The following is a 72,089-nucleotide window of genomic DNA, read 5'->3' as shown; positions in this document are numbered from 1 at the left end:
CAAAAGTCAGTTGGCTGTGCTTGTGTGGGTCTGTTTCTAAGACTTCTGTTCTGTTCTTTTGGTTGTTGTGTTTATCCCTCAGCCAATTTAACATAATCTCAGTTATTGCCTCAAATCATGAATACCGAAATTGGATGGCATCACCGACTCAATGGACATGAGTTTGGGTAAACTCCAGGAGTTGGTGATGAACAGGGAGGTCTGGCATGCTGTGGTCCATGGGGTCGCAAAGAGTTGGACACAACCGAGCAACTGAACTGAACTGATTCCTCTGACTCATGGACATAACATTCCAGGTTCCTATGCAATATTGTCCTTTACAGCATCAGACTCTACTTCCTCACAGGCCACTTCCACAACTGGGCATTTTCGCTTTGGTTCCGTCTCTTCATTCTTTCTGGAGTTATTTCTCCACTCTTCTCCAGTAGCATATTGGGCACCTACCAACCTGGGGAGTACATCTTTCAGTGTCATACCCTTTTGCCTTTTCATACTGTTCATGGGGTTCTCAAGGCAAGAATAGTGAAGTGGTTTGCCATTCCATTCTCCAGTGGGCCACATTTTGTCAGAACTCTCCACCATGACCTGTCCATCTTGGGTGGCCCCACACAGCATGGCTCATAGTTTCATTGATTTAGAGAAGGTAAGGAGCAGTGGCTGCGCTTTGCTGGGGCAGCCGTGAAGAGATAGCCCACGTCCGAGGTAAGATAAACCCAAGTAAGACGGTAGGTGTTGCAAGAGCGCATCAGAGGGCAGACACACTAAAACCATAATCACAGAAAACTAGCCAGTCTGATCACAGGACCACAGTCGTGTCTAACTCAATGAAACTAAGCCATGCCGTGTGGGGCCACCCAAGATGGTCGGGTCATGGTGGAGAGGTCTGAGAGAATGTGGTCCACTGGAGAAGGGAATGGCAAACCACTTCACTATTCTTGCCTTGAGAACCCCATGAACAGTATGAGAAGGCAAAATGATAGGACACTGAAAGAGGAACTCCCCAGGTTGGTAGGTGCCCAATATGCTACTGGAGATCAGTGGAGAAATAACTCCAGAAAGAATGAAGGGATGGAGCCAAAGCAAAAAAAATACCCAGTTGTGGATGGGACTGGTGATAGAAGCAAGGTCTGATGCTATAAAGAGCAGTATTGCATAGGAACCTGGAATGTTAGGTCCATGAATCAAGGCAAATTGGAAGTGGTCAAACAGGAGATGGCAAGAGTGAATGTTGACATTCTAGGAATCAGCGAACTAAAATGGACTGGAATGGGTGAGTTTAACTCAGATGACCATTATATCTACTACTCTGGGCAGGAATCCCTTAGAAGAAATGGAGTAGCCATCATAGTCAACAAAAAAGTCCAAAATGCAATACTTGGATGCAGTCTCAAAAATGACAGAATGATCTCTGTTCGTTTCCAATGCAAACCATTCAATATCATGGTAATCCAAGCCTATGCCCCAACTAGTAATGCTGAAGAAGCTGAAGTTGAAAAGTTCTGTGAAGACCTACAAGACCTTTTAGAACTAACACCCAAAAAAGATGTCCTTTTCATTATAGGGGACTGGAATGCAAAAGTAGGAAGTCAAGAAACACCTGGAATAACAGGCAAATTTGGCCTTGGAGTATGGAATGAAGCAGGGCAAACGCTAATAGAATTTTGCCAAGAGAATGCACTGGTCATAGCAAACACCCTCTTCCAACAACACAAGAGAAGACTCTACACATGGACATCACCAGATGGTCAACACCGAAATCAGATTGATTATATTCTTTGCAGCCAAAGATGGAGAAGCTCTATACAGTCAGCAAAAACAAGACCAGGAGCTGACTGTGGCTCAGATCATGAACTCCTTATTGCCAAATTCAGACTTAAACTGAAGAAAGTAGGGAAAACCACTAGACCATTCAGGTATGACCTAAATCAAATCCCTTATGACTATACAGTGGAAGTGAGAAATAGATTTAAGGGACTAGATCTGATAGACCGAGAGCCTGATGAACTATGGACAGAGGTTCATGACATTGTACAGGAGACAACGATCAAGACCATCCCCATGGAAAAGAAATGCAAAAAGGCAAAATGGTTGTTTGAGGAGGCCTTACAAATAGCTGTGTAAAGAAGAGAAGCGAAAAACAAAGGAGAAAAGGAAAGATATTCCTATTGAATGCAGAGTTCCAAAGAATAGCCAGGAGAGATAAGAAAGCCTTCCTCAGCGATCAATGCAAAGAGATAGAGGAAAACAACAGAATGGGAAAGGCTAGAGATCTCAAGAAAATTAGAGATACCAAGGGAACATTTCAGGCAAAGATGGGCTCAATAAAGGACAGAAATGGTATGGACCTAACAGAAGCAGACGATATTAAGAAGAGGTGGCAAGAATACACAGAAGAACTACACAAAAAAGATTTTCATGACCCAGATAATCACGATGGTGTGATCACTCACCTAGAGCCAGACATCCTGAAATGCAAAGTCAAGTGGGCCTTAGGAAGCATCACTATGAACAAAGCTAGTAGAAGTGATGGAATTCCAGTTGAGCTATTTCATATCCTAAAAGATGATGCTGTGAAAGTGCTGCACTCAATACACCAGCAAATTTGGAAAGCTCAGGAGTGATCACAGGACTGGAAAAGGTCAATTTTCATTCCAATCCCAAAGAAAGGCAATGCCAAAGAATGTTCAAACTACTGCACAGTTACAGTCATCTCACACACTAGCAGAGTAATGGTCAAAATTCTCCAAGCCTGGCTTCAACAGTACATGAACCATGAACTTCCAGATGTTCAAGCTGGATTTAGAAAAGGCAGAGAAACCAGAAATCAAATTGCCAACATCCTTTGGATCTTAGAGAAAGCAAGGAAATTCCAGAAAAACATCTACTTTTGCTTTATTGACTATGCCAAAGCCTTTGACAGTGTGGATCACAACAAACTGTGGAAAATTCTTAAAGAGATGAGAATTCCAGCCTTATCTGCCTCCTGAGAAATCTGTATGCAGGTCAAGAAGCAACAGTTAGAACTGGACGTAGAACAACAGACTGGTTCCAAATCAGGAAAGGAGTACATCACAGCTGGATATTATCACCCTGCTTATTTAACTTATATACAGAGTACCATGCAAAATGCCAAGCTGGATGAAGCACAAGCTGGAATCAAGATTTCCAGGAGAAATATCAATAACCTCAGATACACAGATGACACCACCCTTATGGCAGAAAGCGAAGAACTAAAGAGCCTCTTGTTGAAAGTTAAAGAGAAGAGTGAAAAAGTTGGCTTAAAACTCAACATTCAGAAGACTAAGATCATGCCATCTGGTCCTATCACTTCATGGGAAATAGATGGGGAAACAATGGGAACAATGACAGCCTTTATTTTTGGGGGCTCCAAAATCACTGCAGATGCTGACTGCAACCATGAAATTCAAAGACTCTTACTCCTTGGAAGAAAAGCTATGACCAACCTAGTCAGCATATTAAAAAGCAGAGACATTACTTTGCCAACAAAGGTCCATCTAGTCAAAGCTATGGTTTTTCCAGTAGTCATGTATGCATGTGAGAGTTGGACTGTAAAGAAAGCTGATTATTGAAGAATTGATGCTTTTGAACTGTGGTGTTGGAGAAGACTCTTGAGAGTCCATTGAACTGCAAGAAGATTCAACCAGTACATCCTAAAGGAGATCAATCCTGAATATTCATTGAAAGGACTGATCCTGAAGCTGCAACTCCAATACTTTGGCCACCTGATGCGAAGAACTGACTCATTAGAAAAGACCCTGATGCTGGGAAAGATTGAAGGCAGCAGGAGAAGGGAATGACCGAGGATGAGATGGTTGGATGGCATCACATGCTTTATTCAGATTTCCTTAATTTTTACCTGATGTACTTTAGCTGTTTCGTGATCCCATCCAGGATACACATTCCAAAATATAGAATGCGAATTCCTTTCAGATACACAAGGAACGTTTACCAAAATTGACCACATGCTAGGCTTAAAGCAAAATACAGAATGCTTTAAAGGATTTAAAGCCTATGTTCTCTAATCAGAATGAAATGAAGTTAGAAATCAGCAACAGATACAAAAACTGTCTAAGTTTAGAAATTTAAAAATACTTTTCTAAATAGTGCACTCTGTCTTTGTGGTTTCTATATATTTCTATTAGGTTAAGTTTTGATTACATTGTTCAAAATTTATATTTTAACTGTTTGCTACGAACAGAGTTATTGATATCTTAGGGTCGTTGAAAATCTAACACTGAGAAAACTGCATGGGCTCAGATGGTATTTTTCAGTGGTAATTCTTAAAATTTCAGGAAGGAAGTAGAGAAAGTGAGATAGGAAAGGAGCAAAAAGTCAATAGAAGAACATACCACTAACCTAGATCCCACCTTGAAAACTGGGGCTTACTGCTATGGGGTTGCACAGAGTCAGACACGACTGAAGTGACTTAGCAGCAGCAGCAACTGCTGTTTGAGAAAAATGTGTATCACCGCCCTCAGAATTTTCCCACTCTTGTACAGTAAAGCAAAATAAGTGACCTCCTAAGTTCCATCCCGTTTCTCAGAATACAAGTCTTGCAGCACACTGAGATTGTTAGATGAGCTGAGAGGAAAGTGGCACAGAATGTTGGGATAATGCAAATTTCACTCCCTTTTCTCCAGCATCCTGACCTCGCAGGTTCTGGGTAATTTGATAGTTCTCTGATAATTCATCTTCGTTGCAAAAACTTTTTATTTGTATTGTGCTTATTTATTTTGTTCCTTTCTGTGGGATGACTAGTGTAGTACAAGATAGTCTGTTATAGCCAGAATAGAAATGTATATGTCTTGGTTATTGATTTCTAACTATTCTTCCCATTGATGTTCTCTCTTGCTCTGTCTGAATTTTATTATTGATTGCCCCTTGGATCTTTATTATTTCTTTCATCCTCCTTGCTTTGGGTTTATTAATAATTAGCTTTTCTTTTTAAAAAAAAATATTGATTGATTTGGCTGCATTGGTTCCTAGTTGCTGCATGTGGGATCTTTGTTCCCTGACCAGAGATTGAACCCACGCCCCCTGCATTGCAAGACAGATTCTTATCCACTGGACCACCAGGAAAATCTCTTTTTCTGGTTTCTTAACACAGAATTTTGATCACTGATTTCAGATATTTTTTCTAATGTAAGTATTCAGTGCCGCATCTATTTAAACACTGCCTTATCTACCTCCTACATGTTTTGATATTTTGCATTAATGTTCTGTGAAGACGTACAATATCTTCTAGTGAGGAAAAAGTGAAAAGTGTTAGTCACTCCATTGTGTCCAACTCTTTGTGACCTGTGGCCTGTAGCCCACCAGGCTCCTCTGTCCATGGGATTCTCTAGTCAAGATTACTGGAGTGGGTTGCCATTCCCTTCTCCAGGGGATCTTCCTTACCCAGGGGTTGAACCTGGGTTTCCTTCATTGCAGGCAGATTCTTTACCATCTGAGTCACCAGGGAAGCCTTCTAGAGCTAACATGATAAAAAGACATACTCTTCATTTTAGGGGATTGGAATGCAAAAGTAGAAAGTCAAGTGATACCAAGAATAACAGGCAAGTTTGGCCTTGGATTACAAAATTAAGCAGGGAATGACTAACAGAATTTTGTCAAGAGAAAATGCTGGTCCTAGCAAACATTCTTTTCCAACAGCCCAAGAGATGACTCTACACATGGACATCACCAGGTGGTCAATACCGAACTCAGATTGATTATATTCTTTGCAGCCAAAGATGGAGAAGTTCTATACAGTCAGCAAAAATAAGACCTGGAGCTGACTGTAGCTCAGATCATCAGCTCCATATTGCAAAATTCAGTCTTAAATTAAAGAAAGGAGGGAAAACTACCAGGCTATTCAAGTATGACCAAAATTAAATCCCTTATGATTAAACTGTAGAGGTGACAAATAGATTCAAGGAATTAGATCTGATAGACAGAATGCCTGAAGAACTATGCATGGAGGCTTACACTCCATGTACACTCACTGTACAGAAAGGAGTGACCAAAACCATATCAAAGAAAAAGAAATGCAAGAGGCAAAGTGGTTGTCTGAGGAGGCTTTCCACATAGCTGAGAAAAGAAGAGAGGTGAAAGTCAAAGGAGATAGGGAAAGATATACTCAACTGAGTGCAGAGTTCCAGAAAATAGCAAGGAGAGATAAGAATGTCTTCTTAAATGAACGATGCAAAGAAATAGGGGTAAGCAATAGAATGGGAAAGACTAGAGAGCTCTTCAAGAAAATTGGAGGTATCTAGTTTAGGGAACATTTCCGGAGAAGGCAATAGCACCCCACTCCAGTACTCTTGCCTGGAAAATCCCATGGATAGAGGAGCCTGGTGGGCTGCGGTCCATGGGGTTGCTAAGAGTCGGACACGACTGAGCGACTTCACTTTCACTTTTCACTTTCACACATTGGAGAAGGAAATGGCAACCCACTCCAGTGTTCTTGCCTGGAGAATCCCAGGGACGGGGGAGCCTGGTGGGCTGCCGTCTATGGGGTCTCACAGAGTCGGACACGACTGAAGTGACTTAGCAGCAGCAGCAGGGAACATTTCATGCAAGGATGGGCATGATAAATGATAGAGAAATTAAGGATGTAACAGAAGCAGAAGAGATTAAGAAAAGGTTACAAGAGTATACAGAAGAACTACACAGAGAAGGTCTTAATGACCCGGATAATAGGGATGGTGTGGTCAATCACCTGGAGCCAGACATTCGGGAGTGTGAATAGGCCTTAGGAAGCATTACTATGCACAAAGCTAGTGGAGGTGATGTAATTTCAGCTGAGCTATTTCAAATCCTGAGATATGACGCTGTTAAAGTGCTGCATTCAATATGTCAGCAAATTTGGAAAACTCAGCAGTGGCCATAGGACTGGAAAAGGTCAGTTTTCATTCCAATCCCAAAGAAGGGAAATGTCAAAGAATGTTCAAACTACCATAAAATTGCTCTCATTTCACTTGCTAGCAAGTGCTTAGAAGTGCTAAGTTGCCTCAGTCATATCTGACTCTTTGCAACCGTTTGGACTATAGCCTGCCAGGCTGTTCTACCAGGCTATCCTTGAATAGGATTCTCCAGGCAAGAATACTGGAATGGGTTGCCATTTCCTTCTCCAGGAGTTCTTCCACACCCAGGGACTGAACCCTCATTTTTTACATCCCCTACACTGGCAGGTGGGTTCTTTACCACTAGCACCACCTGGGAAGCTAGCAAGGTTATGTTCAAAATCTTTCAATCTAGGATTCAGCAGTATGTGAACTGAGAACTTCCTGATGTACAAGGTAGTTTAGAAAAGGTAGAGGAACCAGAGATCAAACTGCCAACATCCTTTGGGTCTTAGAGAAAGCATGGAAATTCCAGAAAAATATTTGCTTCTCTTTTCATTGATTACGTTAAAGCCTTTGACTGTGTGGGTCACAACAAACTGTGGAAAATTCTTAAAGAGATGGGAATATCAGACCACCCAATTATCTCCTGAGAAATCTGTATGCAGGTCAGGAAGCAACAATTAGAACTGGACAAGAAACAACTGAACGGTTCAAAGTTGGGAAAGGAGTATAACAAGGCTGCATATTATCTCCCTGCTTATTTACCTAATATGTAAAGTACATCATGGGAGATGCCAGGCTGGATGAATCATAAGCTGGAATCAAGATTGCAGGGAGAACTGTCAATAACCCCAGATATGCAGATGGTACCACTCTAATGGCAGAAAGTGAAGAGGAACTAAAGAGCTTCTTCATGAGGGTGAAAGAGGAGAGTGAAAAAGCTGGTTTAAAACTAAACATTCAAAAAACTAAGATCATGGCATCCAGTCCCATTATTTCATGGCAAATAGATGGGCAAAAATTGGAAGCAGTGGCAGAGTTTGTATTCTTGGGCTCCAAAATCATTGCAGATGGTGACTGCAGCCATGAAATTAAAAGATGCTTGCTCCTTGGAAGAAAGGCTTCTCATACACTTGTAATACACTAGACAATGTATTAAAAAGCAGAGACATTGCTTTGCTGACAAAGGTTCATTATATTCAAAGTTACAGGTTTTTCCAGTAGTTGTGTATGGATGTGGGAGTTGGACCATAAAGAAGGCTGAGCACTGTAGAATTGATGCTTTCAACTTGTGGTGTTGGAGAAAACTCCTGAGAGTCCCTTGGACTGCAAGGAGATCAAACCAGTTGATCCTAAAGGAAATTAACCCTGAATATTCATTGGAAGAACTGATGCTGAAGCTCCGATACTTTGGCTACCTGATGCTAAGAGTCAACTCATTGGAAAAGAAGCTGATGCTGGGAAAGATTGAGGGCAAAAGGAGAAGAGGGTGGCAGAGGATGAGATAGTTAGCACCACCAACTCAATGGACATGAATTTGAGCAAACTCTGGGAGATAGTGGAGGACAGAGGAGCCTGGGTGCTGTAGTCCATGGGATCACAGTCACATACAACTTAGTGACTGAACAAAAACAATTGACATTTTCATTCAATCCCAAATATTTTCTAATTTCACTTAGCTTCCACTCTGCCCCATGAATTATTATTATTTAGAAGTGTGCTATTGATTTCCAAATTTGGGAAGCTGTCTTTCTGTAACTGATTTCAAGTTTAATTCAATTATTGACAGCAAACATATTTTATGTGGTTTCTATCCTTTTAAATGTAAGGTTTATTTTATAACCCAGAGTATGATCTGTCTTAGTGACTATGCCACGTTCACCCAAAAGGAATGTGTATTCTGCTATTGTAGGAGGAATTGTCTATAAGTGTTGATTAGAGCAAGTTGTTTGTTCATGGCTTCTATATACTTACTAATTTTCTGCCTCTGTTCTATCAAAATAACTCCTTTGAGTGTTGAAGTCTTCAATAGTAATTGTAGATTTTTAAATTTTCTCTTTCTTTACTGTTAAGTTTTTTTTTGTCAGTGTGTTTTGGTCTCTGTTGTTATGTTAATATTCATTTAGGTTTGCTGTTTTCTTGTTGCAGAACTTTTTGGCCATTATTTAATGTATTTCTTTATCTCTAGTAATATTCATGCTCTGATGTTAGCTTTAATATTAACATAACTACTCTTTTCCCATTAAAATTTTTAGCCCATCTATGTGCTAATATTTAAAATATGTATCTTTTAGACAGCATGTAGTGGGGTCTTTAAAAACTGAATATGGCAGTTTCTGTCCTTCATTTGATATGTTAAATCCATTAATCATTTAAACTTAATTAAAATATTGATATTGATGTGATTGAAATTTACAGTTTGTTCTCTTGCTCGTAGGTTTTCCTTTTCCTGCTTTCTTTTGGATTATTTAAATTATTTAAATATTTCACATTAACTAATCTCTTTTGTATCTCTGAAGGATTTATTTGAGATTATAGTACATATCTAAATTTTCCTTTTGTTCATGTTTAAATTTATAATTGATGATGATTTTAAAGTTTTTCTCATATAAGTTTTAAATATTTTATCACTTCAAACACAGTGTACATAGAATTCCTAGAACTAAACAGGTTCCTTTACTCTCCCCTGGATCTTCATGTTACAGTTTGCACATGTATTAATCTTACATCTACATGCATTGACAACTCCAGCATTATAAGTTTTGCTTTTCAGCAATCAAAGATATTATAATGAACTTGAGAAGAGAAAACTTAATCCTTGATATTTACCCAGATATTTATCATTTCTGCAGCTCTTAATTATTTTAATTAAATTAATAATTAAATAATTTAATTAATTAAAATTATTAATAAATTATTAATTTATTTTTATTTGGAGGATAATTGATTTGCAGTATTGTGTTGGTTTCTGCCATACATCAACATAAATCAGCTGTATCTATTCATATGCCCCCTCCTTCTTGAACTTCCTTCCCACCTCCCATCCCATCTCACCCCTCTAGATAGTCACATACCATTTAAGGGACTTTCCAGCTGGTGCAGTGGTAAAGAATCTGCCTGCCAATGCAGGAGGTGCTAGTTTGATCCCTGGGTTTGGAAGATCCCCTGTGGGAGGAAATGGCAACCCACTGCAGTATACTTGCCTGGGAAATCCCATGGACAGAGCACCCTGGTGGGCTACAGTCCAAGAGTTCACAGAATTGGGTGGGGCTGAAACCATCATTGTTAAATTTGGTATGCTAATTTTGAAAACTAAGGTAGAATATATAGAATATAAAACTTACCATCTGAATCATTTTTAAGTGTACACTTCAGCAGTGTTAAGTACATTCACACTGTGGTGTGAATCTTTGGAAGTCTTTCATCTTGCAGGATGGAAATTCTATACCTACTAAACCACAGTTCGCCATCCCTCCCTCCCTCCAGCCCTGGTAACCACCACTCTACTCTCTGTCTTTATAAATGTGACTGCCCTGGCTTCCTCATATAAGTGGAATCACACAGTCCTTGTCTTTCTGTAACTGACTGGCTCATTTCACTTGCCCTCTTCTCCTCAAGGCTCATACATTTTAAAGCACGTGTCAGAATTTCCTTCCTTTTTAAGACTACTAATACTTCCTTGTGTGTGTGTGTGTATATATATATATATGTATATAGTACATTTTGTTTACCTGTTCCTCAATCAATGAAGACTTAAATTGCTTTCTACATCTTGGCTTTTGTGAATAATACTGCTCTGAGAATGGTGTACAACCATCTCTTTGGTATCCTGCTTTTAATTCTTTTGGATACACACCCAGAAGTAGAATTGCTGGATCATTTCTGATATGTACTGCACCATTTTACATTCGCACCAACAGTGCACAAGGGTTCCAGTTTCTACACATTCTTGCCAACACTTGCAACTTTCTATAGTAGCTGTTCTAATGACTGTGAGGTGGTGGCTTTCTAATATTTTAGTTTGACTTTTTGCTTCTCTTTTCATGAAAAGTGTTGGCCTATAACATACCTGTCTTTCATTATCTTTGTCTATTTTTTATCAAAATTATTTTATTCTATATGAAATGAGCTAAGGAGCTTGACCTTTCTATTCTCCAAAAAGTTTTGCTTTGTAAAGGGAGTAGCATTTCTTAATATTTGGTAAATCTTTACATTTAAAATGACTTCTCTATATGCTATTCTTTCTTTTTTATTTTTAAGAGTGTTTATTTGTCACATCCATTTTTTCCTTCTGATCAGTTCTTTCCTTTATGTATACATTATATAAAACTAGTACTTCCCTCCATGTACAGCTTTAGCTGTGTCCTGTGAATTTTGATATAAAGTTATCATATGAGCTTGGTTATTTGTGTTGTTCTGTTTAATATATTCTATAAACTCTGCATTATGATTTTCCCAAAAACTGGTGAATATGGCAGTTTTAAAATGCAAAAAGCATATGCTTGGTTTCTAATTTTAATAATCAGTGGTCTATATGAAACTAAATTTTTATAAATTAAGAATAGTATAAATAAATGTATCTGCTCATATTGTGTTTTAATGAGTGAATGCAAATAAAAATATGGATGTTTATATGCCAGAAAGTTAAAAGTACTTATCCCTAAGTGCTGGAATTTAAAAGTGAAAGTGAAAGTGAAGTCACTCAGTTGTGTCTGACTCTTTGTGACCCTGTGGACTGTAGCCTACCAGACTCCTCCGTCCATGGGATTTTTCAGGCAAGAGTACTGGAGTGGGTTGCCATTTCCTTTTCCAGGGGCTCTTCCCAACCCAGGGACTGAACTCTGGTCTCCCGCATTGTAGGCAGACGCTTTACCCTCTGAGCCACCAGGGGAAGTTGGAATTTAAAAAGGTATCTTTAATTATTTTTGCATTTTTCTGTATCTTCTTGATTTAAAATGTAGATATGTATCTTTATTAGAAAAATAGAGCTGTTTGCAATATATTGGGGATAAAAAAGAGCTTAGATGAATATAAACTATCCATATAAAGAACCCATTTATAACCCTCTACAGATTATAGAGTTCAGATTTTATTCACTGAAATATCAAAAATGAAATAAAAATTTAAAATCCTATTAATTCCTTTGGCATGGATTTAAGGCAAATATGTGATTAGTTATTATAAACTTTTTGTTTATATTTGAAGAGATCCTTTAGTTCTTTTTTTTTAGCTTTCTCCAATTTAAAAAAATTTTTATTTATTTATTTTTCATTTATTTTTATTAGTTGGAGGCTAATTACTTTACAATATTGTAGTGGGTTTCGCCATACATTGACATGAATCAGCCATGGATTTACATGTGTTCCCCATCCTGAACCCCCGTCCCACCTTAGTTCTATAATTGTTGGAAATTAGAGAATTTCCTTTCTTTAGAGTTCATTTTTTAAAAAAACCTTTGATTTATTTTATTCAGTATTTCAGCATGTTTCTAGTTGAAGTATGAGGACTGAGTCTATAGGGTCATGAAATCTGGAGGTTTATGTCTTGTTTGCTTGCTTGTTTGATTGTTAATATATCTGAATCAGTACTGGATTATTATGTCCTGCAGGACAGAAATCAGATATTATTATTGATCTCTGTATTCCGAGACGCAGAACCTAGCATATTATAGAAACTTAAAAATGTTTCATTAATGGTTATTGAAATAGGTAAAAAAATATAAACTTCTAGCTATAAGATAATTAAGTACTACAGATGTAATGTACAGTCCATGACTATAGTTAACACTGCTGCGTGGTATATATGAAAGTTGCTAAGAGAATAGATCCCCGAGTTCTCATCACAAGGAGTATTTTTTTTTTAAGAAATAAAACACTTTATTTACAAAATTCAAATATGGTCCAAATAAAAGCTGTCCCTTTATTAAACACCCACAAAGTTCCGAACATTGTACAAAATGTTAAAACACTTATTCATACTCTTTTGAAGCAAATTGCCTGTTCTGCCGCACTCATTTTTGCATGACGTTGACATTTTAGCTCCACTTTTCTTAAATGACCAGTTCTTCAAAATTTGCTCAAGAAACAAGTTTCTGATCCACTGAAGTAAATTATGAGGTTAACGCAGAAGTCAACTGGTGAAGTTTCTGTCAACTGTTACACTTAATGTCCTCTTCCTCGGAAACCACCACCCCCTCTTCCTCCTCTGAAACCTCCACCTCCTCTTCCACTTCTAAAACCACCACCACTACAATATTGTAAAGTAATTAGCCTCCAACTAATAAAAATAAATGAAAAAATAAAATAAAATAAAACCACCACCTCTGCCACCTCTGCCTCCTCCTCCTCCTTCTCCTCCCCTGCCACCGCCTCTTGGAGGCCCCTTTTCACCAGGAGGTCGAGGTAGAAACCTCTGCAACGGCAGCAGCTTATATGGGCCTATATAAAACTTCTGTAGTGTTTTAAAGGAAGATGCTTTCATGTTCTCTGATAATTTAACTGAAAAATAAAAATCTCTAAGCTGTCCAAATATTTCATCCACTTTTCCAATTTGTTCTTTGTTTTCTAAATAAACTGGAGCATTGAAATAAGGTACTTTATTTTCATCGGTGGTACATTTACACACTATGTCATCTTCATAAGGAGGCAGGAACTCTCCTAATAAAACTACTTGTTCTGGAGGTCCTTGATCTTGGCCTTTGTTAAAAGCCTCCCCGGCCGCCCCCTTGTCTGAACCCTCCTCTGCCGCCGCCTCCACCTTGGAAGTGGTGGTTGCTGCTGCCGCCGCGACCGAAGCCGCCACGTCGATTAAATCCTCCGCGACCTCCGCCTCGAAAGACGCGCTCGCTGCTACCCGCGCCACGTGCGCCTCAGGCCCGGGTGCGCACACCCACACGCCGGTACTTCCGCCTCACGCGAGCCTCTTCGCCACCGTCCCGGGACCAAACTGAAGTGGGAGGGAAGCACCTGGAAACTCGAGTAACTGGTTTAGAAAAAGTCAGGCCCCTGCTGAAGCAGGTCCGCTGTAGCCTGTCCGAAAGAGCCTTCAGTGCTGGAAGAGTATCAGTAATATCTCAACATCAGCCGTTACTTTACGACAATCAGCTTTACTTGCCTATGGCGAGCAGAACAAGGAGTATTTTTTTTCCTTTTTTTAACCATATGAAGTGAGGGATGGTAACTAAACTTATTGTAGTAATCATTTTGCGATATATATAAGTCAGTTCATTCTGCCATATGCCTTAAACTTTACACGGTGCAGTATGTCAATTGCATCTCAATAAAACCGAAAGAAAAAAATAGAAAAGTGATTTCTATGGAAATGCTACTTTTAACTAGTTCTTCCCTGAACTTAAAATAAATTCCTTGAGGGCAAAGACTGCATCTCAGAGTCTATTACATCCTCAGCACATCGCTGGGCACCTAGCAGTGCCTCAATAAATATTTGCTGGATGAATGAATGGTTGGCAACTTGACTGTGATCTTGTTCAAGATCACTTGTTATTAAATCAGATGAATTTATACCCTTCTTATTTGAAGGGAGAGCACAGGTAAAGAAAACCAGGATATCAATACTTTGCTTTCTAATCAACACTACTCCATCTGTAAGTCAGACTTATATTACACCGTCCTTCCTTTTATCTGTTCTCTCTCCTGCAGCATTTGTGTTTACTCTTCTGAAATCAGTAAGTAAGAATTCTTTCAATATAGGGCTCAATGGACCGGGACCAACAGAGACAGTGATGTTCCAGTTTAACTTCAGTTTATACTTTCATAGCCCCTTGAACTTCTTCTTTTCCGAGCTTTGCTTTAGGCCCACTTCTGAGAAAAATTTTATAAATCAATAAAAGACCCTCAAATTTTCCCTGTATTAATAATTCCTTACTCTCTACATTTGACAGTGTGCTGACAAAGAAGATTTTTGTGTTTGAGTAGCATTTGCTCCAGGCAGATTGATAGCTTGTGCAAGTGCCCTCTGTTACCCTCTAGTTGATTGACACACAAGTAGGATGAAGAAGTACTGTGTTTTGTCTTATTGGTCCTTGTACTTGATGACTGTAGGCATATATATATATATATATATATATATATATATATATATATATATATTTGGTTCTGATTTTAAATTGTGATCTTTCACATTTTGTGACCGTTCATTCTGACTGATTTCCCCTAATACCTTTGTATCACCCCATTATACAGACCTATGAACTTGCACACACCGAAAGCTGATTCTAATGCCCTCAAGACTATGCACAGGAGGTGAATGGTGCTTTGGTATTTCAGTGAGTAGATTTCCTTGGAAGGCGTACAAGAGAAACCAGACTGACATTAAGCTCTATAGTGGGTTAAAATGTGTTTTGATATACTTGTAACATATATTCATCTGAGTTCCTTTTTTCCTGGGGATTAACATTTACATTTTGGCGTTTATTCTTTCAAATTTTCTTTCTTAGCATTCACTCATTCAATACAATGTGTAGGTATATATATATGTGTGTGTGTGTGTGTGTGTGTGTGTGTATATGCATACATATTTATATTTGTGCTTCTCTGTGATCATAATATACATAGATTTTAACCTGCTTTTCCCACTGAGATCTTTCATTCAACTCTGAATCAATGTGCCTTTATATAAGCAATTACCTTACCATCTAATATCAAAACACATTTTCCTTCTAAGGCTTTTCTGTGTTTATTATATACAGTTTTGTAACACCTCTTCACTAAGCGAGTGCAAAGCACAGTCTGTAAATCTTTAAGTGAAAACCTCCAAAAGGAGGAATGGAAATAGGAAGGCAAGTGAGAAAGAAAGCAAGAGTATAAAAAACAAACAAGGAGGAAGAGATGGCGTGTAGCTTTGGAAATGAGGGAGTGGGTAACCTCATGTTTTGAAAATTATTGGATCTCAAGTTCTCCCGGTTCTCTAAAAACATTTAGCTGCTTTAACCCTATTTATGTTACGTCACAATATGTGGTATGGTCTCACAGAAGTTCCCCCGGTGTGGGAGATGCCACTGTCCCCTCAGGCAATGGCTTAGGTCAGCCCCTTCTGGCCTTCCTGCCCTCCTATTTCTTCCCATGTCTGCTAAGGGACACTATGTTGAGGCTAATTTGCATGACTTTCAGGCTATTTTAGTGTTTTCTTAGCTGGTTTGGGCTGCTTTAACAAAATACCATTTAAGAGTGTGTGTCTTAAACAATAGAAATTTACTTCTCATAGTTCTGGAGACTGGAAGTCTGAGAAGAGGGTGAGGGCAGGGTTGAGTTTTGGTGAGGGCTCTCTTCCTGATGTGCAGAAGGCCACCTACTTTCTGTGTCCTCACATGGCAGCAAAAAGAGAGGAGGCTCTGGTCTCCTCCTTCCTAGGAGGCTACTAGTCTGATCACGGGTGCTCCACCTTCATTGCTGTGGATGTTGTTGTTTAGTCGCTAAGTTGTGTCCAACTGTTTGCAACCCCATGGACTGCAGCATGCCAGGCTTCTCTGTCCTTCACCATCTCCCAGAGTTTGCTCAAACTCATGTTCACCAAGTTGGTGATGCCATCCAACCATCTCATCCTCTGTCGTCCCCTTCTCCTCCTGCCCTCAATCTTTCTCAGCATTAGAGTCTTTCCCAATGAGTCAGCTGTTCGCATCAGGTGGCCAAGGTATTGGAGCTTCAGCGTCAGCTTCAGTCCTTCCAATGAATATTCAGGGTTGATTTCCTTTAGGATTAACTGATTTGATCTCCTTGCTGTCCGAGGGACTCTCAAGAGTCTTCTCTAACACCACAATTTGAAAGCATCAGTTCTTCAACACTCAGTCAGCCTTCTTTATGGTCCAACTCTCACATCCATAGATGACTACTGGAAAAGTCATAGCTTTGACTAGACAGACCTTTGTCAGCAAAGTGATGTCTCTGGTTTTTAAAATGCTGTTTAGGTTTGTCATAGCTCTTCTTACAAAGAGCAAATGTCTTTTAATTTCATGGCTTCATTCACCATCTGTAGTGATTTGGGAGCCCAAGAAAATAGAATCTGCCACTGTTTCCATTTTTTCCCTATTTGCCCTGAAGTGATGGGACTGGATGCCATGATCTCAGTTTTTTGAGTGTTGAGTTTTAAACCTCCATGACCTCATCTAAACCTGTTTGCCTCCCCAAAGCTGCACTTCTAAATACAGTGGGTATCAGAGCTTAAATAATTAATTTTAAGGGGGGGGTGGGAAACAGACATTGAGTCCATAGCATTTTCTTAACACTTAAAGGTTAGAATTCCCTGATAAACCAAGAATCTTAATGATCTTGTGAAGGAAGCTCATCAATGCAACTTAGCTGCTTCATTAGAAATAAAATGGAAAATTAGAAGTGATGTATTTTGAATGCAGGATTGATACTGAGGAATAAAGCAAAGGAATAAAATCACTACAGCATATCTTAGAGGGTCCTGAACACAACGAACTCCCTACAGAAGATGATGAAGATGCTGGGGCAGGTGGCGAGGATGTGATCACAGAAACGAATTGCACAGAGGAAGGACTCAGCACTCAGAAATAACAGAGGGGTGAGGTGGGAAGTACCATAATTCTGTAACGCTGAGCATATGATAGCAGAATTCTGAGTCTCTGTTTCCCAGCAGCAGAGTAGAGAGTATACTCTTTGAGAGGTTCATCCCACCTCTATAATGCGTGAAAAGCCCTGGAAAGCCTTGGATGCCCTGGAATAGCTTTATAAACTCTCAAAGCAGTAGAAACTCTTTTAATTGGCATGTCCAAAGCTGACTCACTAAATTAACGAGTGATTTCAACTCTTTCTTTAAAAGATACTGACTGATGCCTCCACCCAATGTAGGCTGTAGGCTCCTTTTTAGTATCTCACCCACATCGGCTCCTTCTAGATCTAAGAGTCAGTGGGTAGATGCTAGTTGAGTTTGTTATTATAACAATATATGTTAATTAAACATTATATGATATAGTGAAATATAACTGTGAAAATTGTTGCTGTGCCCATGAAAACAAAGTTAAATATTTCAATAAGAATTTGAAAAATTATTAAAGCTTTGCTGTTGTTTCAGGTGTGAATTAGAGGAATTTAAATTATCAGGAAATTTTTGAGAGATCAACTCTTCCTTCCATATTCTTTCCCAAGGGGCCTTGCATTGCATCATCTTTAAAGAAACTGAAATTAGAAGTCACAGACTTCTAATGAATTGAATCACACTCAATTCACATTGAGTGTAAATCATGCTTTTGAAATGGTAAAATGGTGTGGAACTTTAATCACTGGTCATCCATGTTGAAAGCAGGGATTGACTATTGATTAATCAAAAAATATTTTTACTTAAAACATGAAATATATGTATATTTCACATATATTTTTCACATATACTTTACCTATATTATTGCTTTCATATATAATTTTAAAACTGATTCTCTGCTTTAATGAACTATTTTGATTAGATGACTATGGTATTCTACAATATTTCACTAAATAAACTGTGTGGGTCACCTGTGAAATAGGATTTTCAGAGCAGTCACCACAATATCATATCCATTCCTAAAGCTAAATGCTTAACTTGGTGCAGAAAGGGATGGTAAGCTTTTAATTTTTATTCACACTAACATATATATATACACACACACACACAGACATACATATATAGGCCTTGCCACCCTTGTAAGAGCCAAGTCTCAAAAATGTCTCATTAATATATGCTCACCAACAATGAAAGAATAATACCATTTTAGAAATGAAGACTAAATTATGCAGAACAAAACAAAATAGTCATGGTCTGAAGACTAATTGGGAACAAAAAGATTAGAACTGAGACAATAGGAAAAGAATATATTTAAAAAATGGATGTGGAAAAAATGATATAGAGAAGAGGAGAAGGAAATTTAATATTTCTACAATTGAAATTCCTCCAAAAGAAAATAAACACAGTGGAACAAAGAACAAATATCAAGACTATAATTCATATCATTTTTCTTGAAATGAAACAGATGTTAATGTGTCACCAAAAGTGAAAATTGACCCCAAACTGCTAATGCGGACTCAACACTGATTGCAATTTGATTTGGAAGACAAAGCAAGTGTCTTTATGGCACTCAGGTAAAGGAAAGCCCTTTCAAGGGAAAGAATATTGGGTTGGTTGGCAGCAAGCTTCTCAACAGCAACATCCTATAGCAAACATCATCAAACAATTTATAAGGCATCTGAAGAGGAAAAGTGTAATCTGAACATTTTATATGCAGGCAAGTTGCTCACAGTTATAAAGACCAATCTGAACATATATTGCTGAGGAATCCACTAGAGAATGAGCTTTGGCCAAACAAGATGAGATTGATGCCATTTTGGGAAAAGAACTAGTGGTACATTTTAAATATATCTAACTCAGAGGAAAGTTATAAGTAATTGTAATAAAATAACATGTACATTTCTCCAAGCAAGGCTTCAGCAGTACGTGAAACGTGAACCTCCAGATGTTCAAGCTGGTTTTAGAAAAGGCAGAGGAACCAGAGATCAAATTGCCAATATCTGCTGGATCATCGAAAAAGCAAGGGAGTTCCAGAAAAACATCTATTTCTGCTTTATTGACTATGCCAAAGCCTTTGACTATGTGGATCACAATAAATTGTGGAAAATTCTGAAAGAGATGACCACCTGACCTGCCTCTTGAGAAACCTATATGCAGGTCAGGAAGCAACAGTTAGAACTGGACATGGAACAACAGACTGGTTCCAAATAGGAAAAGGAGTATATTGTCAAGGAGTATACATCAAGGCTGTATATTGTCACCCTGCTTATTTAACTTATATACAGAGTACATCATGAGAAATGCTGGGTTGGAAGAAGCACAAGCTGGAATCAAGATTGCCGGGAGAAATATCAATAACCTCAGATATGCAGATGACACCACACTTATGGCAGAAAGTGAAGAGGAACTAAAGAGCCTCTTGATGAAAGTAAAAGAGGAGAGTGAAAAAGTTGGCTTAAAGCTCAACATTCAGAAAACTAAGATCATGGCATCTGGTCCCATCACTTCATAGAAAATAGATGGGGAAATAGTGGAAACAGTGGTTGACTTTATTTTTCTGGGTTCCAAAATCACTGCAGATGGTGATTGCAGCCATGAAATTAAAAGACACTTACTCTTGGAAGGAAAATTATGACCAACCTAGATAGCATATTAAAAAGCAACGACATTACTTTGCCAACAAAGGTCCATCTAGTCAAGGCTATGGTTTTTCCAGTGGTCATGTATGGATGTGAGAGTTGGACTGTGAAGAAAGCTGAGCGCCAAAAAATTGATGCTTTTGAACTGTGGTATTGGAGAAGACTCTTGAGAGTCCCTTGGACTGCAAGGAGACCCAACCAGTCCATCCCAAAGGAGATCAGTCCTGGGTGTTCACTGGAAGGACTGATGCTGAAGCTGAAACTCCAATACTTTGGCCACCTCATGCGAAGAGTTGACTCATTGGAAAAGACCCTGATGCTGGGAGGGACTGGGGGCAGGAAGAGAAGGGAATGACAGAGGATGAGATGGCTGGATGGCATCACCAACTTGATGGACATGAGTTTGAGTAATCTCCGGGAGCTGGTGATGGACAGGGAGGCCTGTAGTGCCGTGATTCATGGGGTCACAAAGAGTCGGACACAACTGAGCGGCTGAACTGAACTGAATTAAACATGTATATTTTATACCCTCTGAAAATGTAGAAGTAGTATATCAATAAAAATGGGAGAATGGGAAAAAATGATTGAAAGTTCTGTAAGATCATACTTTTCAGAGGTGATAACTGGGAGTCCAAAATTATCATCTAAAGCTGACAAAACAGGCAGTAAATGTTTTAACTTATTGTATAGCACAAGGCAAAATAAAAGACAGTAATTGTATTGCTTAAAATTAGGTGATGAAGGAAAGGAAAGAGGCTTACAAACTAATTGTTGCTTTTAATAAGAAACTAATATATAATATCTAAAGCAAAGAGAGAATTAGGGACATTATATAAAAGTTTAATGTAAAGTAATTCCAAGAACAAAACAAATAACTTTCTAAATATTAAACAAGAAAACCAACAATAGCAAACCAAATTGAAAAAAGAGAGCACATTGTGAAAATTAAACATGCATATTCATGCATACACACAAATATAAACATTATATGAATTGGTATTACAGCCTAGCGAACATACTTATCTGTTACATGAGTAAATAAAAATAGACCTAACTCACTTAAAAAAACTCAGATTGGGTTACAAAGCACACATAACTCTATGCTATATACAAAAGAGAAAACTAAAAATGATTAAGAAAAGTTAAATAGCAGGACAAAGTTATGCCAGGAAAATGCAAACAGAAATAGAAATAAAGGTTATAATCTTAATATGAAACAAGGAGGAATTCAAGCCAAAGAACATTAATAATGACAGAAATGAGACCTTATAATGCTCAAGGCTACAATTCAGACAAGATAAAATAATTAAGAATATTTATACAGCAAATGACATTGGGAACTTCCCTGAAACAGAAAACACAGCAGATATAAGAAGTTCACTGATTAACTAGAGGCTGAAACTCACCTCTCTTAGTGTTAAAAAAAGAACCCAAACAATAAAAGAACACAGTAAGTTAACTCTTCTGGATATATTTCAAATACCCAAAACTCCTCCTACTTTTTAAGTGCTCATACATCCTTCACAAAATAACTGATCACATGCCAATTAAGACACAAAGAAAATCTCAGTAAATTCTAATAAAGTAGAAATATAAAAATAGCACAGCAAAATTATCTGGCAACCATGCATTGAATCTACAGTTCAATTCAGAACAAGGCCCTCTCACTTAGAAAGCAAAATAAAAGTGCTAATTATTGGGTCAAAGAGGGAATGCAAACAAAAAATACAAAATTTAATATTGATGAAATGTATGGCAGAATTTTGGAATATAAGTCGTTTTGCAAATGGTCATGACATAAAATGCTTAGATCAATAAAAAATAAAACAAAGAAGATAAGATACGTATCTGATGTATGTATTACATGATTCCAAATGTTGGAGAAACAAAAGAAAATAATTATGAAGATACAAGTATAAATTTATGAGTTAGAATACAGAGAACATGTTCTTAATCACTTCAATATTTATTATTTAATTATATTTGTTATTATATAAATAATTATTTATTAATAATAAGAAAAGGTTAGAAATAGCACAATACAGAAGACCAGGTGGATGACTGACCATGTTGACACAACGTGACTTTGGAGGCATAGGAGGCAAACAGGGAAGATCTCTAAGCACTAATATGCAACACTTATTAACTGGAAAAGCAAGGTGCAGAATGGTATAAAATGAAGAGAATTTAAAGGTACAGTTTCTTCTACTCCTTTTTTCCATCAAGAAGCCTTGGAGGTCCCCAGGAGAAACTGACACAAATGATTTGTTGTCAGGGTCCAGGGGGAAAGAACAGGGGTTGGCATGAGACATTTCGCTCAATGCATCGTTAAACATTCTCTTGGGGGACCATCTTAATATAGGAAAAAACAATACAAAGAAGTGAGCCAAATACAGGCAAATAAGAGATATGTTTTCCTACATCTCTGGGCTGAGAAAAAAAGAGCTTGTGAGAAGGTTGAGTGCGAGCCTGGCTATCATTAACCCTTTTGTGTGTGGTCACAGACGGGAGACACGTACATCAAATGGAAGAAACCCAACTGCTCTATTAACAAGCTGAGTAGTGTCTGTCAACGGCAGCTGCCCCGTCTCATCTGGGCCTCTGTCAAGGGGCCTGTGCTCCTGGTTGGACCACCCGTTCCCTTCTCCCCTGCCTGCCATCTCAGGATGCAGAGAGGGAGACAGACTCTGATACTCTTCCTTCTTCCTCTGGGCCTGCCCGCCCACCAGCTTCCCAATGGGGACTGAGAGATGGGGGCCCTGAAGTGTGCTTAACATTGCCTTATCTGAAATGGCTTAAAGTTCGTGAACGTGTGATACGTGAATGAGTATACTGTATATTTAGATAAGTTAGCCCACAGACACAGGCACACACCCAAGGAAGAATTTTTAATCGGAGACTGGCAGTTTGTCTTTTTTTAGAAATCAGAATCTGTTTTCCTCACATAGTAGGAACACAAAATATCAAGGAACTCATGAAGCTCCTGAATTTTATTTTTACACTCACAATTTCGAGAAGAATCTTAACAGATTTAGTCCAAATTTAGTGTTAAAAAAAAAATGCTGCTCTGGGACTGCAAATGTAACTGCCAAGTTTCAATCCACAGCAAATTTTTACAGCTGAGCTGGCAGGTCTTTAAAGAGGTCTTGTCAAAACAGAAACCTTCAAGAACCAAAAAAAAAAAAAAAAAAAGAAACACCTCACCTGCCTTACCACTAATGTCTCTAGGTGTAGAAGTGAAGAGATATTACACAATATTACAGAGTTAGAAGGCATACACCCCACTCCAGTACTCTTGCCTGGAAAATCCCATGGATGGAGGAGCCTGGTGGGCTGCAGTCTATGGGGTCGCTGAGTCGGACATGACTGAGCAACTTCACTTTCACTTTTCACTTTCATGCATTGGAGAAGGAAATGGCAACCCACTCCAGTGTTCTTGCCTGGAGAATCCCAGGGACGGCGGAGCCTGGTGGGCTGCCGTCTATGGGGTCACACAGAGTCGGACACGACTGAAGCGACTTAGCAGAAGGCATACCTGTGGCAAATGAGATGTCTCTTTATCTTCTCCTTCCTTCCTTTTCTCCAAGAAGAGAATTTTTAGTAACACAGCAAATGGACATAATCATTTTATTAAAAGAAAATACCTGATTAAAAGTCCCTTGGACAGCAAGGAGCTCAAACCAGTCAATCCTAAAGGAAACCAACCCTGAATATTCATTGGAAGGACTGATACTGAAGCTGAAGCTCCGATACTTTGGCCACCTGATGCGAAGAACTAACTCATTAGAAAAGACCTTGATGCTGGGAAAGATTGAAGGCTGGAGGAGAAGGGGATGGCAGAGGATGAGATGGTTAGATGGCATCACCAACTCAATGGACGTGAATTTGAGCAAACTCGGAGATAGTGGAGGACAGAGAAGCCTGCGTGCTGCAGTCCATGGGGTCACAGTCAGTCAGATACGACTTAGTGATTCAACAACAACAATTAGCATTTTCATTCAACTCCAAATATTTTCTAGTTTTGCTTATACTGACTAAACAACAACCACCACCCAATCAAGGTTTTGCTGGGAGGGTGATTCATATTAGTAAGAAAAATCACATTTGTTTAGCCTGCAGAAGCTCTGCTCTGGACTATCTGAGTCAGAAATCCTTGCTCAGAATCTTCCTTTGGCGATGATAGAATTTTGGCTGGGTGGGGAGAGGGAGAGGGATAATGTTGAAGAGAGAGATGAGAGGTTCACAGGGAACAGTCTAGGGGGGTGCTCTAGGATGCCTGCCTCAGGTAGATCACCTCTGACAGACTTTTGTGCGGACCCTGCCTGTTTGGTGACTGACTCTGGAATGGTTGGTCATGTGGAAGTGGCCTGGACCTGCCCAGACGGAAGGTGTGATTCTCACTGCATCACTGCCTTCACTGTAATTGACAGGGCATCACTTCCTTCACTCTTCACTCCCATGGCTCTCTGGAGTCTAACAGTTGGTCCTTAAGAGAAAGAAGAGGGTTTGTGTTTTAGGTATTGAAAGCAAGGTAAAAGGACGTTGCAAGTTTTGATAGATTTGGAGGCGGGGGACACATTTTGCCATTAAAATTATTTTTAATTGCTTTCTAGATTAAAGCATAAGCATAGATCAATGAAGTTAAACGTCTTAATAGTTGTCTCTTAATAGTGTTTTCCAGTTTCCTTTGATGCCCCTTCCCTGAAACAAACAAAACAAATAGAAAATAGTGGGATATAAATGTATTTTCGGCTTCCCAGGGGGCACCGGTGATGAAGAACCCACCTGCCAACGCAGGAGATGTAGAAGATGCAGGTTCAATCCCTGGGTCGGGAATATTCCCTGGAGGAGGGCTTGGCAATCCACTCCAGTATTCTTGCCTGGAGAATCCCATGGACTCAGGTGCCTGGTGGGCTACAGTTTATAGGGTCACAAAGAGTCGGACACAACTGAAGCAACTTAACACACACACACACACACACACACACACACACACACACGTATTTTAGTTATGGGGTTGCAGATAGTCAGAGGGTGAAGGCAGAGTTCCCAGACTCCCAACCTCCTCGAACACCTTTAAATAAACACCTCTTTCTCTCTTTCCCTCTCTCTCAAGGGAAATGGCACAACTCTGTTCTGCTTTCACTCCTTCGGCATTGAGTCCTCTGAGAAAGGGATCTCCCCTTCTCCTCCGCTGTCCTCTGCCTTGCCTTCCCCGCACCTCTTGCACCTTTCAGGCTGGTGTCTTTGTCCTCCAGTCTAGACCTGTCAGCGATAAGCACCACAGAAGCCCTTCAGGAGAGGCCCAGGCGCCTCAAATCTGCAGAATCCTACCCGTATATAAAACCGGCTCACAAATCTCCTCTTCCTGTCTCCTCTCGCTAAATGCCTGGTGTTCAATATCTGATTCCCTCTGCTTGATTTGTGACGTCCCCAGCATTCCTGGGAAAACCTCACCTGTGTAATGAGAGCAGGCCTTCCTATCTCATCCTATCTCTGCCGATACGTCCCCTTCTCAACTTAGCTCTGTTTGCTTCCCTGCATCCCTGGAGCCTTTGGGCGGACATGGATTATCAAAACTCCAACCTTCCTCATGCACTTAAAAAGAAAAAAAAACAAAAAACAAAACATGTAGCTGCAAACAAACCAGAGAGGCCTGGGAATTAAAGACAAATCGACTGGCAAGTGGCAGCTCTGTTGGGATATTAAAAAAAAAAAATGGTTTCAGTCTCTTAATTCAACAAGCCCAGTTGAGGTTATTTTGAAAGTCACTAACTGCTCTGGCTGTAACAGGAGTGTCGTCCAAACGAAATCATTATTCCCTTCTTGTTGAGTTTTTCTTATTGGAGTTTCTAGCTCTCTACTCTCTGGTGGTAAAACAGTAGCTACAAATAACATCCTTAAAGGTGGCATTCTCTATGAGATGACTTTTTTTTTTTTTTTTTTCTAAATAAACTTTAGCACCTTCATCCTCCAGGAGGAAATGTTAGCAGAGCCAAGATGTGGAAACTTCTGAGGGAAAGTTTTAGTATTTGTTCCCTTTGGAATTTGTGTTAATTATAGGGTCAAAAATCAGGTTACAGGTGGTGCAGTGGTAAAGAACCCGCCTGCCAATGCAGGAGGTGCAAGAGATGGGGGTTTGATCCCTGGGTAGGGGAGATCCCTGGAGGAGGGCATCGCAATCCGCTCTAGTATTCTTGCCTGGAAAATTCCATAGACAGAGGAACGGTGGTGGGCTACAGTCCACAGGGTCTCAGAGTCCGACATGACTGAGCATTTACAGTATAGTAATAGGGCCAAATACAGTGCCAACCCAGTACCTTCTATGGGCTACATATCACTTGCATTTTAATTTCCTTTTGCACACAGGTTATGGGAAGACTTTATGTTCTATGGTGATTCATATATGAAACATAACAATATTCTTTCCCTTTTGTCTCCCCCCCCCCCCCCCCGCCCCATGCTCCCAAATCTGCTATCTATAGTTCTACAGCAGAGATCTTTTAAATCACACATTTGGTTACTTTGCTTTCCCCGTTTGTAACCTCCAAAGTCTCCCCCTCAGCTGCTGCAGACATGGCCAGATGATTTCATCCTGCCCTCAGACGGATTGAAATGGACTCCCTAGAGACACGAGTGGCGGTGGGGTGGGGAGAAGGATTCGGAGGCTGCCTCAGGGTTCCTGGGAGTGCTGTGATCGGTTAGCTATGCCTGCCGTAGACCTGGGAAGAAGGTGCGGTGGTGGGTATGTCATACTTAGGGTACGTGTTTAGTCAGACCATGGCCATGGCATCTGTCTCTCCATGCAATATGCTACTGTTAAGCAGTACAGAAAATTCTTCCCATTTTCTAAAGACAATATTGTTTCCAGGCAATTTCAAGAGTGATCTAAGATTCACTTCCTAGAGAAATCATTTTTCCCCTCTCTTTGATTGTAGACCAGGTCCTAAGCCTATATGCTGCTGTTGCAAACTGTGTTTTTGCCGCTACCATTTTTCTTAACCCACTGTTTGAGGATTACCTATGCAGGTGACTGATACCTTCATGAGGTAGACTTCAGAAGTCTCTGAGGGCTGAAGTGTTCAATTTTCTCATTAATTACCTAGCATAGGGCTTGAACTCTTAGCTGGCATACAGTAATTGTTTATTAAAAAAATAATAAATGCATGAATGAATGAATGGCATATTTCCTATGGGGTGAGAGGAAATAAAACAGAACTTACTGGTATTTGCACTTGATAATAGCCATACAAGCAAATGTAAAAAATGAAATTCTAAAAAAATAACAAATGGAACTGTTAGATGATTTTAGTAACTTCTCGTAACATTTTTTAGCATTTTTTGGTACATTGATTTCGTGTTAAATTCAAGATTTAAGGTTGTTCTTTTTTTTTTCCTTTTTTTTTTTTTTTGTAATATTCCTGAACCCTTCAGGTGAAAATCAGCTTTCTATTGCCTGTCTCACTGTTTCTTCAAATAGCATTCATATATATCTTAGTCAGCTTAGCCTACTATAACAAAATACCGTAGACTGACTTAAACAACAGATATTTAGTTTTCATAGTTTGGAGGCTGACAAGTCCAAGATCAAGGTGCTGACAGATTGAGATTCAGATTCTGATGAGAGTTCTCACCCTGGCTTCTTCCTATGACCTCATGTGATGGAGACAGGAGAGAGAGAGAGCGTGGTGTTTCCTGATTATTCTTATAAGGGCACTGTTCCCAGTGTTCCACCCTCATGACCTGTCTACTCCCAAAGGCCCCATCTCTGAATCCCATCACATTGAAGGTTAGTGCTTCGGCACATGGATATATATATATACATGTATATGTGTGTGTATATATATAGTGTGTATATATGTATATATGTATGTATGTGTATATATGTATGTATGTGTATATATGTATACATATATGTATATATATAGTGTATATATGTACACATAGGTATATATGTATATATATAGTGCTTCCTTGGTGGCTTAGACAGTAAAGAATCTGCCTGCAGTGCAGGAGACAGGGATTTGAACCCTGGGTCAGCAAGATCCCCTGGAGAAGGGAAGGGCTACCCACTCCAGTATTCTTGCCTGGAGAATCCCATGGACAGAGGAGACTGGTGTGCTACAGTCCGTGGGGTCACAAAGAGTTGGACATGACTGAGTAGCTAACACTAGCTCTATAAATACATACATATGTGTATATATATATATTTCCTTTGTTTGTTTACCATATATACTTAGATATGTAAATAGAGTAAATATGGATTCCCAGAGTTCTTTACTATATTTATTCACTCTTCAAATATTTACTGATCGCCCACTATATTCAATGTACTGGGAAAACAGTGATGAAAATACAGACATAATATACAACCTGATGCAACTTATAGCCAGATTTGCCCTGCCTACATTTCTCCAATTTGAATGCATTGATGAACTTCCATTAGCAGTTACCTTGTACCCATTGACCATCCCCAAGAAAAAGAAATGCAAAAAAGCATAATGGCTGTCTGAGGAGGCCTTACAAATAGCTGAGAAAAGAAGAGAAGTGAAAAGCAAAGGAGAAAAGGAAAGATATTCCCATTTGAATGCAGAGTTCCAAAGAATGGCAAGGAGAGATAAGAAAGCTTTCCTCAGTGATCAGTGCAAAGAAATAGAGGGAAATAATAGAATGGGAAATACTAGAGAACTCTTCAAGAAAATTAGAGATACCAAGGGAACATTTCAGGCAAAGATGGGCTCAATAAAGGACAGAAATGGTATGGACCTAACAGAAGCAGAAGATATTAGGAAGAGGTGGCAAGAATACACAGAAGAACCATACAAAAAAGATCTTCACAAACCAGATAATCATAATAGTGTGATCACTCACCTAGAGCCAGACATCCTGGCATGTGAAGTCAAGTGGGCCTTAGGAAGCATCATTATGAACAAAGCTAGTGGAGGTGATGGAATTCCAGTTGAGCTATTTCAAATCCTGAAAGATGATGCTGTGAAAGTGCTGCACTCAATATGCCAGCAAATTTGGAAAACTCAGCAGTGGCTACAGGACTGGAAAAGGTCAGTTTTCATCCCAATCCCAAAGAAAGGCAACCCCAAAGAATGCTCAAACTACTGCACAATTGCACTCATCTCACATGCTAGCAAAGTAATGCTCAAAATTCTCCAAGCCTGGCTTTAGCAGTACGTGAACCATGAACTTCCAGATGTTCAAACTGGTTTTAGAAAAGGCAGAGGAACCAGAGATCAAATTGTCAACCTCTGCTGGATCATCAAAAAAGCAAGAGAGTTCCAGGAAAACATCTATTTCTGCTTTCTTGACTATGCCAAAGGCTTTGACTGTGTGAATCACAATAAACTTTGGAAAATTCTGAAAGAGATGGGAATACCAGGCCACCTGACCTGCCTCTTGAGAAATCTGTATGCAGGTCAGGAAGCAACAGTTAAAACTGTACATGCAACAACAGACTGATTCCAAATCGGGAAAGGAGTGCATCAAGGCTGTATATTGTTACCCTGCTTATTTAACTTATATGCAGAGTACATCATGAGAAACACTGGGCTGGATGAAGCACAAGCTGAACTCAAGTTTGCTGGGAGAAATATCAATAACCTCAGATATGCAGATGACACCACCCTTATGGCAGAAAGTGAAGAAGAACTAAAAAGCCTCTTGATTAAAGTGAAAGAGGAGAGTGAGAAAGTTGGCTTAAAGCTCAACATTCAGAAAACTAAGATCATGGCATTCGGTCCAATCACTTCATGGCAAATAGATGGGGAAACAGTGGAAACAGTGGCTGACTTTATTTTTCTGGGCTCCAAAATCATTGCAGATGGTGATTGCAGACATGAAATTAAAAGAGGCTTGCTCCTTGGAAGGAAAGTTATGACCAACCTACACAGCATATTGAAAAGCAGAGACATTACTTTGCCAACAAAGGTCCTTCTAGTCAAGGCTATGGTTTCTCCAGTAGTCATGTATGGATGTGAGAGTTGGACTATAAAGAAAGCTGAGTCCTGAAGAATAGATGCTTTTGAGCTGTAGTGTTGGAGAAGACTCTTGAGAGTCCCTTGGACTTCAAGGAGACCCAACCATCCATCTAAAGGAGATCAGTCCTGGGTATTCACTGGAAGGACTGATGTTGAAGCTGAAACTAATACTTTGGCCACCTCATGCAAAGAGTTGACTCATTGAAAAAGACCCTGATGCTGGGAGGGATTGGGGGCAGGAGGAGAAGGGGATGACAGAGGATGAGATGGTTGGATGGCATCATCGACTCAATGGACATGAGTTTGAGTAAACTCCGGGAGTTTGTGATGGGCAGGGAGGCCTGGCGTCCTGTGATTCATGGGGTCGCAAAGAGTCGGACACGACTGTGTGACTGAACTGAACTGAACATGAAAGTACTAATATCTCTTTGAGATTCTTATTTCAATTCTTTTAAACTAGTATGCAAATGTGGGATTACTGAATCACTTGACAATTCTTTGTAAATTTCTTTTTTTTGAAAACTGTGTACTCTTTTCCATAAGTTTCACTGTATTGCATTCCTACCAATAGGTGTAAAGGTTTCAGTTTTCCACTTCCTCACTGACATTTGTCGTCTTTTTAAAAAAATAATAGCCACACTGACAGTTACTAGGTGGTTTGCATTTTAATTGTAATTAGTGACATTAAGCATTTTTTTGTGTATCTGTGGACCATTTGTATTTCTTCTTTGGAGAAATGTTTATTCAAATCCTCAACCCATTTTAAAATTGGGTTATAAATTTTCTTGCTATTGAGTTATAGGAGTTCTTAATATATTTTCAGATTAATCCCTTTTATGATATATGATATACAAATATTTTCTCTCATTTCACAGGTTGCTTTTTATAGACATCCAATGTTCATGATTTAGAAGACTTAGTATTATTAAAAAGTCCATGCTACCCAAAGCTATCTACAGATCCAGTGAAATTTCTATCGAAATCCCAGTAGCATTTTTTTTTTTTTCAGAAATAAAGAAACAATCCTACGTTTCATATAGAACTACAAAAGACTGCTGCTGCTGCTAAGTCGCTTCAGCCGTGTCCAACTCTGTGCGACCCCATAGATGGCAGCCCACCAGGCTCCCTGTCCCTGGGATTCTCCAGGCAAGAACACTGGAGTGGGTTGCCATTTCCTTTTTCCAATCCTTGAAAGTGAAAAGTGAAAGTGAAGTCTCTCAGTCGTGTCCGACTCTTAACGACCCCATGGACTGCAGCCCACTAGCCTCCTCCGTCCATGGGATTTTCCAGGCAACAATACTGGTGTGGGTTGCAATTTCCTTCTCCAGTAAAAGACTAAGGGTAGCCAAATAATCTTGAGAAGGAAGAATAAGGCTGGAGGCATTAACTTCCTATTTCAAAATGTGTTGCTAAGTTGCAATAATCAAAATAGTATGGTAAAGGCATAAAGTCAGACATAAGAGCCACCTCACTGGAAAAGACCCTGATGCTGGGAAAGATTGAAGGCAAAAGGAGAAGCAGGAAGCAGAGGATGAGATAGTTAGATAGCATCGCCAACACAATGGACATGAAATTGAGCAAACTCTGGGAGATCGTGAAGGACAGAGGAGACTGGTGTGCCGCAGTTCATGGCATGGCAAAGTAGGACACAGCTTCATAACTGAAAAGCAATCAGTCAGTGGAACAGAATAAAAAACCCAGAAGTAAATCCATGAACATGTGATCAACAAATCTTAAGGATGCTAAGAATGCACAATGGGTAAAAGATAATATCTTCAACAAAGCATAAAAAGACTATTTTAACCAAAAGAATTAAATTAGACTCTTATCTTACACTGTACACAAAAATGCAGCTCAACCTGGCTTAAAGACATAAGCATAAGACCTGAAACTATAAAACTCCTAGAACGCAAAAGGGGGAAAGCCTTTTGATGTGGGTCTTGGCAATAAATCATTCAAGAATTCATTCATGGATAGGACACCGAAATTTCAGGCAACAAACACGAAATAAAAAAGTGGGACTACACCAAATGAGTTAGATTCCACATGAGGGGAACAATCAATGGAGTGAAATGATCCAATTTACTATTATCTTGGGGAATTTGCTCTAGGAGGGTAGAAGTAAGTGTATGACTATTTATTCCCTGTTGTTGTGTGACAATAACTTTACATTTTGTGCTTTCAAAATTGATTCTCAAAATAGCTTTATGAGCAAAGTTATTACAGTCTTTGTATGGATGAAGAAGAATCAGAAAGTTCTGCTGTTTACTCAAGGCAGCCCAATCTGAGAAACCGGGGTGCTTGCCAAGACTTCAACAACTGTTGGGTGTCTCTTAAGTCCCCTCTGCCCCACAAGCCATGCACAAGCCTTCCTATGTTCTCTTTTTCTAAGACAAGGATGATGAAATGGTGGCCAAGAGTACTGGTTGGTAGACTCTGGTAGTAAATGGAAACCTCTTCACCTCTCCTGTCACCTGCTGGCTCAGATCTTTGCAAATACTCATCTGTTTTGCATTTCTGGTGGGAATTATGAGTAAACTAAGGGCTAGATCAGTAGCAGGAGGATAGCATTGTGCAATCTTCATGTGGGTCTTTTGGATAGCTCGATGGGCCCAGCCTACTGTGCCTCACTTTGAACCCCCTGCTTTCTACTTTCTTGGACTCCCATCTCCATCCTCTTTGCCCCTGCACTCAAAAATGTTTTAATACTGTTCACTCTCTTCTCTCACCCCATCCTCCACTCTGAGCCTTCTCTCTACTTCACCAATCTTTCTTCCCTTAAAAAATGCTTCCTCCCAAGTGAAAATGAATAGGTAGGCTTCCCCTGAGAAAAATCCTCTCTTGCCTGGATAGCTATGCTTTTCCTGAACTATCAGCCTGTTTTTATCTTGTGGAAACTGAACTGTGTAACTTATCAAGTTTTCTTCATTGGGTTCTCTGTTAGAAAAGTGAGAACCAAGTTAATTAATTTCCTGTAGCAAATACCTGGCTCTCTATCATAGTTATTATTTTATTAACTTCATTTCAGGGTTAGCTTAATATCCCTGTCTGTGTGTCGCTTTCTCCATTCTCACTTATTTTAAAACAGGCTCAATTGCTATAATTTATGTATCTTTCTAGGCTACTAGAATCTTATTTGGAGCAAAGTGAGGGGAGAAATAGTTTTATGGGAAACTACACTTGTTTTTCAATGTTTTTTTCTCTCCTATTCCCTTGCTTATGGAATATTTGACTTTTTAAAATTGAAATTATGGCCATTTGGAATAAATACTGTATTTTCTGATCTCCTTTGCAAGGTGTGGTTTTGGAATCAGATCTGACCAAGAGGGATCTTTGGAAGTATCACTGTGTGACTTTGGGGAAGTGTCCTAAAAGGGACGGCATATGCCCTTACTCTTTTTCTTACTGCTTGTTGAAATGTGAGTGTAATGACTGGAGCTCAAGCAGCCATATTGGTTCATGAGTCAATAGCCTAGGCTAAGAAGCAATGATATAGAAGAAACCTGGTTTTCTTATGATTATGAAGTGTCCTCATGAGTTCTGTATTGTCTGCTTCTATGTTGTCTACATGAGAAAATGAAACTTGATATATTTAATACACAGTTAACTGGGTTTTATTTCAGTTGCACCAAGACATAATTCTAATACGGTGGACTTCAATCTTGCAGGGTCAGACAGAGAATGTATCTGCCGTGACACGACGCGAGCCCTAAATAGACTAAATTTCTGTGAGCAGTAATAATGTCTTTAAGGGATTTGATTCTTATATTTGTGCTGCTACCCATATTTTTATGAAACTGCATTCTTATATTTTTCTCTTGTATTTATCACTCTTACAACTGTATATATTAGACTAGAGCTCTTATAATCTTTGCACAATGCCCAATACTGTGCATATGGTTCCACATACATCCCTACTTTCATGCAACCTTCTTTACTTCTTCTCAATGTGTCTTCCGGAAAGACTCATAACAGGTTGGACCTTTGCATCTTGTTTTTTCACAAAGGTAAGTAATAGATCATCTGGTTGAGGTGATAATCCATAAAACTTTAACAAAGCCTGAAAATGATAAGTCCCGTGAGAGAAGCTGAGATAAGTAGAATTTGTGTCCCATGGAGCTTTATCTGGTTCCTGGTAATCTCTTTGATCTCATCTTCTGTTCTTTCCTCTCACTTACCCTCCTCCAGCCAGAGTAGCCTACTTGCCATCCACAAACATGTGTGCCTAAGGTACTCCTGCCTCAGGGCCTTGGCACATGCTGTTCCCTCTACCAGGAATGTTGTTCCCTCAAGTTATAGCCTTCTCTCAAACTGGACCTTCGGTCTTGTGTCTCTGTTTTATTTTCCTCCATAGCCCATGTCAGTAAGGGCCATTCTGTTTATTTAACCTGTTTATTTGGTTATTGCCTCTCTGTACTGATTGCATATGACTGCAATTGACAGCATGTGACTCTACTAAGGATTTACTTATTTATTTTTTGTTTACTGCCAGACCTCCAGAATCTGTAATAAGGGATATAATATAGTGGGGACTCAGTAAATATTGTTTGAATGAATGAATGAAAGGTTTAAAGAAAAAGTATATTTCTGATGGCAGTTTACTTGTAGGGGTGGTATTTAGGTTTGAATTTGACATGTATGGTAGAATTAAGTTGGCATGAAGATGCTTTCCAGAGCACTGCTTTTACTGGCTAGCAACTGGAGACAACTTAGATACTTACACTAGAGGGTGGGGATGAGTAAAAGTAAAAATGCAGCAGATGGAGATAATGACCTAGATTTACAAGGCATTACACTCAAAAGGAGGCAAATTGAAGAGATCAGAAAAATACTATAACATAATATCATTAATGTAAGTTTCAAGTTCACAAAAACAATATTCCATGTTTTAAAAGAAATGTATATATATCTAGATAGTGTTATATATATATGTAAATAAATATATACATACATAGATATCATAGAAGGATATGTATTATGTGATTGGAGACGAAAAAGACGTGAGGATGAGAGATAAGTAATACAAACAAATATAAACAGAAGAAGGACCTCACAGAGACCTTCAGTGAAGTATGCCAGGCCTAGAGGGTTCACTTAACTTTCACACTGGTCACACAGCACTAAAAACAAATGGAGGGAAATTCTCTGGGGACCAGGAGGGTAGAAGAAAATGGGAAATGAGTATCCTCATACTGATAGAGCCATCGCCAGGAAATACCAAGGAAAGGAACAATTAGGACAGTAGTGGGTAATAAAGATGGAAAGATAGGTTGGGCCTAAAATTTTAAAGAGACCCAAATGCTAGGCAAAGGAGATTTTCTCACTTCATTAAACAAGGAGGAACCATTAAGAGTTTTTGGACAAGGTGAAATAACAGGAAAATTAATGTAGTGTGTAATGTATTAGATAAAATAACAGATTCACAGGCAGGGAAAAAGAGTTAAACAGGAGAATGCAATAGTCCAAGCAGGAAGTACTGCTTAGTGTGAACCTAGAAAACAGTGATATGAAGAAGCCTGTGATTTAATCTCTATCTGATATTTACAAATTTTGATGAATTACATACATCTGACTGTGTTAAAAACTAGAGGAAGGAATCAAGTGTGGGATATTTAAATGACCTCTGTACAGTCCTTTGGTGGGAAACCAGCATGGGGACAAGTGCTTTGACATCTTGTGGGTGTTACAGAAAATTCAGAAGGAACAGAAAGGACTACATTTGGTGCATGCAATGTAATGACTAGGGCTTCCCAGGTGGCTCAGTGGTAAAGAATCTACCGACAACACAGGAGACGCAGGTTCCTGGATTTGATCCCTGGATTGGGAAAATCCCCTGTAGAAGGACATGACAACCCGCTCTAGTATTCTTGCCTGGGAAATCCCATGGACAAGAGGAGCCTGGCGGGCTACAGTCCATGGGGTCTCAAAAGAGTCAGACATGGAGACTAAACAACAATAAATGTAATAACTACGTGAGTTGCCATGTAGCTGAAAACACAGTTGTCAGGACCTGAGGACAAGTCTGATTTTGGTGGAGAAAGCAAGCAAAGGAAACTAGAAATGTTCTACCTTCATGACTAAAGAAGCTGATATATGATTAACAGCTAAAAGCTGGTGAGCTGTTTTAGGGGTAGATGCTTTTGGTTTGTGGGAGAATCCTATTTAAAATTATGCCAAGTCACCCCAATAGATAGGTATAGTAGGCTGTTGGGCACATGAGATTAGTATTTGAAGAATCCAAGGCTGTCACTATTGAGCTGGGACCCACTCTCTCAGAGGGGACTGTCAGAGCCGTGGTCATCACCGTGGTTACAGAAGCAACAGATCAGAATGCGTTTGTGTGATGGGACTGACCAATAAGGAGTAGATCTTTCTAAATGTGAAGCGATGGAAATATGAATAATGAATTTTTTTAAACAGTAGAAGATTAATAACAGCATATTTTAAAAGTAAGCTCTTTTAAAAAGGGGAATCTCCACGAAGCCCCATCTATGAAGCCCCATCCAGAAGCTTTTGGCTGAGAAGTCATATAAAATGCTCTGGAATGAAAAGTCATAGGAAAAAAGCAAAAGGAAAAGAGACCAGAGTAAGATTTTCAAGTCAAATCATAGGTAAACTAGAGTTTGGAAATGGTTCAGCTGAAATCAGATCAGGTGACACATATTTCTGTTCAAGGGTTGTACTGAAATTCAAGGTCTGAACTGGAGCAGGGTTGGTCCAGAGGGGACCATTTCTGACAGAGGGATGGGTCCTTTGTAAGAGGACGTGCTCTTCAGAAGTTTCCTCACTGAGATGTGCAGGGGAACCTTTCCACCACGTGGGAGATGGCAATGTATTCTGTCTGCATTTTATCCTCACTTACAGGTAAGCTGACATTAGTTTGCCAACAAAGGTCTATATAGTCAAAGCTATGGTTTTTCCAGTAGTCATGTGTGGATGTGAGAGTTGGACCATGAGAAGGCTGAGTGCCGAAGAATTGATGCTTTTGAACTGTGATGCTGGAGAAGACTCTTGAGAGTCCTTTGGACCACAAGGAGATCAAACCAGTCAATCCTAAAGGGAATCAGTCCTGAATATTCATTGGAAGAACTGATGCTGATGCTGAAGCTGAAGCTCCAATACTTTGGCCACCTGATGCAAAGAGCCAACTCATTGGAAAAGACCTTTAGAGAAGATTTCCTAGAAGGGGCAACAGTTTTGCTTTGGCTAAAAGGGTGTGAGAGAGTTTGTTAAGATGGGCAGGCAGAGTGAGGCCTGGGGTGAAACTCTTTAGGCCACGACATGTGCAAAATATATGGATGTTTGAGAGTGGGTATGTTCAGGGAATGCTGGCTTAGGGTTCATGGCAGGCTTGTTGAGAGATTAGGTTGGAAAAAAGCAGGCAGGGGTCAAACAAAGCAATTTCTGTTCTCTTGTAGAATTTAGTCTTCCTTACATTTGAAACTGAACCCATTGATGAGAGACTGTCCTAATTCCAAGGTACTAATTCTAATGGTTCCCATTGATTATTAATTGATAAAAATTAACAACCAGTAGTCTCTGAGTCGATTTTTATCTATGGCACTTATAAACCCACATTGCAGTTTGACATGGAAAATAACTTTAAAGCAACTGCCCTATTACTTCTTAGTTCATTACCGTCAGAATTGATTTGAATCCAGAGTGGTGTCAGAAAAATGGTACAAAGTGAATCTGGTCTCTGAGCTTCATCTTAACAAAGACAGCACACCATTTAAAATTTCCTCCTTACAAAAAAGGAGCTACTGCTTTTACTATTGCAGGATGTTAAAATACCTGTCAGTACACCCTTGGCCACAAGTATGACTTCACATTTTTTTTTCTGAAAAAAAAAAAAAAAAAATTAAGGTAAGAAAGGACATGGATGAAAATCTTAGGGACCATGAGATTGATTTTGTTTTCATTAACTGTGCCCAAGTTTCTTCTTAAACACTAAGATTATACAGAATGTAGCACTTTATTTAAAACTAAAATGTCAGTTGTTGTGTTTGGTATAAAAATGTAATGACTCCAGGACCCACTGAAGATTTTCAGTCTGAGCTCTGAGACTGTGCTTCTTGTTCAGTTTTTAGACTCTCCACAAAAACATTTCTATAAAAAAATATCCTCAACTAAGGAACATGGAGGAACTCCAGGCTCTTAGCTGATCTCGGTGAATTGGCAAGCTTGGAAAAACATTTTCCAGCTGATTTTCAGTTACAGCATTAGCAATCAACAAATATTTTCTGAACTTGCACACACACATTAGGGATTTCTTTGAAATAAGATGCTAGAAAAATAGGATGTGCTATTAAGGGCAATGTGGACCCTGCTTCTTCATGGAGACATAATATATTTGTTTTCTCTCTTTAATATAGCCTTGTAAAAGCACCATGAACCTTTTGGGGAAAAATGATATCAATCAAATAAATATCCCTTTATGTAGTCTCAAAGAGAATGATACAATTTAAACTATAGGTCACTATTAAAGAAAATGGGCTCCATCCTCTATGGTGTGTATGTGTGTGTTTCTATTTTGAGGTAGTTAGAAAGTTGAGTTAAAAACAATGTGAGTGGTTAATTTTTCATGTTTCTTCCTTTGCAATACTGGATTTCATCCCTCTAGTATGTAAACAGTGTACTGTGAAAGGGGAAGGAAAAGCCTATTCTTCCCATAGCATCAGGAGATACCATTGAGCATTGCTGTCATCTGCGTCACTTGGAACCTAAGTGTATAATCACTGCTGAATCAGTTTTCTTTATCATTGCAGTGGATGTGGGTCTGATTCACCACACCAAAGATATTTGGCTCTGCTAGTCAAAAGATACCTAGGAAGAGTAGTGTCTGCAATCCGACCACCGAAACCATGAGTCATGGGGATCCGAGGCTGGGATTTGGGGGTGCACAGATGGTGGTGCTGCTAAGAGCCCACCTGCCAATGCAGGAGATGCGGGTTCCATCTCTGGGTCAGGAAGTTTTCCTGGATTAGGAAATAGCAACCCACTCCTGTATTCTTGCCTGGAGAATCCCACGGACAGAGGAGTCTGGTGGGCTACAGTCCACCAGGTCACAGAGAGACGGACATAACAGGCCCGTGGCACAACAAAGAGATTTTGCTGCAAGGGGTGTTTAGACCCAGCTAGTGTGAGTTTCTGAAGATTCACTCATTTTTTTTTTTCCTTTTTCTTTTTAACAAGTTCATGTCCACAGTGATTTCTTTTGATTTGTGTTGTTGGGAATGCGGACCTGGTATGTTTCTCATCCTTTAATCAAGACCTGATAGATGAGAGATTCTTTTTGGAGTTAAAGGAAAATTAATAAAATTGACCTGAAGTGCCTATTTGGAAGTTAAACACAAGTATGAACTGACTGTTTAAACTTTTCCTTCTGAGGGGGAAGGCTTCATGGAGTGTATACACGTGCAAGTGTGTGCGTGTACATGCGTGTCTGAACTCTGCTGGTGAAAGCCTCTGCTTCCTCTGCCAGGAAAGGAAGGGCTCTGCTTCCTTTTGTGTGGAGCGAGGTCACACCCAGTGGCCAGTTAGGTTAATGGCACGTGTGTGTTCCCCGAGGTTACCTGAAAAAGAGCAGCTGCCCCAGCCGCTTCCCAGAGTGGGTGCCAGAGGCCAATTTGGGTAATAGCAGAACCTCTGTGTTCCTTTCCTTTGTTCCCGAAGGTGGAGCCTGGGTAGGAAAAAGCCCCACACCATTCATGATGTTAACAATAGCGGCATTAACGTTCACTGGACTCCCACTGCGTCTGTTATTCTTTAAATGAGGACCCAAGAATATAATGAGATGGATTTTCACAGGCTAAAACAAAGAGGGATTGCTTTTTATTCTTATTTCCCTTTATTTGGGCGTAATTGAAATATGTTGAACTTAACTATTCTTTTCATTTTGTTTTATTTTTGAGTTGGGGGTGGCAATCGCCAATAATATTTTCAAAAAAAAATGACTGTACCTTTTTAGCATACAAATCAGGGCAGAAACCCTAATTATAAGTTTTTAAACAACTAGTTGATGCAACTCCAAACTGACGTATCCTCTAGGAGCACCAAAATGACACTTGCCTTTCTTGTGAGCTTGCTTTTAAAAACTCTCTTCGTAGACACCGCTGAGGTCCTGTTTTCACTCAGGGGCAGGCATGATCTGTGGGGAGAACTCTGGGAAGTGAGTTTGTGACATGTACCTCCTTGTTAGACTGAGCAGAAAGTGGACTTTGTGACCATGCGAGATGGCCCACCAAGTGAAAATTCAGCCCATTTCTTTTTAGGAGAGAGCCTGTTACAGGCTTCCCAGGTGACCCTAGTGGTAAAGAATCCACCTGCCAATTCAGGAGACATAGGAGATTTGGGTTTGATCCCTGGGTCGGGAAGATCCCCTGGAGAAGGAAATGGCAGCCCACTGCAGCATTCTTGCCTGGAGAATCCCAAGGACAAAGGAGCCTGATGGGCTACAGTCCATAGGGTCACAAAGAGTTGGACTTGGCTGAAGAGCCTTAGCACACATGCGCACATGCCTGTTACAGCCTTGTTCCTTGGACTGGAGATACAGTTTTCAGACTCTATGAGGTTTGCGGGGCATCCTGTATAGCCAGGTTCTCACACCTGCTCTGATACTCATAGTTTAGAGCCTAAATTAAGCCTCATTTTTCTATGAATAATTGAACTGACCTTAGGACTTCTAGTCCATAATGATCTCTCCTGTCTGAAGTTCAGTCATTAGCACTTTTCAGAAAAAAATAAGGACTTTAACCACTCAAATCAAATCGAACCTGAGAGACCACGGTCTGAGTCCACAGCTCTGCCCCTAATGAGCAGTGGAACTTGCATTGAAAATTACTTGGTTCCAACCAGAACCTGATTTCCTTCTATAGGTTCAGGCAGTTGCACTAGAAGGTACATATCTTCCTTCCCGTTCCTTGGGAGGGTAACTTTAATCACACCCTCTCTCCTCTTAATTCACTTCTGCAACTTGATTACTTTCTGCTTGAAGTTATTCATTTCTTGATGAAGAATAGCTATTTATGCTGAGCCATGCAGTCTCTAGGCTGGTGCTTGGATCCCCTTGTCCCCCACCATGCCACCCTCGTTTTTGTGCTTCTTATGGATCCTGTGCATACTAAGTCACTTCAGTTGTGTCTGACTCTGTGTGGCCCTATGAACTGTAGCTCACCAGGCTCCTCTATCCATGGGATTCTCCAGGCAAGAATACTGGAGTGGGTTGCCATTTCTTTCTCTAGGGGATCTTCTTGATCCCAGGGATCGAACCCTCATCACTTACATCTCCTGCATTGGCAGGAGGGTTCTTTACTAGGGATCGAACCCAGGTCTCCTGTGTTGCAGGCAGATTCTTTACATCTGAGCTCCCCAGGGAAGCATGGATCCTCTATCATGTTGTATTGCCAAGGTTCACGTGTGTGCAAGGTGATACCTGTTCTTGTTTTATGTTGTTCTAACTCCAGGATCATCCCCCACTTGTTGCTCAGAAGTGGGAGACCCGTAATACTTTACTATTAAAAACACAACCCTGAGTTCATTGTTCATGTTTGCTCCTCCTTCTCCACCTGACTCTTGCCAACTCAACCTCTTCCAAGAAGCTGTTGTGGCCCCAGATGACTGGCCTACTTGAAACATTTCACCAGGAAGACGTTTAACGAGGTTACACGGAAAGTAACATGGCATTCTTGTTGCTGCATAAAGATAGACTTACTTCCTGTTGTGCCTCAAAGCAGGTGAAATATTTTCCTGCCAGAGGAACTTTGAAACCCCTCTTTGGCCATAGTGAAAACAAAAGACAAAAAAAGCAAAACAGAAAATCTGATATGCTGATAGGAATGCAGGTGCCAAAGAGAGTATCAGTAGAGCCACAGTGAGCGCAATTTTACCAGCTGGGGCAAAGTCACTGCCAATAACCAGCTTTGGTAGAATTTATAAAAAGAAAATCTTCACCAGAAATCCAAAGTTAAAGGCTCAGTGCTTAAAGACTGAAGTTTGATTAAGTGGGTAATAGATGCTAAGAGAAACTATATTTCTTAAGCAAGAAGACCATACTTTTGATCAGTGGTTCTCAAATTTTTTTTTTTTTTTTTGGTTCTCAAATTTTAATCATCAAAATCACTTGGCTATCCCTTGGTCAATCTGAGTTTCTGATTCTGTCCATCTGGGGTGGGGCATGAGAATCTGCAGTTTTTAACCCTTTCCCAAATCATGTTGATGCTGCCCTTCCTAAGATCACATATATCTGATACAGTCATTGTATTAGATGAGCTTGTATTTTTCGAATACTCAGATCATGTTGAGTACTCAAAAAATGTAACAAAAGTTTTAGGAGCCTGATTTTCAGAATCTTTTCAATTACTATTACACATAATGTCTGGATTCTGCTACAAAGTTTAGACCAAATCAGATAAACGCTACATAGAATTTTGTTTGAACAAAGCTGATTACTGTCTGATTATGCTATATGATGCTCTGTCCCACTGTGATTTTACCTGCCTATCAGAGAATGCCTTGCTATATTTTAAGACCTGAGTTCTTTGCCCCTTGAGGGTATGTGTCTAGACTTATTCTGGTTCTCTGACTGGAGCTAATCCCTAGTTGGTGCTCAGGTTGTGGGTTTATCTCTATCATTGCCCCTCTAAGCTAGCTAAGAGGGGCTTCCTAGGTGGCGTTAGTGGTAAGGAGTCTGCCTGCCAGTGCAGGAGACCTACAAGACACAGGTTCGATCCTTGGGACAGAAGGATCCCCTGGAGGAGGACATACCAACCCACTCCAGTATTCTTGCCTGGAGAATCCCATGGACAGAGGAGCCTGGCAGGTTACAGTCCAAAGGGTTTCGCGGAGTCAGACACGACTGAAGTGACTTAGTACAAATGTACAACATAGATGAGAGGGGCAAGAATATGGCAGACACAAAGAAGAGACATCCTCTGGCCCCTGGGAAACGTGTTCAGCATGCGTATTTAGATACAGAGAGCAAACATCTAGAACACACAAAGAAATCTTACCACTTGATAATAAGAACACAATACAATTTAAAAATGGACAAAAGTTTTGAATGGAAACTCTACTAAAGCTATCTGAATGGCCAGTAATCACATGGAAAGATGCTCAATTATCATTAGCCATTTGGGAAATGCAAATTAAAGTCTTAATGATAAACCATTTCTCCCACTAGAATGGCCGAAATTAAAACTGTGGACAATACCAAGAATGTGGAACTACTGGGTCTCCCCCTCTTTGCTGGTGGGAATGTAAAATGCGATAACCACTTTGGGAAACGGTTTGGCCGTTTCTCACAAAATAAAGCATCTACTTACCATACAAATCGGAAATTCCATTCCTAGGTTTTCACCCAAGTGAAACAAAAGCTTATGTTTTATTCATAAAAGCCCCAAACTTGAAATTCCCCAAATGCCCATCAAACATATTGTGGCATAGCTCACAAACACAGAAATGAAAACTTTCAAAAGCATTATGCTAAACAAAAAAACAAGACACAAGGTAATGAATACTGTATTATTCCTTTTATATGAAATTCTTAACAAAGTCTAAAACATCACAGTTAAAAGTAGATTGGTGGTTCCTGGGACTGAAGGTGGGACGATGATGAAAAGTTTCTATATCTTGATTGTGATGTTACTTTTCAGTTCAGTTCAGTCACTCAGTCGTGTCCAACTCTTTGCGACCCCATGAACCACAGCATGCCAGGCCTCCCTGTCCATCCCAGCTCCTGGAGTTTACCCAAACCCATGTCCATCAAGTCAGTGATGTCATCCAACCATCTCATCCTCTGTCGTCCCCTTCTCCTCTCGCCCTCAATCTTTCCCAGTATCAGGGTCTTTTCAAAAGAGTCAGCTCTTCACATCAGGTGGCCAAAGTATTGGAGTTTCAGCTTCAGCATCAGTCCTTCCAATGAACACCCAGGACTGATTTCCTTTAGGATGGACTGGTTGGATCTCCTTGCAGTCCAAGGGACTCTCAAGAGTCTTCTCCAACACCACAGTTCAAAAGCATCAATTCTTTGGAATTCAGCTTTCTTTATAGTCCAACTCTCACATCCATACATGACCACTGGAAAAACCATAGCCTTGACTAGACGGACTTTTGTTGGCAAAGTAATGTCTCTGCTTTTTAATATGCTGTGTAGGTTGGTCATAGCTTTCTTTCCAAGGAGCAAGCGTCTTTTAATGTCATGGCTGCAATCACCATCTGCAGTGATTTTGGAGCCCAGAAAAATAAAGTCAGCCATTGTTTCCACTGTTCCCCATCTATTTGCCATGAAGTGATGGGACCGGATACCATGATCTGTGTTTTCTGAATGTTGAGCTTTAAGCCAACTTTCTCAATCTCCTCTTTCACTTTCATCAGGCGGCTCTTTAGTTCTTCTTCACTTTCTGCCATAAGGATGGTGTCATCTGCATATCTGAGGTTATTGATATTTCTCCCAGCAAATTTGAGTCTAACTTGTGCTTCATCCAGCCCATCAAGGCTGTATGTTGTTACCCTGCTTATTTAACTTATATGCATAGTACATCATGAGAAACGCTGTGCTGGATGTTACTTTTACCATTTGCCAAAATTCATAAGGCTGTATTCTCCAAATGGGTGGATTTTATTGTATGTAAATTGTACCCAAATAAAGTTGAAAAAAAAGCTAGATAAAAAAATAAGATTTTAAATACTTTGCTCTTTAAACTTCAGTGTCAAGGGTGAATCTTCAGCCTCCTCCTTTAAGTGACCTCTCTGGAAGTCCTCTCAGAGGTCAACCAACTGGCCTTCTCTGGTTGTACCACGACCCTGAAGGCATCCTAGTCCATACAGACCTTTCTGTTCCTTTTTTCATCTCTGCTTTTATCTGGACTGCGGCCAGAGAATCTTTATCTGGGTCTTTTGATTATGTTTTAAAAATGGGGAATAATTTTAGAAGATCTTGTTTACTGACTAATGATGAGGAAATGTTAAAAAAGTAAGGCATGTCTTCACAAAAGAGTATCTTTATCTATGCATGCGTGTCAGTTGGTAGGTATCTACCTATATTTTCTCCCAGGGTGTGGATTACCTTTTCGTTTTCTCAGTGGCATCTTTGGAAGAGCAGAAGATTTCTTTTTAATCAAGTGTATTGTTGGTTTTTCCTTTTATATTTAATTTTTTGTATGTCATAAGAAATCTTTACCTATGCCAAGATTGTAAAGATTTTTCTCCTGTACACATTTCTAGAAGTTTTATGCTTTTACCTTTCATGTTGAGTCTTTAATACATTTCAAATAGATTTTTGTGAATGAGACAGGGCTTGAGGTTCCTTTTTTCCATACCAAAGTCCAGTTGTTTAGCATCACTTGTTGAAAAATCTATACTTTTTCTATTGAAATGTATCAATGCCTTTGTCAAGAATTAATCGACCACATGAGTTTAGATTTATTTCTGGAATCTATTCTGTTTCATTATTCTGTGTATCCTTACACTGAAACCATGTCTTGGTTTCTGTGCTTTTAGAACTTTTGAAGTCAGGTAGTGAAAGTCCTCCAACTTTATTCTTTTCCAAAATTGTTTTGGCTCGATTCTATGTCCTTCGTATATCCTCGTACATATTTTAGAGTAGCTTTTTAATTTTTGTAAAAGAATCTGATGTGATTTTAATCAAGATTGCCTTGAAGCTGAGATCAATTTGGGGAGAATGCTTATCTTAATACTGTGTCTTCCAATTTATGAAGATGATGTATTGTTCCATTTATTTATATCCTTTATTTCTCTCGGCAATGTTTTCTGGTTTTCAGCACATAGGTCTGACACAAATTTGGTTCAATTTATTATTGACTACATTTTTTCATTTTGTTTTTGATGCCAGTATGAGCTTTATTATTTTTTTTAATTTTCAATTGCAATTGTATATTGCTGGTGTATTGTATTGCTGGTATGCATTTGAATTTGTATATTGACCTGAACCATGACTTTATTAAATTCACTTAATTTTAGTAGAGTTTTTTAATAGATTCCTTAGAATTTTATATATGGACAATTGTCTGTCTTACTTTAAAATTTTGTACTTTTTATTGATATTGTTGCTGTTTAATTGCTAAGTCCTGTTTGACTCTTTTCAACCCCATGGACAGTAGCATACCAGGCTCCCCTGTCTTTCACTATCTCCTGGAATTTATTCAAACTGACATCCATTGAGTTGGTGATGCCATCCAACCATCTCATCTGCTGTCACCCCCTTTTCCTCTGGCCATCAATCTTTCCCAGCATCAGCTTCTTTTCCAATAAGTCAGCTCTTTGCATGAGGTGGCCAAAGGATTGGAGTTTCAGCTTCAGCACCTGTCCTTCCAATGAATATTCAGGGTTGATTTCCTTTAGGATTGACTGGTTGGATCTACTTGCAGTCTAAGGGCCTCTCAAGAGTCTTTTCGAGCACCTCATAATTTGAAAGCCTTAATTCACTGGTGCTCAGCCTTCTTTATGGTTCAACTCTCACATCCATACATGACTACTGGGAGCACGTAGCCTTGACTATACGGACCTATGTCTTGAAAATGAAAGTGAAAGTCACTCAGTTGTGTCTGACTCTTTTCAACCCCATGGACTATATAGTCCATGGAATTCTCTAGGCAAGAACACTGGAGTGGGTAGACTTTCCCTTCTCCAGGGGATCTTCTCAACCCAGGGATCGAACCCAGGTCTCCTGCATTGCAGGTGGATTCTTTACCAGCTGAGCCACAAGGGAAGCCCAAGAACACTGGAGTGGGTAGCCTATCCCTTCTCCAGTGGATCTTCCTGACTCAGGAATTGAACTGGGGTCTCCTGCATTGCAGGCAGATTCTTTACCAACTGAGCTATCAGGCAAGACCTCTGTCATAGAGGGACCTTATTGAACTTCAGTATAATATTACATCATAGTGAAGAGTAGTGAGAGCATATATCCTTATCTTTTCTCTTCAGGGGAAGCATTTTTTTTTTTTTAACCATTATGTGAGGTTTTCTACAGATGCCTTATGTTTGGATATGGAAGTTTTCTTGTATATCTACTTTGCTGAGAATTTTAGAATGCTTGTTGAATTTTCCAAAATGCAACTTATGAATCTATTGAAATACTTCAGTGATCTTTTTCTTTATTCTGTTAATGTGGTAAATTGCATAGATTGATTCTCCAATGTTGGGCCAACATTGCATTCCAGAATGAACTGTACCAGCTCATGACATCATAGTCTTTTCATACATTGCTGGACTCTATTTGCTAATATTTTGTTGGTGATTTTTGCACATATGTTCATAAGGGATTTTTACAGTTTTCTTTTCTTGGAATGTCTCTGTTAGTTTGGTTTCAGCATAATGGTGGGCTCATGAAAAGGTTTGGGAAGTGTTTGGTCCTCCTGTATTTTCTGAGAGTGTCTTTGTTTAAAGACTGGTATTAATAATTTCTTAAATGTTTCATAGACTTTAGCATTAAAGTCAGCTGGGCTGAAGTTTTCTTTGTGAAAATATTTTGATTATGAACTTAATTTCTTTACTAGATCTGGGGCTACTTAAATTTTATATTTCTTCTGCAGTCAATTTTCTTACATTGTGTTTTTTGGGAAATCATTAATTTCATTTAAGTTATCAAATTTACTGGCCTAATAGTGTTCATGATGTTTGCTTTTTTAACCATCTAATTTCTGCAAGAATTTTAGTGCTGTCTTTTCTGTAATTCTTAATTTTGGTAATTTATGATTTTTCTCTAGTTTCTTTTTTTTTTTTGGTAAGTATACTGCGGCTGCTAAGTCACTTCAGTCATGTCCGACTCTGTGCGACCTCATAGACAGAAGCCCACAGGCTCCTCTGTGCCTGGGATTCTCCAGGCAAGAATACTGGAGTGGGTTGCCATTTCCTTCTCCAACGCATGCATGCATAGCAAGAGATTTATCAATTTTATCAGTATTTTCAAAGACCCAACTTTGTCTCTCTTGTTTTTTGTTTTCTACTTCATGCGTTTTTTACTATTATCTTAATATTTCTTTGCTTCTGCTTTTTCTGGATTTACTTCTTCTGACTTCTGGGGATGGAAACTTAGATTCCTGCTTTTACAGTTTTATTATTTTGTACTATGGGTATTGTTAGCAAATTTTTGCCACACGCACCACTACTGCTTCCATTTGAGAGATAGAGAAACTGAGGCTCAGAGAGCTTGTAACTCTTCTAGGGTTAGAGGGCTACAGTGGGTGGAACCTAAATTCAGACCCAGGAAGCAAGTCTCCTCAGCCTGCTTGTGGGCCCTTGAAACCCAAGGATGAGAGAGAGGCATTGCACCTTGACTGAACTGGAATGGTTCCTTCAGTCGTTTTCTGCATGCCTCCCAGTGGATTCTTTTCTCCAGCTTCTTTCTTCCCTTCTCCTTGAGCAGCCTGTATGATACAGGATGCTAGACATCACCAGCACATGCTTAGGGAATTCAGATCCCAGTGGGTGGCTTACACACTCCTGTCAAATGAGGCATGTTTTTAATGCAGCGCCATCAATTATTAACCCCCACTTTCTGTTCCACCCTACCCCACCCCTCAACCCCCACACACCCTCACTCGCCTTCCTCCCTCCTCCAGCGTGGATGCTTGAGGGCTGCTGGGTGGGGATCTCACTGTGATCAGCCAGCCAGTCTGTAACATCCAGGGGGCTGCCGGGACAGGAGTGCAGGAAGTTTTCAAGGTCTGTGCTCCAGGCTGTGTGAGGCATGGACTACTCCCTGAAGAGCCCTCTGCTTATAATTGCCGAGTTTTTGGCATGTGCTGCCTGACAAAAGAACAGATGTTTCCTTCAAGAACAAAAGAACAGGGCATAGCTGTTGGCCTAACGGTTTGCCACGAATAATGTTGAATGGGGAAGCAACAAGTCCTAACGAGAATGTCCCTACAGGATCACGCAGCCAGTGCCAGGAATCAGAGTGAAATGAAAGGACTCTGTGCTGCTTTTACGTTTTAATGGGCCGAGTGCTGGTTGTTTTTAGCCCCTTTAGATAAGAGGCAACTGAATGTTCTTTCTAGCTGTGTTCCATGTAGCTGGACGCTAATGACGGCTTCATGAATTACTTGATGAGATCCCAAGGATGTGTGTTCATTGTAGAAACACAGTTAGAAGATGACTTACAGGCTCTGCTAAGCCTGTGGCCTCGGTGTGCAGTGCGTATATGGGGGAAGCCGTCCCTTAATCACGGCTCTCCGTCAAACGAAAAACACCAGCGCAAGTTTTTCTCTTCTTCATTGCCGGCTAGAACTTCAAAGCCCCAAGAGCCCACACACACAAATGAAAAACAACAGGCCTAGCTTCAGAAACCCCCCTCATCCGCCCACCCCCAAATCAGCAAGCCTCTCTTGTTAGAAACCTCCACCCATCACATCACGTGTCACCCAAGCTTCAGCATTCCTGAAGTATTAATAGTTCCTCCGAGTTTTTGTCTCTGAAGATGATCTTTGAGGTTGTCCTTGGCTTTCGCCCAAAAGAAAGAGTTTCTTTTCCCCAGCCTCCTATTCCAACTTTTTTTTTTTTTAATTAGCAGAAGTGGGCAAAATATTCTTTTTATTGTCTTAGCTTCTTTTACCAGGAATCAGTTATCACACAAAGAGACCAGTGTTAGAGTTTTGTTAGGTCATGGTCAGATAAGAATATTCACAGCATCTCCTGTTAAAATCTGTGCTCTGTCAATATGGTCTTTGCAGACCTCTCCTCCAATCTGCTCCGGACTTGAGCTAGAGGGATAGTACAGTCCAGTGTTTCATCTGGGCGGTTCTAGCTTATTTTTGCGGTCCTGGGTTATCCCTCTTCTCCTGACATTCTGTTTGCTGCTTTAGACAATTATTACATGATCGTAATCTCTTTAGCAAATGTTTTTGAAGATGTTTATCATTATTCTGACAGTTTATATCAAATTTTCTGGTGTTATCCTTATACTGGTGATGTGGGACCATAACACTTGGAGTGACTTAAAGTTTTCATAAAGTGAATCTCTTTAATTACATATATATTTGAGCTCATACCATTTTCCTTTAAGTATTATTGATGTAATGTGATTATGAAAATACTTTTTGGAAATTTTAAGGTTTTAAATTCAGTAAGGTACATAACAACAGTTGCAAGTACTCTCATATTTGGGTTCTAAACGTGGGTTAAATTTTGGGTTGAATACCAGCTCAGGAATACATTAAAAAACATGGCTATATTATGGTTTTATTTCTTATAGAGTGTAATGTATAATGATGTATTCTGTGTTACAGAGACCAAATATCAGCAGCAGATTCCTTTAGAAACTGGGAGGGGGGTGGCGATGAATTACACGGTGACAAATCTTAACGTTCTAAGATGGTGGCAGAATTGATTTAGGAGTTTCTATAGAAAATCGGTCAGTACAAAAGTCAGAAGCATCAGTGTCTACTGCTAGGCTAGTCTCCAGTCAACAGTGTGGCTCTGGGTAACCAGCTTCCTCCTTCTGTCACAGTTTCTAATCTGCTCTTGAGAGTCCCTTGCTGCAAGGAGATCCAACCAGTTCAACCTAAAGGAAATCAGTCCTGAACATTCAATGGAAGGACTGATGCTGAAGCTGAAACTCCAATATTTTGGCCACGTGATGCGAATAACTGACTCATTGGAAAAGACCCTGATGCTGGGAAAGATTGAAGGCAGGAGGAGAAGGGGACGACAGAAGGTGAGATGGTTGGATGGCGTCACCGACTCAATGGGCATGAGTTTGAGTAAGCTCTGGGAGTTGGTGATGAACAGGGAGGCCTGGAATGCTGTAGTCCATGGGATCGCAAAGAATCGGACATGACTGAGCAACTGAACTGAACTGACTGAACTGTTCCCAAATGCTTGCTCTATGACCCCTCACAGAAGTCTGGTAAAGATAAACCAGCCTCTATTTGGGATAGCGCTTTGGAAGTATCAATACAACATGTTCTACATGTTACTGTAGTGGTACTTTATATAATGCACTGTGATTCAGTGACAGCCATATCACAAGATGTTAGAACTCTTGGCCTCTGCAGGACAGCACTCAGGTTGAATTAAAAGTTTTAGTTGGAAGGGCCCAACTGCTAAATGGCTAATTTTCATGTTCCAGACTGTGGGTGAAATTCCATGAGTGTCTCTGTTTTATTTTCATGACTTGATACTAAAACTTAATAAAAACAAATATGCATCAGTTGCAATTCAAAATTGAACTTCCTGAACAGCTTCGGGCGGGAGCAAAAGATAGATATGAGGGAGCGGAAAACTTACATTTCTATGATAATTATGAAATAGTGTTACAAAGCTGAAAGCCATGGAAATTGAGCTAATGAAAATGGTATACTACAACCAACTGAATTCCTGCGATTGGAAGCAAACTAGGACTTTGTGACTGTATTTGGTTCTCTCCCTTCTTTTCAGAATACTGGATGCCATAACTTCAGGGAATACACACTGCTATGTTGATTTTGTTCAGTCACTAGATCATGCCCAACTCTTTGCCACCCCATGGACTGTAGCACACTAGGCTCCTCTGTCCTCCACAATCTCCTGGAGCTTGTTCATACTCATGTCCGTTGAGTAAATGATGCCATCTAACCATCTTATCCTCTGCCACCCACTTCTCCCTTCTCCTCCTGCCTTCAATCTTTCCCAGCATCAGGATCTTTTCCAGTGAGTCAGCTCTTCTCATTAGGTGGCCAAAGTATTGGAGCTTCAGCTTCAGCATCAGTCCTTCCAATGAATATTCAAGGTTGATTTCCTTTAGGATTGACTGGTTTGATCTCCTTGCAGTTCAAGGGACTCTCAAGAGTCTTCTCCAGCACCACAATTCAAAAGCATTAGTTCTTCAGCTCTTAGCCTGAAATGTTTACATTTTAGTTAATAACAAGACACATACCTATCCCTATTTAATCCAGAATGAAAGCTCTGGCTTAAAAATATCCCTGACCAGATGAAAAGGAAAAGTGTAAAAACCATAGAAGTCCAGGACTGCTGTCCTGATGGCTGATGGGCAAGTGATTGGACGTTGCTGTTTCTAGCAGGAATGATAACTTGAACTCAAGTTATTTCCCACTTTTTCCTATAACTTCTTATGAGTGAAGGCTCATATTGTCAAGGCAGCTACTGTGTCAAGAATCCTAGTCTATGACAATGGGTTTCTGGGAGAGTTAAGTGTCCCTGATAGGGTGTTGATATACCCTAGGTTGCCTAGGTTGCCTAGGACAGTCTGGGTTTGTGCTGATGGCCCAGCGTGATTATTCATAGCACCTCCTCTGGATCTGGGTGACAAATTACTTGATCACACCACCTCTCCTGGATGCTGAGCACACAACCTGGGCATTACGTATTCTCACCCACCCAGTGACATCAACCCGATACCAATGCATGACATCGGGGTGGACCCAGAATCCTTGATGACAGTCATGTTGTCAGTCTGTGCTCTGCCTTTTCATACATATTCCCAAACTAATTGTCTCACTAAATTCGCTAAGTGCATTTTCTGGCTGCAACATTTCTATTTGGGAAAGATGCCAGAATTGTCAGCCAGTAAAGACTTCAGCCCTTTCTTGGCCAATTTGCCAAAAAAACATCAGAGGGAGTTATTGATCCTTTCCCTTGTACTCATTCAGCTAATTTTTTTCTCCAGTTTCCTTTCTTTTCTTCTTCTTAAGCTGACATCCAATAAAAGCTATTTCTTTCAGGTGCCAGCTCCATGTCAGCACCGGCACCATTCACAATATGAGCTGCCGGTTCCCCTTTGCTCTACAAAACCCTTTTTCTTGTTTCTATTGACAACTCAGGTATCTGTCAAGCTTGCTTCTCTCCTGTATTTATTCCTCCTCTTCCTTGGGTGACTGTGAGCCTTGATTGGTACATTCCAGTCCACACAGATTACACTTGGATACTATTGCAAGTTACACTTTTTTTTTTTATTACACAGTATACAAGTTATCAGGGCAGTCTTATTTTATACTTAATTTGTAAAAGAAAGTCTAGAAGATTAGTCAGGGACATTTAAATAGCTAATTAGTTTCTCAACAGGAGTAAGTTTGGGATTTGGCCTTCAGAAATAGGAACTATTCTTTCAAAATCCCTGACACTGGCTCGAGCTACGCGCCCCCTTGTGAGAGCTGTTCACCTCCGGCCTTTTCTTAGCTGGAGGCCCAGTCTCCTGTAGTCCTATTAGGTAAGATAAAAGAAGGAGGCCTTGGGAATTGCAGCAGAATTACCAGAGAGATGAGCCAAGTGGTTATGGGGATAATAAATATTTAAGGTATCTGGGAAGCTGCGAAGAACGGATACTGACAGCTGTTAGCAGATGCTGGTGAGCACCACGCAAGCAGAGTTAGGCTGGACAAATCTGCCGCCTGTTTGCTGAATTATCCCAAGGACAGCTCACCTGTCCCCTTGAGCCTGCTGTGCAGAGTTGCCCTGATGACTCTCGAATTCATGGTCACATGGACGCTCCACAGTGAGCACAAAACTGTGGACCCAAGGTGACCAGATCTCAGCAGAGCTCTCACTCCATTATGGGTCAGCAGGAGAAGAGCTGCGACCAGCATCACATTTCCTACATCGACAGTGGAGGATGCTGCTTGTCAAACAACCTCGTCCAAACGCCTCATTCCCTTTGATGCTTCCTGATGCTGCTTTGTAGAATTTCAACTCCATGGGAGCTCCAGCTAGCAATCTTTTCTTTTTCTTGCCAGTTTTTTTCCTTCTTCCTGCCCACTCCTCTTTCTGGTGGCCCTGAGGAGTAGGACTCCTGAGGTTACAAAAGTCAATTTGGGTGAGAATTACTTGGAGCTGCAAAAGCAGTGTTGATATGGTGATATATAAGTAATTTACAAATTGATATATGCATTCTAAAAATATGCCTGTGAAATTTTTGTAATTCTAAAATGGGAATGGAACCAAAATGTTTAGTCAGACATGATAATTACAGCTAACATTTATTGAATGCTTTCAATGGGCCAGCTACTGTTCTAATTGCTTTACATTTATTAGCTAATGTAGTTCTCACAATAGTCCAATGAGACCATTATTATCACTATTTTACAAAGCAAGGAACAAGCACCAAGAGGGTGGAACATATGGAAAGTCACAGCTGATGGATGATGGAATCGGTGCTCTTAAGGACAGACTGTGCTGCCAATACAGTTTCAAACTGCCCCTTCACATTCAGAGCTTTGCAAGGACAGTTCTCATCAGACATGAAGAACAATATTTGAATTTCTTGCCTCAGAAGTGTTAGTAGGCGGGAAATAACATTCTAGAATAGATTATCGTATCATATCCTGCTAATGCTCAGACGTATCCAACTCTTTGTGACCCTTTGGACTGTAGCCCACCAGGTTCTTCTGTCCATGGAAATTTTTAGGCAAGAATACTGGAATGCGTTGCCATGTCCTTCTCCAGGGGATCTTCCTGACCCAGGGATGGATCCTGAGTCTACTGTGTCTCCTGCATTGCAGGTCTATTCTTTACCTGCTGAGCTGTTGGGGCAGTACAGAAAAGATTATGGCTGGATATTAATTGCCTTGCTTATGTGTGCATTAGTTTCCTAGAGCTAGTCAGCTTAAAACAACTAGTCAGCTTAAAACAACAGAAATATATTCTTTCACAGACCTTGGAGACTAGAAGACTAAAGTCAAGGTGTGGGAAGAGCCGTGCTCCCTCTGAAGACTCTAGGGAAGAATCTATCCTTGCCTCTTCCAGCCTCCGGTGGCCACCAGCAATCCTTGGCTCTCCTCGGCTTATAGATGCAAACCTCCTGTGTCTGCCTCCGTCATCACATGGTGTTCTCCCTGCCTGTATGTTTGTGTCCAAATTTTCTTCGTATAAGGACACTAGTGATTGAGTTAGGGTCACCCTTATCTAGTATGACTTCACCCTAACTTGATTACATAAGCAAAGACTCTATTTCCAGATAGTCACGTTCACAGGGACCAGAGATTAGGACTTGATCATATCTTTTGGGGGGATGCAATTCCACTCACAGCAATATGTTTCAGAAAATTTATTTTATTGAAGTATGCTTGATTTACAGTGTTGTGTTGGTTTCTGCCGTATAGCAAAGTGATTCCATCATACATATATATATATATATATACACATTCTTTTTGTATTATTTTCCATATGGTTTGTTGCAGGATATTGAATATAATTCCTTGTGCTACATAGCAAGACCTTGTTGTTTATCTATTCTATATATAATAGCTTGCATCTACTAACCCCCAAATCCCAGTTCATTGCCCCCCGCCCCCAACCTTGGCAAGTACAAGTCTGTTCTCTGTGTCCGTGAGTCTGTTTCTATTTCATAGATAACTTCATTTGTGTCATATTTTAGATTCCACATATCTGTGATAACATATGGTATTTGTATTTTTCTTTCTGACTTACTTCACTTAGTATGAAAATCTTTAGATCCATCCATGTGGCTGCCAATGGCATTATTTCATTCTTTTTTAATGGCTGAGTAATATTTCGTTGTGGGTATAAAGATACACACACACATACCACATCTTCTTGATCGGTTCATCTGTCAATGGACTTCTACATTGCTTCCATATTTTGGCTATGATAAATAGTGCTACAATGAACATTGGGGTGTGCAACTCATAACAATATTCATATCTGCTTCAGTTCAGTTCAGTTTATTTCAGTCGCTCAGTCGTGTCTGACTCTTTGCGACCCTGTGAATCACAGCACGCCAGGCCTTCCTGTCCATCACCAACTCCTGGAGTTTACCCAAACTCATGTCCATTGAGTCAGTGATGCTATCCAATCATCTCATCTTCTGTTGTCCCATCTCTTCCTGCCCTCAACCTATTCCAGCATCAGGGTCTTTTCAAAAGAGTCAGCTCTTCATATCAGGTGGCCAAAGTAGTGGAGTTTCAGCTTCAACATCAGTCCTAATGAACACCCAGGACTGATCTCCTTTAGGATGGACTGGTTGGAACTCCTTACAGTCCAACGGACTCTCAAGAGTCTTCTCCAACACCACAGTTCAAAAGCATCAATTCTTTGGTGCTCAGTTTTCTTTATAGTCCAACTCTCACATCCATACATGACTACTGGAACAAAACCATAGCCTTGACTAGACAGAACTTTGTTGGCAAAGTAATGTCTCTGCTTTTTAATATGCTGTCCAGGTTGGTCATCTTTCCTTCCAAGGAGCAAGCATCTTTTAATTTCATGGCAGCAATCACCATCTGCAGTGATTTTGGAGCCCCCCAAAATAAAGTCAGCCATTGTTTCCACTGTTTCCCCATCTATTTGTCATGAAGTGAAGGGACCGAATGCCATGATCTTAGTTTTCTGAATGTTGAGCTTTAAGCCAACTTTTTCACTCTCCTCTTTCACTTTAATCAAGAGGCTCTTTAGTTCTTCTTCACTTTCTGCCATAAGGGTGGTGTCATCTGCATATCTGAGGTTATTGCTATTTCTCCCAGCAATCTTGATTCCAGCTTGTGCTTCCTCCAGCCCAGCGTTTTTCATGATGTACTCAGCATATAAGTTAAATAAGCAGGGTGACAATATATATCCTTGATGTACTCCTTTTCCTATTTGGAACTAGTCTGTTGTTCCATGTCCAGTTTTAACTGTTGCTTCCTGACGTGCATACAGATTTCTCAAGAGGCAGGTCAGGTGGTCTGGTATTCCCATCTCTTTCAGAATTTTCCACAGTTTATTGTGATCCACACAGTCAAAGACTTTGGCATAGTCAATAGAGCAGAAATAGATGTTCTTTTGGAACTCTCTTGCTTTTTCAATGATCCAGAGGATGTTGGCAATTTGATCTCTGGTTTCTCTGCCTTTTCTAAAACCAGCTTGAACATCTGGAAGTTCATGGTTCACATATTGCTGAAGCCTGGCTTTGAGAATTTTGAGCATTACTTTACTAGCTTGTGAGATGAGTGCAATTGTGCAGTAGTCTGAGCATTCTTTGGCATTGCCTTTCTTTGGGATGGAATGAAAACTGACCTTTTCCAGGCCTGTGGTCACTGCTGAGATTTCCAAATTTGCCTGCATATTGAGTGCAGCACTTTCACAGCATCATCTTTTAGGATTTGAAATAGCTCAACTGGAATTCCATCACTTCTACTAGCTTTGTTCATAGTGATGCTTCCTAAGGCCCACTTGACTTCACATTCCAGGATGTCTGGCTCTAGGTGAGTGATCACACCATTGTGATTATCTGGGTCATGACGATCTTTTTTGTATAGTTCTTCTGTGTATTCTTGCCACCTCTTCTTTATATCTTCTGCTTCTGTTAGGTCCATACCATTTCTGTCCTTTATTGTGCCCATCTTGGCATGAAATGTTCCCTTGTTATCTCTAATTTTCTTGAAGAGATCTCTAGAGTCTTTCCCATTCAGTTGTTTTCCTCTATTTCTTTGCACTGATCACTGAGGAAGGCTTTCTTATCTCTCCTTGCTGTTCTTTGGAACTCTGCATTCAAATGGAAATATCTTCCCTTTTCTCTTTCGCCTTTCACTTCTCTTCTTCTCACAGCTATCTGTAAGGCCTCCTCAGACAGCCATTTTGCTTTTTTGCATATCTTTTTCTTGGGGATGGTCTTGATCGTTGTCTCCTGTACAATGTCACGAACCTCCTTCCATAGTTCATCAGGCAGTCTGTCTGTCAGGTCTAATCTAATGCCCTTAAATCTATTTCTCACTTCCACTGTATAATCATAAGGGATTTGATTTCATACCTGAATGGTCTAGTGGTTTTCCCCACTTTCTTCAATTTAAGTCTGAATTTGGCAAGAAGGAGTTCATGATTTGAGCCACAGTCAGCTCCCAGTCTTGTTTTTGCTGACTGTATAGAGCTTCTCCGTCTTTGGCTGCAAAGAATATAATCAATCTGATTTCGGTGTTGACCATCTGGTGATGTCCATGTGTAGAGTCTTCTCTTGTGTTGTTGGAAGAAGGTGTTTGCTATCATATCTGCTTAGCCCTTATTATTTCCTAAGTTCTAATTTGAGAATAAGTCAATAAAGATATTTTCCCCATACAATTTCTTTTTCCTTTAGCACATGCACCTAATTCTTTTATTTCCTCCTTCTACATTACCTACAGATACTTTTCCCATAAACACAAGCAGATAATACCCCACTTGAAGCACCTAGGATCACGTTGAAGCAGTTTTCCTGACAGACTTTTAATAGCACTTATATTTTGTCTTCTTACCTGCTTTCCGTTTCTCATCCATAGTAAGTATAACTGTAGCTTGGTAGTCATCTTACAGTAGTCGTTATGCCACAGGGACTTCTCCACACTATAATAAAAACTTTGGTTATGACTTAATCTACCTCATAGTTTCAGCAACTAAAAAATACAGAATTTAACCACTTTTGTATTTAACAGGTTGTTTCCATTTTTTCCTTTGCTTTAGTACTGCAATGAATATTTGTGCATATATCTTTTTTGTTGCTTTTGATTTTTTTTGGAAGAGAAATTTCTAAAAGAATATATTATTTGCTATATCTTGATGACTTATTGTTTGATTCAGATTGGTATTGGGATAGCAGAATCCTTCCAATATTGTTATTATTGAGCTTATCATTTAAAATTTTGTTTTAAATCATCTTTAGTTATTTTAATTCAAAGTTGAAAAACAGGACTGCTTATCTTTCTTTCACAGTTGTTAAAAACCCTTGAGAAGGAAGTGAGATTGAATTAGTTGCATAACCCAGTATTTAAAGTTTCCTGAGTTGATATGGTTGTAATAAGTTTTGTTCATAATGTTCACATTTTCAAATTTCATAGTTAAAATTAGGTAAGAAATTAAAATACATATGCTGTTTTATTAGCATAATTATGAGTTTGTGAGAGAAAAGACCCAGGACATGTAACTTCTTATTTTAATTAAATAGCATTGTTGAAGTGTCTGCTAAGCTTGGTGGTGTTTTCCCCCTAATTTGCCGTGGTAAACACATGTCCTAAATACTCACTACAAACTTTCTGAACAGAAGATGATTCACCCCTTAATGAATTCATAAGTATCTGCTTAAGTTAGCTGTAGTAAATAAAATTGCCACCATATCATTCACTTTCCTAAAATGACTGCTGCTAAATTAATTTGCAGGTTTGTCAAATTTCATTATGATTTAAAAATGTATAGTGATCCACATTGATTATGAATTTCCCTTTATATGGGATTTCTGACATGTGAACATTTAAGATAGTATGTATAATTAAAGTTCAGGGCTTCCCTGATAGCTCAGTTGGTAAAGAATCCATCTGCAATGCAGGAGACCCTGGTTTGATTCCTGGGTTGGGAAGATCTGCTGGAGAAGGGATAGGCTACCCACTCCAGTATCCTTGGGCTTCCCTTGTGGCTCAGCTGGTAAAGAATCTGCCTGCAATGCAAGAGACAGGTTTGATCCCTAGGTTGGGAAGGTCCCCTGGAGAAGGGAAAGTCTACCCACTCCAGTATTCTGGTCTGGAGAATTCCATGGACTATATAGACCATGGGGTCACAAAGAGTCAGACCTGACTGAACAACTTTCACTTATGGTTCAAAAAATATATATCCTCAGTGATAGATATTTTAAATCATGTCTACTTTATGTCAGTTATTTATTGTGATTGAATCCAAGAGTAGTCTGCTGAGGACTGACTGGCAAAATGGGATTTTATTTAACCATTATACTTTATTTCAAATTAATTATGTTTTTCCAATTCTGCTATTTTTTACTGCAAGCATGGAGTTAGCCCCAAACTTAGAGTCAGTCTGGATACTCAATCTTACGTTTATTTAATGCCAGTCTCCTTGTTGGCTTCTACCCACAGACGTAGAATTGCCTTAGGTTTAGGAGACCTGGCCACTGCCAAATAAGACAATAACATCAATCTCCATGTACTGAACTCGATATATAGTAGGTCTCGATTCTGGTACTCTTCTGATCCCAGAACCACACCACAGAACCAAGCAATCACACTTCCTTCTTTTATATATATATATATATATATGTGTGTGTGTGTGTGTATTTAAATTTCCACCTTATCTCTCTCACGTTCTAGGCTTGTTTTGCAATTCTAAAGTGGGTGGATAGTCAAATGTTTGTAATAGAAAAGGAAAAAGAATGCTATTATAACTAACTTTAACTCCAAAAGGGAGAATCATCATTTATTCTTAGGCCAGATACCTTTTTGTCTAAGTGAAATATCTTGGCCGAACACATGCTGCCACATTTGAATGCTCGAGACTGAATTGGGAAGAAACAGTGACCCCAAGAGAGAGCAGAACTCCTTTGCCTGAAAAATGAACTTGACTTTGTGCAGGTGGGTGAGGCAGAAAAGAGGGGGTGGGAAGGAGAAAGGGTGAGAATGGGAGGGGCCATCTGGAAATCTGAGGAGATACTTAATTTCTCTTAATGGTCATGACCAGAAGAAATTAGAAAGACAAGGAAGGTCTAACATTTAATTTGAACTTGTTACTTTAGTGTGTTCCTATTTCCATCTCTCTATGTCTTTGGGGAATCCAGAGAAAGAGCCCGTGTTCCCTATCGGGGTTGACATGAGCACAGTGAATGGAGACTAGGCAGGAAAGATATTCTACTTCTTGAGAAATAATGACCTTGGTTTTATGGACCAATCATCCCCTCTCTTGAACTGTGTTTATTACGGAGTTCTTCCATTAGCTGAGAAGGCGTCTATTTGAGTCAACACTATTCCCAGATAGTTTTGTCTGATCCCAGATGGTTCACCTGAGGGTAGCATGGCTTGACCTCAGCTTGTCCAGCACCAAGCCAGGTCCAGGAGGCTATAGGACATTGCGCATCACGCAGCTGACATTCAGGTCCACACTGATTGCAGTCTGCCACATGGGGCTGTGGAACCTTCCAGGGCCTGTGATTCCAGTATCTGCCTGCTTACTCTTGAGCTGTTCCTGGCCATGTGGAACCTGCTGGTCATCAAGATCCCAGTTTGGACAGACTGGTCCTTGGACTCTGTTCTCTCACTTCTCTGGTATTTCTTCTTTATGCTTTGTCTGGTTTAAACTCTATTTTTTAGATCTACCTCCATATTTGTCTGTAGAAAAACAGACGCCCACGCATGTTCCCTGATAAATAGTTGGCCTTTGCCCACAGCTGAAGGATAGCCCCTAAATTTTCAGTCTTGGCCTTCCATAGAAGGACTGTCAGAGGCTTCTCCCTAATTATTACACAAAGTAGGACTCAAACCAGATAAGGACTCAAGCCTGTGCCTAGGACTTCCCTAGACACAGCCCTCCTGACTAAGCTACAACTCAGCATTGGTTCAACTGGCTCCATCACCTCTCTTTCCCCTAGTGCTTTGCAAATAAAATGCACTCAAAGTACATTTCTGAATAAATGGATGAATGTTTTATTCTGACGGGAAAACAAAGGGAAGAGAAATGGCAAAGGCATTCTAGTTGAAAAGGAATGCTATTAAGGCTAAATGTATTCATTTGTCTTTTTACCTAATAGGCAATAAAAGATTGCCCCATTCGAAGAGAAACTCAAGGCTGGATGAGATGCCAAAGGGACTTTTGTACAAAGTTTCCTAATATCCGTAAGCTTGTCATAGTTCCCCCTGGAGCATCTTTTTTAAAGTTCAGAGGCATCAATTATAGATGCAGGAGGAAAAACACAAAAAAGGGAAACAAAAACATAGGGTTATATTCAGCAGAAATTAAGTAGGAATAGAAATTCATTACGGAGATACCTGCCTTTACAACAGGTTTCAATTTTTGTAGATCACACTCTACATTATCCATTAGTGTTTGGGAGAGAGGCTTGAGATGTGGAAACAAGCAAGCAAAGAACCATGATTTAGGCTTTGGTCCATTATCTATAAGTTATTTTATCTTAAACAATCACCAGCCCCTTGAAGTTTTCAGTTGCCTCATCAGGGCATTGGAAATAAAAATCATTGCTCTACTTGCTTCCAGAAATAATGTTCATTATCAAGATGAAGATAATAGTAACTGGTTCAGTTCAGTGGCTCAGTCATGTCTGACTCTTTGCAACCCCATGGACTACAGCATGCCAGGCTTCCTGTCCATCACCAACTCCCAGAGCTTGTTCAAACTCATGTCCATCGAGTCAGTGATGCCATCCAACCATCTCATCCTCTGTCATCCCTTTCTTCTCCTGCCTTCAATCTTTCCCAGCATCAGGGTCTTTTCCAATAATTTAGTTCTTTGCATAAGGTAGCCAAAATATTGGAGCTTCAGCTTTAGCATCAGTCCTTCCAATGAATATTCAGGACTGATTTCCTTTAGGATTGACTGGTTTGATCTCCTTGCAGTCCAAGAGACTCTCAAGAGTCTTCTCCAACACCACAATTAAAAAGCATCAATTCTTTGGCACTCAGCTTTCTTTATGGTCCAACTCTCACATCCATACATGACTAATGGAAAAACCATAGGTTTGACTAGAGTGACCTATGCCAGCAAAGTAATGTCTCTGCTTTTTAATATGCTGCCTAGGTTGGTCATAGCTTTTCTTTTTAGGAGCAAGCATATTTTAATTTCATGGCTGCAGTCAGTCATCACCTGCAGTGATTTTGGAGCCCAAGAAAATAAAGTCTGTCACTGTTTCCATTGTTTCCCCATTTATTTGCCATGAAGTGATGGGACCAGATGCCGTGATCTTAGATTTTGGAATATTGAGTTTTAAGCCAACTTTTTCACTCTCTTCTTTCACTTTCATCAAGAGGCTCTTTAGTTCTTCTTTGCTTTCTGCCATAAGGGTGGTGTCTTCTGCATATCTGAGGTTATTGATATTTCTTCCAGCAATCTTGATTCCAGCTTGTGCTTCATCCAGTCTGACATTTCATATGATATACTCTGCATAGAAGTTAAATAAGCAAGATGACAATATACAGCCTTGATCTCAATTTGGAACCAGTCTGTTGTTCCATGTCTGGTTCTTGACCTGCTTCTTGACCTGCATACAGGTTTCTCAGGAGGAAGGTCAGATGGCCTGGTATTCCCATCTCTTTCAGAATTTTCCACACTTTGTTGTGATCCAAACACTCAAAAGCTTTGGTGTAGTCAATAAAGCAGAAGTAAGTGTTTTTTGGAACTCTCTTGCTTTTTTGATGATCCAATGGATATTGGCAATTTGATTTCTGGTTCCTTTACTGTTTCTAAATCCAGCTTGAACATCTGGAAGTTCATGGTTCACATACTGTTGAAGCCTGGCTTGGAGAATTTTGAGCATTACTTTGCTAGCATGTGAGATGAGTGCAATTGTGTGGTAGTTTGAGCATTCTTTGGCATTGCCTTTCTTTGGGATTGGAATGAAAACTGACCTTTTCCAGTCCTGTGGCCACTGCTGAGTTTTCCAAATTTGCTGGCATATTGAGTGAAGCACCTTACTAGCATCATCTTTTAGGATTTGAAATAGTTCAACTGGAATTCCATCACCTCCACTAGCTTTGTTCATAGTGATGCTTCCTAAGACCCAGTTGACTTTGTATTCCAGAATGTCTGGCTCTAGGTGAGTGATCACACCATCGTGGTTATCTGGGTCAAGATCTTTTCCATGTTCTTCTGTGTCTTCTTGCCACTTCTTCTTAATATCTTCTGCTTATGTTAGGTCCATACCATTTCTGTCCTTTACTGTGCCCATCTTTATGTGAAATGTTCCCTTGGTATCTCTAACTTTCTTGAAGAGATCTCTAGTCTTTCCCATTCTATTGTTTTCCTCTATTTCTTTGCACTGATATTTGAGGAAGGCTTTCTTATGCCTCCTTGGAATCTGCCTTCAGTTGGGCTTATTGTTCCTTTTGTCCTTTGCCTTTTGCATCTCTTCTTTTCTCAGCTGTTTGTAAGGCCTCCTCAGACAACCATTTTGCCTTTTTGCATTTCTTTTTCTTGGGGATGGTCTTAATCACTGCCTCCTGTACAATATCATGAACCTCTATCATAGTCCTTCAGACACTCTGTCTATCAGATCTAATCCCTTGAATCTATTTCTCACTTCCACTATATAATTGTAAGGGTTTTGATTTAGGTCATACCTGAATGGTCTAGTGGTTTTCTCTACTTTCTTCAATTTCGGTCTCAATTTGGCAATAAGGAGTTCATGATCTGAGCCACAGTCAACTCCCAGTCTTGTTTTTGCTGACTCTATAGAGCTTCTCCATCTTTTGCTACAAAGAATATAATCAATTTGGTTTTGTTACTGACCATCTGGTGATGTTCATGTGTAGAGCAGTCTCTTGTGTTGTTGGAAGAAGGTGTTTGCTATGATCAGTGGGTTCTCTTGGCAAAACTCTGTTAGCCTTTGCCCTGCTTCATTTTGTACTCCAAGGCCAAACTTGCCTGTTACTCCAGGTATCTTTTGACTTCCTACTTTTGCATTCCAGTCCCCTGTGATGAAAAGGACATCTTTTTTTGGTGTTAATTCTAGAATGTCTTGTAGGTCTTCATAGAACTGTTCAATTTCAGCTTCTTTGGCATTAGTGGTTGGGCATAGACTTGGATTACTGTGATATTGAATGGTTTGTCTTAGAAATGAACAGAGATCATTCTGTCATTTTTGAGATTGCACCCAAGTACTGCATTTCAGACTCTTTTGTTGACTATGATGGCTACTCCATTTCTTCTAAGGGATTCTTACCCACAGTAGTAGATATAATGGTCATCTGAATTAAATTTTCCCATTCCAGTCCACTTTAGTTCACTGATTCCTAACATGTTGATGTTCACTCTTGCCATCCCCTGTTTGACCACTTCTAATTTACCTTGATTCCTAGACCTAACTTTCCAGATTCCTATGCAATATTGTTCTTAGAGCATCGCACTTCACTTCCATAACCAGTCACACATCCACATCCACTATTATTAATAACTGGCTATTCATAGTAAATAACTTGTTATTAATAGTAACCTGTTATTAATAATTATACTCCTTTAATACAGTTGTTTTGGGTTAAGATTGAGTGAGATGTGGTCCTTACCCAAACTTGGGCTAGGGATTTGAGATTTCTACTGGGAAGAGAAGTTGTAGGATGAGAATGTAAGGTCTTGGGCAGAAAATAGGATTTAAAGAACCATCGTCAGTCTCATGTCTATGAAAATCTTTTTTGTTTCTACTTGAATAAAATAATATAGACAGCACACTGGGCTTCCCTGGTGGTCAATGGTTAAAAAAAAAAAATCTGCCTGCCAATAAGAGTCACAGGTGTTTGATCCCTGATCCAGGAAGATCCCACATGGGGCATAGCTATTAAACCGATGCTCTAGAGCCCAGGAGCCACAAGTCCTGAGACCTTGCAGTGCAGCTACTGAAGCCTGAGGGCCCCAGAGCCCATGTTATGCAACAAGAGAGGCCACCGCAATGACAGGCCCACACACCACAGCTGGGGAGTGGCCCCCACTCCCCGCAACTAGAGAAGAGCCTGTGCAACAGCGAAGACCCAACACAGCCAAAAATAAATAAATAAATAAATAAATAAAATTGCCTAAAAAAGACAGCCCACTAAGAAAAAACAATCTAGGTGCCATTTTACATATATAGCAGATGGATGACTCTGGATCCTAAACTTTCTAAACCTCAGTGTCCTCATAAATAAAATGACAAAAATACTGACTCATGCATTTGTACATTTCCTTTCAGCCATTTCTTTTCTGCTAGACACTTTCCAGGATTTTTCAAGGAGATTATTTTGTTTTGCTTTTTTGTTTCTTTCAAAGATGTATATATTAAGATGTGCTTTTTTTTTTTTTCTATCCAATCTTTTTACAAGAGACTCAATGCCTCTTGGATATTCTTGGGATATTTTCCCAGTCCTGCCCCCCCCCACCCCCTGGGCTCTCCCAACCTCTAAAATTCCCCCCAAATGCAAGGTAACTGAATGCTTTAGCTGGGAAAATCTTTAGTTCCGTACGCATCTTAAGTTTTTTTTTTTCCTCATAGCTATCACTAAAGTGTGCTTCTAAGCATGAGTTGACTTTTCCTATTTTTCTTTTCTGCCACTTTCATCCCCCCACCTCCTCGCAACTCAGCCACTCCACAACTGAAGGCTGAGATGCAATCTTTTTCAGTTGGAATGAAATGTTAAAATGTTGAAGATGCCTCAAAGCCATGTTGAAATAAATTGGTATACACTAGAACTTCGTGTAAGAGAATCTCTCATTTTTAGAAGGTTTGTTATATTGGCTTAACTGCAGGTGCTTCCTTTCATGGGGTAAGGAAACTTGATCCAGACTGGGAGTCTAGTGGCCTGAGGGGCAAATTACAAATCTGGTCATCAGGAGAAAGTCATAGCATCTGACGACTGCCAGCTACACCAAACTCAACACCCCAGGGGAAAAAGAAGCTGCCTCCTCTCCTCCTCCTAGCCCTCCACATTCCTGTTCTCCTCTCTTCTAAACCTATGTGAAAGGAAATCAGATCCACTTTCTTAAAGGAATTCTCTCTCTTCCGAGTTCACTTTAAACCTATATATGTAATCTTTCAGACTATTTTCACCATGACAATTTGATATGGACTTGGCAAAATTAGTGACAAAGATTATTTCACACTTTTGATTCCAAGGTAGTAGTCAATGTTCAGTGTCAAGACAGTTTTACCCGTATTTTGAAGGTTAGGAGAAAACATTCACTCAAGTGGAGTGTCTCTGCAGCTCTGTGATTTCCTTTTTTTTTTTTATACTTAACTACTCTTAAAGTTCACACCTGAAGGACAGGTGAGGGTAAGTAGGGTTTCTTATTTCAGTTCTATCGAATGTTGAGCACTAATTAGATCATCAGTTCAGTTCAGTTCAGTTCAGTCTCTCAGTCGTGTCCGACTCTTTGCAACTCCGTGAACTGCAGCACGTCAGGCCTCCCTGCCCATCACCAACTCCTGGAGTTCACCTAAACCCATGTCCATTGAGTCGGTGATGCCATCCAACCATCTCATCCTCTGTCGTCCCCTTCTCCTTCTGCCCTCAATCTTTCCCACCATCAGGGTCTTTTCAAATAAGTCAGCTCTTTGTATCAGGTGGCCAAAATATTGGAGTTTCAGCTTCAACATCAGTCCTACCGATGAACACCTAGGACTGATCTCCTTTAGGATGGACTGGTTGGATCTCCTTGCAGTCCAAGGGACTCTCAAGTGTCTTCTCCAACACAGTTCAAAAGCATCAGTTAAAAAAAAAATTTAAAAAAAAAGCATCAATTATTCTGCACTCAGCTTTCTTTATAGTCCAACTCTGACATCCAAATTAGATGATCAGATCTCTAGATTTATAGCACAAATGCACAACCACACATGCGCATATGAATAATTACAGCAAACATTTTTCTTTTCAAAGTGATCAAATTTTAAGTTAAAAAAAGAAGTCAGCATCTAACAAATAATTAAATTATTAAATCGGAGTTGATTATTCACATTTATAAATGCTTTTACTTTTTGGCTTTAGAGAAGTGCTCAAATCAGGAAGCTTTCAAGTTTCTACCATGCAGTAGAAGTTAGTCATGTATAATACAATGATCTAATATTAGACAGCAATGGATCTTATATAAGAACTGAAACAAGTTAGAATTGAAACGATTTCATGTGAATGTGAGGGGGTTGGAAATATTTTTAAAAGAATGTTTCTCATTGTTGCATGGATAGTGAGAGTAACTGCCAAAATGTGGGCAAAACGAGAGAATTATACAATGGGAGGAAAGAAATCAAAACATGTAACATAATTTTGAATCTATTGTTATCAGACCTTTTTAAAAAAATTAATAATAAAATTGAGCAGGTGGAGTGATTCAGTTGATGACTCAGGAAGACCCATAGGAAACTTCAAACCGTTTAGCAAAACACTCTTCCTTAGCATAAATTTCAGTTTCTTTAAATGGTCTTCCAACAGAAAACTTTATCTGTAAGGAGATCTGTCCACTGGGGTTAGCATCAAGCCCCCTAGCCCCATCTGACTCCAAACCTTTATGACAATGATAGACTCCTGAGACAGATTGTTGTTCACACCATGTCTTTCAAACTCAGGAAAGCAAATGTTTTTAGGGCATAGCCTAGCAGTCCCTTGGGGAGAAGGAGATGTGGGGGATTTAACCTAGGAAATGGCCTCTATTTTGTATCTTTACTTTTTGTTTTCTTTTATTAAAATTTTTTTTCAAGTTTAGTTGATTTACAATGTTGCATTAATTCCTGCTATCAGCAAAGTGATTCTGTTGTACATATACACATATATATGCATTCTTTATCGTATTTTTCCATTGTAGTTTATCACAGGATATTGAACCTGTTTCTCTGTACTATACAGTAGGACCTTGTTGTTTATCTACTTTGTATCTTAAATCAAGAAGGAGATCACTCTTGGTTTAGGCCTTTACTCTCACCTGTGCCCTGAAATGGTTTTCTAACGTGTCTCCTGCGCAATTCTCTCCCTTGTGTTCCCAAGACTCTGCAACAAGAATTTTTTTTCTAGACTGTGATGGTGATCATGATGAAAACTCCTCAGTAGCCAGTCCATGGCCACCCCAGGTTCTGGTGACAGGGGGCTCCTTCCCGCTGCTTTCAGGTTCTGTCCAGCCTCGAGCTCCGGGGACATACTGTGGCCCCATCAGAGATACCTCGCTTCATCTGTCATTTCTTCTTCGTCCTTTCACACGTTACCTTGAGGTCTTTTCTGATCTTGTAACTGACATGCTGTCCATTGCGCCTTCCTCTCCGTTCTCACGGTGTTTTCTATGCACCTCGTTTAGCACTTTATGGGGTTCTACAATCTATCACATGGCTCCTCCACTTCTGGATTGTGCATTCCTGGCCCCTATGGGCCAATCTTTCTGTTTTGGTGACCTTAACATTCCCTGGGCCTCTGCTAGGTTTCAGATGAAGCCATGCGAAGGGTTTAGTGTAGATTCCGCTGGCTGATGAAGAACCTCAGCTTCCCTGATGGAGTCTCTTCTTGACGTTCTTGGCCTCTGGAAATGCCTCCTGTGGGTGGATGTCACCCACCAGGCCTCCCTGCTTGCACTTTTGTGGAATCCGTACAATAGGGAATAGGGCTGTGTAGGAGCCCTATCCAGGTTCCAACTCCTCAAGGCCTCAAATGTCTTCTCATGCCACCCCTACTGGCCCCAGAAGGTCCTGTGTTCTGTGTAGCGATGGGGGCAATGTTTTCTTCATCTCAGGGGTCAACCTTGGTCCGTGGGGCCAGAGCCAGACTCAGAACCACATACTTGATTCTCTCTATTGTTTTTTCTGCAAATCAACTCCTGTGCAGATGCTCAGGAGGAGCCATTTACCAACTGCTTTATCAAATTCACCCAAGATGTGCGTCCAGTTCCTGTCTCAGTGGGGGCCCCCCAGTGCATATATATTCCCCTCATCACCTTGACGTTGGCTGGTATTTAGGAGCTTTCCTAGGCATTTCTGGGACTCTCTAAAGAAGGCTTTCATGTTCCTCAAAGCCTCCCTATTGACACTGGCCAGTTGGCCTGGGATTCAGTACCCAATGCTGCCATTTTTCTCTGTGCTGATGGTAATCCACACCCTTGGAGCTGAATTCTCAGGCTGAGCCTTACTTCCGGGTCCCTTAGCTAAAGGCTGGGGAGTAACCTATAAAAAATAATACAAAGCAAGAAAGAAAACTCTTAAAACCAGACACTGGAAACAGTTGCCTCATGAGGGCCTCTCAGACCTGCTTTGATGAACTCTCTGAGAACCTCAGAAAATAAAATATTTTATTCTAAATGAAAACCACATACATCAACTGTGCCTTTTTGGACATTATTAAAATTTAGATCTTCATTGGCATCGCAACTCCCTCTTCTAGGAAAAGATGTTTACTTCGTTTTGACATAATTGAAGGGAATCCCTAAAATAATCCCGCAGGAACACAGTGATAATTTGCTTCCATATCCCAATCTCCTTTCAGAAGATATGCTTTCAGTTTCCAAGTTGTCAAAACCTCCTGGGGGACCCTCACTCATAGTACGGGTGGCACAGCCCATGACGAATCAGTCAGGGTGCCCCTCTGTTATGATAGGGATGTGTCTAGGATGGAATGTTATGTTTTAGAAATGCTGGTCTGGAAAAGCGTTAGAGACCTCACATGTATTACCACCATCATATGGACAGAGGAGCATGGCAGGCTACAGTCCACGGGGTCACAAAGAGTCCATGGGGTTACAGAGTCCATGGCAGGCTACAGTCCATGGGATCCAGACACGCCTGGAGCGACTTAGCACAGTAAAATAATAGATTATATTAGTAATGATATTATTTTTATCCACCACTAGACTTTTAACTGGAAATTTGTCAGTATTTCACGACAATCCTTTTTCTGAAAAATGTTCATGCCAGATGTATTTCAGAGTCCAGAATTATTCCAATTTTATAATTTCTGTAACATTTCCAGTGGGGTAAGCAGTGCCCCTAGTCAGACACCACCATTGCAGATGAGGGATTTTGTGGTCAATGGCATAAAAGCAGAAGTATCCAAGCCAGGTTTTGGAAAACATTCTGGAGACAGCTAGCACTCATCCTTGCTCTCTGTATCTTCATCCTTGTCTCTATTTGGCTGCCTAGAAGATGCATGCTGCCATCTTGGATTCTGAGGATGAGGAATGAGGAATGTGAGCTGAAAGGACTATCAAGCTTCATTTGCATAAGGAAGAAAGCAATTTTTATCTTTTAAGCCACCATTATGTATGTATGTATGTATTTTCTGTCACATACAACCAAAGTGAAAGAGAAAGTCGCTCAGTCATGTCCAACTCTTTGAGACTCCATAGACTATACAAATAGATGGGGAAACAGTGGAAATAGTGGCTGATTTTATTTTTCTGGGCTCCAAAATCACTGCAGATGGTGACTGCAGCCATGAAATTATAAGACGTTTACTCCTTGGAAGGAAAGTTATGACCAACCTAGACAGTATATTAAAAAGCAGAGACATTACTTTGCCAACAAAGGTCCGTCTAGTCAAGGCTGTGGTTTTTCCAGTAGTCATGTTTGAATGTGAGAGTTGGACTATAAAGAAAGCTGAATGCTGAAGAATTGATGCTTTTGAACTGTGGTGTTGGAGAAGACTCTTGAGAGACCCTTGGATTGCAGGGATATCCAACCAATCCATCCTAAAGGAAATCAGTCCTGGGTGTTCACTGGAAGGACTGATGTTGAACCTGAGACTCCAGTACTTTGGCCACCTGATGTGAAGAGCTGACTCATTGGAAAAGACCCTGATGCTGGGAAAGATTGAGGGCAGGAGGAGAAGGGGAAGACAGAGGATGAGATGGTTGGATGGTATCACAGACTCAATGGACATGAGTTTGGGTGAACTCCGGGAGTTTGTGATGGTCAGGGAGGCCTGGCATGCTATGGTTCATGGAGTCGCAAAGAGTTGGACACGACTGAGTTACTGAACTGAACTGAGACTATACAGTCCATGGAATTCTCCAGGCCAGAATACTGGAGTCGGTAGTCTTTCCCTTCTCCAGGGGAATCTTCCCAACCCAGGGATCCAACCCAGGTCTCCCACATTGCAGGCAGATTCTTTACCAGCTGAGCCACAAGGGAAGCCCAAGAATACTGGAGTGGGTAGCCTAACCTTTCTCCAGTGGATCTTCCCCACCCAGGAATCGATCCGGTGTTTCCTGCATTTCAGGCAGTTTCTTTACCAACTGAACTATCAGGGAAGCCCACACACCACCTAATCTAACCCTAAATAATTCAGATCTAATAGAGAACGTAAGTTCTAGATTTGTAATTCCTTACTGGACTGACACATCTCAATTTGTGTATAAAGAAAGCCATATATCAGTGTATTATATTTAGTATGCCTAGTGCAGATAATTAGATTTTATCCATGAAAATAAGAAGACACCACAATAGAATCCAGAGTAGAGCAGGTCCTTTATAGGCTTGAGATGGGCTCTCTGTATTTTCCTCATTTATTTTTGGAATGACAGTTTTTTTTTTTTTTTTTTTTAAAAACAAAACAAAACATGTTACACAAAATTAACTCATCATAGTACAGGAAACCATTCCCTCATCCTAATGGTAAGTTTAACAAGTAGTTTATTTTATATCAACTTTTCTAATTCTCACTGCATTGGTGATTAAACAGTGACCAAAAGACACATTCAGCTCGGAGCAGTCAAGGAGAGGTATACCTACTTGATCACATTTACTA

General features: G+C 40.0%; 1 pseudogene; it reads right to left on the bottom strand.

Moving 5' to 3' along the window:
• Window positions 1-12,835: 12,835 nt before the first annotated feature.
• On the bottom strand, window positions 12,836-48,699 carry LOC122433987 (annotated as a pseudogene).
• Between the last annotated feature and the right edge of the window lie 23,390 nt (window positions 48,700-72,089).

The sequence above is a fragment of the Cervus canadensis genome, chromosome 33, assembly GCF_019320065.1.
Source record: "Cervus canadensis isolate Bull #8, Minnesota chromosome 33, ASM1932006v1, whole genome shotgun sequence".
Lineage (NCBI taxonomy): Eukaryota > Metazoa > Chordata > Mammalia > Artiodactyla > Cervidae > Cervus > Cervus canadensis.
The sequence above is the reverse complement of the archived record's forward strand: the minus strand, read 5'-3'. Positions and strand labels throughout refer to the sequence as shown.